Genomic DNA, 72089 nt, shown 5'->3' on the forward strand with positions numbered 1-72089 from the left:
TCCAGTTCTCTGCTGCCAATGACTGGAACGAACTACAAAAATCTCTGAAACTGGAAACACTTATCTCCCTCACTAGCTTTAAGCACCAACTGTCAGAGCAGCTCACATATTACTACACCTGTATATAGCCCACCTATAATTTAGCCCAAACAACTACCTCTTTCCCAACTGTATTTAATTTTAATTATTTATTTATTTAGCTCCTTTGCACCCCATTAATTTTATTTCTACTTTGCACATTCTTCTACCATTCCAGTGTTTTACTTGCTATATTGTATTTACTTTGCCACCATGGCCTTTTTTTGCCTTTACCTCCCTTATCTCACCTCATTTGCTCACATTGTATATAGACTTGTTTATACTGTATTATTGACTGTATGTTTGTTTTTACTCCATGTGTAACTCTGTGTCGTTGTATGTGTCGAACTGCTTTGCTTTATCTTGGCCAGGTCGCAATTGTAAATGAGAACTTGTTCTCATCTTGCCTACCTGGTTAAATAAAGGTGAAATAAAAATAAATAAATAAAAAGGTGTCGGAATGGTCCTTCTGGGACTGGTATATGGCCTATGGGTGTGGTTATCCCTTTTCGTACATATCTCACATTTTGCTAATGCCTCACCCACCATTGCCTGTAGGTATGGTGACCAGTAGCCTTGCTTTGTTTCCACACTGCTCCAAATAAGTGGCATACTCCATGTCCAGAAAAGGCATAGACTCAAGATCTGGTCTTAGTTTGGTAAATGTTAGAGATACTGCTATACAATCATGTGCTGTTCCTTTGAATTCCAGTGGAATTCTTTCAGCTGGAATTACTGTATTACATCGTTTAAAAGAAACATCTGGATAATTTAGTAGGGTCCTGTTTTGTAAAGGTCTTGCATTGGTTAGAACAGGGAAAATGTGTATTATCAACTCTACTGTTTTATGGTGTGAGTGAGGAGTGTTACTGGATATCCCATAGTTATGGTTGATGCTTTATCATACACGTACTGCAATGCTGCCACTCCCTGATAACAAGGAGGATATCCCTGTGCAACATGGTCCAGTTTAGTACTGTAGTAAGCAATGGGTTGCTTCCACCTTCCACTACATGTATTCTGCATAAGTACTGCTGCTGCATAACCATCGCACCTGTTTGCTAAATAAAACATACATGGCTTTGTGTAATCTGGGGCTGGTGCTGGTGCTGGTGCAGGCTGGTGCTGTCTGCATTTCAGAGCATCATTGTTCCAGTCTAGTTTAGCCCTGAGATCAAGTTGTCCTGCTTCTTTCATTATCTCTCATAAAGGGGCTGTTTTAACTACATATTCTTCTATCCAGTCTGAGCTAAATCCAGTCATCCCTAAAAAGGTCATCATCATCATTTGAGCTACTGTTTGTGGCAATGGTGCTTTACTGATTCCTTCCAGCTGTCCTGGTGCTATTGCCTTGGTTCCATGAGCTATGGTTCTTCCTAGGTACTCGACGGCAATACGGCTGGCAGTATTGATGTTTTGTCTTTGAGACATTATGTCCTCCCTCTGGCAATCTCTGCAGCACATTCATGGAGTCTGTGTAACACTGTTCTAGAAAGGGAGAACAGATTATTAAGTCATCCACGTATTGAATCAACGTTGCACCAAATCTTCCAAATGTGCTCTCAGCACTTGATTGAATAAATGAGAAGAGTACTTAAATCCCTGTAGAATCTGTAAATTGTTGTTTTCTGTATGTAAACGCAAACAAATGTCTGCACTCTTCCGCCATGGGCACACAAAAAAAAAAATCCACATCGATCAATCACTGTAAAGTACTTAGCACTGGACTGGGATGCAGAAGTTCCTAACCCTCACACATTGCTGACCAATGTCCCCCCAGATGTCATTAATTGCCCTTAAGTCATGTACCAGTCTCCATTTGTTTACCATCTGCTTTAAGCACCTGTAAGAAAGGTGTATTACAGCTACTTTGTGTCTCTATTAAAACCCCTGCTTTGATTAGTCCCTCAATTGTCATGCTTACGCCTTCCTCAGCTTCAGGCTTCATATAATATTGAGCTTTCTGAGGGGGTTTAGCATCCGGGTTTACTTTGATGCATACAGGATTTGCTGATTTAACCAATCCTACGTCTGTGTCATGTTGCGACCATACCCCTTCAGGTACATTTTTCCCATTTCCCGTCTCTGTTCACTTATTGATTCAATATTATCTCCTAATTGTATTTGTTGATTAGCTGTAACCTCTACTACCATTGGATCCCCATTCATTACTGTTGTGGTCAGTGTTTTGATAAAGGCTTTATCTTTACAGTGGAAAATCAATGGATTGTTTGTTTTATTCCATTTACAATTCTTGGCTTTCTTCACCATGGGTTCCAATACCTTTGAGCCCTTTGTTTACCAACATTATACCATTCCCCTACAATTCCTTTGAGCCCTTTGTTTACCAACATTATACCATTCCCCTACAATTCCTTTGAGCCCTTTGTTTACCAACATTATACCATTCCCCTACAATTCCTTTGAGCCCTTTGTTTACCAACATTATACCATTCCCCTACAATTCCTTTGAGCCCTTTGTTTACCAACATTATACCATTCCCCTACAATTCCTTTGAGCCCTTTGTTTACCAACATTATACCATTCCCATACAATTCCTTTGAGCCCTTTGTTTACCAACATTATACCATTCCCCTACAATTCCTTTGAGCCCTTTGTTTACCAACATTATACCATTCCCCTACAATTCCTTTGAGCCCTTTGTTTACCAACATTATACCATTCCCATACAATTCCTTTGAGCCCTTTGTTTACCAACATTATACCATTCCCCTACAATTCCTTTGAGCCCTTTGTTTACCAACATTATACCATTCCCCTACAATTCCTTCGAGCCCTTTGTTTACCAACATTATACCATTCCCCTACAATTCCTTTGAGCCCTTTGTTTACCAACATTATACCATTCCCCTACAATTCCTTTGAGCCCTTTGTTTACCAACATTATACCATTGCCCTACAATTCCTTTGAGCCCTTTGTTTACCAACATTATACCATTCCCCTACAATTCCTTTGAGCCCTTTGTTTACCAACATTATACCATTCCCATACAATTCCTTTGAGCCCTTTGTTTACCAACATTATACCATTCCCCTACAATTCCTTTGAGCCCTTTGTTTACCAACATTATACCATTCCCATACAATTCCTTTGAGCCCTTTGTTTACCAACATTATACCATTCCCCTACAATTCCTTTGAGCCCTTTGTTTACCAACATTATACCATTGCCCTACAATTCCTTTGAGCCCTTTGTTTACCAACATTATACCATTCCCCTACAATTCCTTTGAGCCCTTTGTTTACCAACATTATACCATTCCCATACAATTCCTTTGAGCCCTTTGTTTACCAACATTATACCATTCCCATACAATTCCTTTGAGCCCTTTGTTTACCAACATTATACCATTCCCCTACAATTCCTTTGAGCCCTTTGTTTACCAACATTATACCATTCCCCTACAATTCCTTTGAGCCCTTTGTTTACCAACATTATACCATTCCCCTACAATTCCTTCGAGCCCTTTGTTTACCAACATTATACCATTCCCCTACAATTCCTTCGAGCCCTTTGTTTACCAACATTATACCATTCCCCTACAAAGCCATTACATCTACTGCTGCTCCCTGTTTCCCTATAATTATGAGACATAATTGATACTGATTTTCCATTTGAGTTCATTATCAAAAGCTGTTCTAATTAATGGTCTTGGAAAGGGATCATACTGCGTTGTGCAGTCATACTCAGAAGTTGCTCTACTATCTTCAGGTATTTGGGCCTGAATAAACCTTCCACATTTCTCTATGGTTTTATTTACCTCTGACTTAATGTCCCTTAACCAATACACATTTGCTGTCTCTCCTGTCGTTACCATTTGTGGATTTACTCCTGTTCTATCAATAATTACCCCTTCAGGTGAGCACTTAATTTGTATTCCCATTTTGCATAGAGCATCCCTACCCAGTAAATTTATGAGAGTTTGTTCTGACACTAGTATAGGGAGTGTTGCTGAGCTACCTTCAGCCGTCAGATGTACAGGAGCTGTTATTGGAATTAGCTGCGTTTGTCCCGAGAATCCTATAGTTTTAGCATATTTGCCAGACATGGGGAGATGAGAGGCATAATTTGGATTTATACATATGTAAGTGGCTCCAGTATCTACCATCATAGGTGTGCCTCTGTTCTCTATTTGAACCTGCAGCATAGGTTCTTGATCAGCTCTCGTGGTTATAATTGGAAACTGACCCTCCCCTGTAGGATTCACTGGGCACCCCTAGTAACTGATTCCATGGATTCACAGGGCCCTGTGGTTGTCTCTGATTATTTTGCCAGCCTCCTTCTTGGTTCCATTTATTTTGATACCCATTTCTTTGTGGTATTTTGGTTCCTGTTTCCTTGTATCTTTCATGAATTTGTAGGGCATTTTATTTTGAAGTGTCCTAGCTGGTAACATCCCCAACAGGTCCCATGTGGCCCCTCTGGCCTGCTAAATCCTTTTCTCTGATTGTTCTGTGGATGTCTATTGTTGCCCATTGTCATTATTAAATTGTTGGGGTTGTTGTGCATACACATTTATTACTGGTGGTGTGGGTTGCACTTGGGCCTGCTGGACGGGAGGCAATTGCGGCCCTCCCGGGGAGACTGCAACTATAGTCCCTACTTCCGGCACAGGTGTTGTCACTGGAGCCTGGATTTTCTTTTTTCCTTTGTAGGTCAATTCTTCCAGCTGAAGGTGAGCTATTTTTCTCTGAATATTTTTTTCTTGTTCTGTGAGTTTCTGTTCATCCTTTCTGTATGTTTCCACTGCATGGATCGCATGGTCACAGAATTGTGTGTGTGGTTTTGAAGTCAATCCCACTACATCCTCCAGCCTGCTTATCACTGGCTGGGGCATGGCTTCTATCACTGAGTTTTGGGAAAAGTTGTCATCACTCTGTATCCTGTTCTGTTTCCTGCCTCCATCGTTTCAGCTGTCCATGTAGATACGCAGCTGGATTCTCTGTCACCCCCAGTAGCTCTCCTTTTAGTGACTTTGTGTCTGTCCGTGCAGGGTACTCATCTCTTAGGGCTCTCCAGACTCCTGGACGGTATGTATCAAAGTCCACTCCATTGGATCCCCTATTGCCGTTCTCAGGCCACTGGCATCCCGTACATCCTCCGCCGCTCCTGCTACTCTCGCCAGCAGTGCCTTCAGATCCCCCACAGCCAGTAGTTTCCCCATGGTTTGCTCTACAAATGTTCTGATCCATTTTCCAGCTCCGTCATGGAGTTCAGGTAGATGGGTAACCAACCCTTCCAGGTCCTGTGATCCCCATGGAACGTGTTGCCCTTGGGTCCCTTTAATCAAAATCGGGTATTGTGTACCACATTTTTCAGGTTCTTCAATCTTCCACTTACTACTTCTCTTCTCTCTTTCATCATCATAGCCCATGTTCCTAAAACTGGCTATATCTTCTTAACTTTACCCCTCTTGTATCCTACATGCCTGTTCTCTCTGTTTCTTTACATTTACTCTCTCCCTCTGTTCACTTAACTTCTTGGATATAGGGGGCGCTATTTTAATTTTTGGATGAAAAACGTTCCCGTTTTAAACAAGATATTTTGTCACGAAAAGATGCTCGACTATGCATATAATTGACAGCTTTGGAAAGAAAACACTGACGTTTCCAAAACTGCAAAGATATTGTCTGTGAGTGCCACAGAACTGATTTTACAGGCGAAACCCAGATAAAAATCCAATCAGGAAGTGCCGCATTTTTTGAAACCGCCTCATGCCAATGACTCCTTATATGGCTGTGAATGGGCCACGAATGAGCTTAGGCTTTCTGTCGCTTCCCCAAGGTGTCGACAGCATTGTGACGTATTTGTAGGCATATCATTGGAAGATTGACCATAAGAGTCTACATTTACCAGGTGGTCGCTTGGTGTCCTCTGTTGCAATTATTGCGTAATCTCCAGCTGCAGTATTTTTCCGTTAGCTTCTGATGAGAAACCAACTGTCACGACTGATATATTATCGAATAGATATGTGAAAAACACCTTGAGGATGGATTTTTATTATTATTATTTTTTTTTTGCCTGTTTCAAATCTTTTTTATTAAACACACACAAGAATGGTGTATAGGTATACAAGACAGGTATACAATTGTTATCTGAACATAAAAGAGCATTCAGGAACAACAAGACCCAGAGTTCTGGGTGCAGAACAAATAATACAAAACACGACATACAAAACAAGGACACATAGAAAGAAAGAACTCTCAACTGCTCGGGTGGCAGGGCCAGCACATGCTGCCCAAAGGTAGATTAAAATATTACAATTGAGAGTGCGTTAATAAGTACAAATTCACAGCGCCGACTCGTCCAAGTAGGAGAGGAAAGGCTGCCAGATTTGATCAAATGTTGATAATTTATTGTTCAGAATATATCTAATTCTTTCTAAGTGTACAGTGTTTGCCAATTCACTGAGCCATAATTTGGTAGAGGGCGCTTCCCTCCTTTTCCAAAACAACAAGATTAGTTTTTTTGCCGAGATGACACCGTACGGGATTAGTTGTTTTTGGGGGTTGGTTAATCCGTTTAGGGACTCAGATACTCCCAGGATTATCAGAAGCGGGTCTGGATCTATTGAAGTCTCCAAAACTTCAGAGAGGATCCCAAACATTCCACACCAATAACCATGCGAGCTAGAGCATAGGGCAAAGGAGTGGATTAGTGTACCCTGCGTAGCCTGACATTTATCACATGTAGGGGATGTGTCAGGAAATATCCTATGCAGTTTAGTTTTGGAATAGTGTAATCTGTGTAATACCTTGAATTGTATGAGACGATGTCTGGAATTAATGGAGCATGTGTGGATATACTCCAAGCTCTCTTCCCAGTCTGGCACCGAGATGTCAGTCCCTAGTTCTTCCTCCCATTTTGCCTTGATGGCATCAGTAGAAGGTGTGCTAACAGATTGAAAAGCATCATATAGACGCGATATCAGTTTATCTGAGGTGGGGCATATTTTTATGCATCCGTGAAACATGGAAGGTTTAGCATTCCCAAATGTTGGGAGGTGTTTTCTAACGTAGTCTCTAATTTGTAGGTATCTGAAAAAATTACTTCTGGGAAGATTATAAGTTTCCCTCAGCAACTCAAAGGAAACAAAGGTCCCTTCTATGTATAAATCTCCTATGGTACTTATCCCCAACTCTCCCCATCGCTCAAAGGTGTTATCAAGGTTAGAAGGGGCAAAGGAGGGATTCCTGGCGACAGGGAGCATGAATGACATTGGTCTAAGCTCAAAGTGGACTTTAATTTGCTTCCAGATTCGGACTGTGCTATGTATAATAGGATTGTTACAATAAAGTGACATCTCCAGATTGACAGGCGACAAAATCACAGCGCCAATAGAGAAGGGGTGACACTCCTCACGCTCCATACTAAGCCAGCTGGATGCCGGAAGTACGTCATCCAACAGAAACGTAACAACGCGGTGGTTAGCGGCCCAGTAATAAAATATAAAATTTGGGAGAGACAATCCTCCTTCCATCTTGGATTTACAGAGGTGTTTTTTTTACCTATCCTGTGTGTTTTATAATCCCAGATGAAAGGATTGATAATTGAGTCCAGTTGTTTATGAAAGGATTTAGGTATGAATACTGGGATGTTCTGATATAGGTAGAGCAGTTGTGGGAGGAAGACCATTTTAATGGCATTAATTCTTCCGAGCAGAGAAATTGGGAGAGTTCTCCAAAATAGTATGTTTGCTTTGAGTTTTTGTATCAGAGAGGGGAAATTCTCTTTAAATAGTAAGGAGTATTGTTTGGTAACTACAATTCCTAGGTAGGTACATTTTTCAGAAGATTTTATTTATTTATTTATTTATTCTGTATCCAAAGAAGGTACCAAACAAATTGAGCACATCAAGAATAGCTGGAATACCAGCCTGGGGTTCTGTTACATAGAGGAGGATGTCATCTGCGTATAGGGAGATCTTATTTAGAGTATCTTTAGTATTATAGACGTGTATTGCTGCATGAGATCTAATCGTCTGAGCGAGCGGTTCGATAATTAGGGCGAAGAGCATAGGCGACAGCGCACAACCCTGCCTTGTCCCCCTGTTGAGGTTAAATCGGGGCGACAATGATTGGTTAGTGAGTATTCTGGCACAGGGGTTCCTATATAAAAGCTGGATCCAATTTATGAACCTATCTCCAATATTACATTTCTGTAGGACCTTGAATAGATAGGGCCACTCAACTTGGTCAAAGGCCTTTTCGGCGTCAAGAGATATGACGGCAAGGTCCACGTTGGGTAACCTCTGAGAATACATAATATTGAAGAGGCGCCTGAGATTGAAGAATGAGTTTCTGTTAGGGATAAAGCCGGTCTGGTCCGAATGGACCAATTTGCAATTAAAGTGCTAAGCCTGTTAGCCAGAGTTTTTGCTAAAATCTTTTGGCCTGTATTAAGGAGAGATATTGGTCTGTATTAAGGAGAGATATTGGTCTGTATTAAGGAGAGATATTGGTCTGTATTAAGGAGAGATATTGGTCTGTATTAAGGAGAGATATTGGTCTGTATTAAGGAGAGATATTGGTCTGTATTAAGGAGAGATATTGGTCTGTATTAAGGAGAGATATTGGTCTGTATTAAGGAGAGATATTGGTCTGTATTAAGGAGAGATATTGGTCTGTATTAAGGAGAGATATTGGTCTGTATTAAGGAGAGATATTGGTCTGTATTAAGGAGAGATATTGGTCTGTATTAAGGAGAGATATTGGTCTGTATTAAGGAGAGATATTGGTTTGTATTAAGGAGAGATATTGGTCTGTATTAAGGAGAGATATTGGTCTGTATTAAGGAGAGATATTGGCCTGTATTAAGGAGAGATATTGGTCTGTATTAAGGAGAGATATTGGTCTGTATTAAGGAGAGATATTGGTCTGTATTAAGGATAGGTATTGGTCTGTATTAAGGAGAGATATTGGTCTGTATTAAGGAGAGATATTGGTCTGTATTAAGGAGAGATATTGGTCTGTATTAAGGAGAGATATTGGTCTGTATTAAGGAGAGATATTGGTCTGTATTAAGGAGAGATATTGGTCTGTATTAAGGAGAGATATTGGTCTGTATTAAGGGGAGATATTGGTCTGTATTAAGGAGAGATATTGGTCTGTATTAAGGAGAGATATTGGTCTGTATTAAGGAGAGATATTGGTCTGTATTAAGGAGAGATATTGGTCTGTATTAAGGAGAGATATTGGTCTGTATTAAGGAGAGATATTGGTCTGTATTAAGGAGAGATATTGGTCTGTATTAAGGAGAGATATTGGTCTGTATTAAGGAGAGATATTGGTCTGTATTAAGGAGAGATATTGGTCTGTATTAAGGAGAGATATTGGTCTGTATTAAGGAGAGATATTGGTCTGTATTAAGGAGAGATATTGGTCTGTATTAAGGAGAGATATTGGTCTGTATGACCCTACCTCTTCTGGATCTTTACCCTTCTTATGTATAACTGTAATGAATGCTTCGTCCAAAGTAGAAGGGAGAGCTCCATCCTCATTGGCCTTATGTATAACTGTAATGAACGCTTCATCCAAAGTAGAAGGGAGAGCTCCATCCTCATTGGCCTTATGTATAACTGTAATGAACGCTTCGTCCAAAGTAGAAGGGAGAGCTCCATCCTCATTGGCCTTATGTATAACTGTAATGAACGCTTCGTCCAAAGTAGAAGGGAGAGCTCCATCCTCATTGGCCTTATGTATAACTGTAATGAACGCTTCGTCCAAAGTAGAAGGGAGAGCTCCATCCTCATTGGCCATATGTATAACTGTAATGAACGCTTCGTCCAAAGTAGAAGGGAGAGCTCCATCCTCATTGGCCTTATGTATAACTGTAATGAATGCTTCGTCCAAAGTAGAAGGGAGAGCTCCATCCTCATTGGCCTGAACCAACATTTTGGTCTTTATTAAGGGGAGATATTGGTCTGTATTAAGGAGAGATATTGGTCTGTATTAAGGAGAGATATTGGTCTGTATTAAGGAGAGATATTGGTCTGTATTAAGGAGAGATATTGGTCTGTATTAAGGAGAGATATTGGTCTGTATTAAGGAGAGATATTGGTCTGTATTAAGGAGAGATATTGGTCTGTATTAAGGAGAGATATTGGTCTGTATTAAGGAGAGATATTGGTCTGTATTAAGGAGAGATATTGGTCTGTATTAAGGAGAGATATTGGTCTGTATTAAGGAGAGATATTGGTCTGTATTAAGGAGAGATATTGGTCTGTATTAAGGAGAGATATTGGTCTGTATTAAGGAGAGATATTGGTCTGTATTAAGGAGAGATATTGGTCTGTATTAAGGAGAGATATTGGTCTGTATTAAGGAGAGATATTGGTCTGTATTAAGGAGAGATATTGGTCTGTATTAAGGAGAGATATTGGTCTGTATGACCCTACCTCTTCTGGATCTTTACCCTTCTTATGTATACTGTAATGAACGCTTCATCCAAAGTAGAAGGGAGAGATCCATCCTCATTGGCCTTATGTATAACTGTAATGAACGCTTCGTCCAAAGTAGAAGGGAGAGCTCCATCCTCATTGGCCTTATGTATAACTGTAATGAACGCTTCGTCCAAAGTAGAAGGGAGAGCTCCATCCTCATTGGCCTTATGTATAACTGTAATGAACGCTTCGTCCAAAGTAGAAGGGAGAGCTCCATCCTCATTGGCCTGAACCAACAGTTTGGTCTGTATTAAGGAGAGATATTGGTCTTCGACTGAAAAATTGGGCGTGCAAAATTATTCAGCCCCCTTAAGTTAATACTTTGCTGCGATTACAGCTGTAAGTCGCTTGGGGTATGTCTCTATCAGTTTTGCACATCGAGAGACTGAAATGTTTTCCCATTCCTCCTTGCAAAACAGCTCGAGCTCAGTGAGGGTGGATGGAGAGCATTTGTGAACAGCAGTTTTCAGTTCTTTCCATTGAGTCTCGATTGGATTCAGGTCTGGACTTTGACTTGGCCATTCTAACACCTGGATATGTTTATTTTTGAACCATTCCACTGTATGTTCATGTATTTATCACATTCACCTCCCCTAGTGCAGGTTGCGTCCGGTGTGCGCTCTGAACGCTCTGAGATCAAAATGTTTTGAATACACGAACGGACAATCTGACAGCACAGTTGAATCACCAACGTTCTAGATAACATGACAGCCTAACCAGCTCTGCTAGGGCGAGTAATATTCAGTGAGCTGTTCTCTCATTTGTGTCTGGAAGTAGCTAGCAATTTAGCTTGGTGCTTGACTTCTGTTAGCACGGAATGCTCGGGTCAAGCCTTGAAGAGATGGATGGGCTTAGGCTTAAGAGGGTGTGAATTATGTTGAATGGGTCTAGACAATGAAGGGTTCTCCAGTAGTAGTACCAAAATATTCAAAGACCATTTTCTCAAAAGTGAGTTTACAAGTTTATCAACTTTCAAAGCTAAATTACTTTCCCAATGTTCCTCAACTGTTGTGTATGATATATACTTTTGTAGCTTTGAGTCTCTGCTTTTATCGAATGTAAAAAACACAATAAGACTGATTTTAAATTAACAGCGGACAATCATTTTTACCTGGTAAAAAACCTCCACATCCTTCTCAGTCTGTGCCTGAAGGTGGTCCTGAAGGTGGTCCTCTATGGCTTTCTGATCTGGTTCGACAACTTCCACCACATCAGGTGGGGTTTCAGTGATCTGAAAGTTACGTAATACAAAAATAGCAATAGACAGACAACACTAAGTCAATCACAAATTTGAAAGAGTACAGTATATGCTATAATTGTATATACAATTGCATTGTTTACCTCCGTCAACAGCTGCGACTACCGTCTGTACTCGGCCTGGATGCTGCTGTTGTGTGCAAAGAGAATTACCTTCAGGTTGTTCTCCCACCCTTCCTGGTACCAATCAAGGGACTTGCCCATGGAAGTCTTGAGGGTCTGGTTGGTCCATACACCAAACCTGGAGGAGGGGGTAGGAAAGCAAAATCTATTAACAATGTAACATATTTAAATATGACTTATGTACCAAGGAAAAACAAAAATTGTGTGAAAAATAATACAACAAACCATTTGTGACAGAATATAATCTATAACCTCACTCAAGATGACACAATTACATTTTATCGATGGCAATTTGAATGCACAGGGATACCGTGATGAGATCCTGAGGCCCATTGTCGTCCCATTCATCCACAGCCATCCCCTCATGTTTCAGCATGATAATGTAACTAGTAGTGTATAGTGTAACTCTGTGTTGTTGTCTGTGTCACACTGCTTTGCTTTATCTTGGCCAGGTCGCAGTTGTAAATGAGAACTTGTTCTCAACTAGCCTACCTGGTTAAATAAAGGTTCTTCCATGGACTGCATACTCACCAGACATGTCACCCATTGAGCATGTTTGGGATGCTCTGAATCGACGTGTATGACAGCGTGTTCCAGTTCTCGCCAATATCCAGCAAACTTCGCACAGACATTAAGAGTGGGACAACCTTCGACAGGCCACAATCAATAGCCTGATCAACTCTATGCGATAGATATGTGTTGCTCTGCATGAAGCAAATAGGGGTCACACCAGATATTGACTGGTTTTGTGATCCACGCCCCTACCTATTTTTAAACTTTATCTCTGACCAACATATGCATATCTGTATTCCCAGTCAGATTAGGGCCTAATTTATTAATTTGAATTCAAATTAATTTAAATTCATTTTACCTAAGGAAATCAGTGAAGTTGTTGTGTTTCTAGATTTTTGTTTAGTATAACTGAGCAGCAGCAGTTTAGTTTATTAGGATCCCCATTAGCTACTCCACATGCAGTAGCTAATCTTCCTGGGGTCCACATGAAATGTACAAATATATTACAAAGTACAGAACAGTGATAGACAAGAACAACAATAAGATATGATATTTAAATAAAACATTTAATGTGTTATATGAAAGACAACGAGACAACAAAATACTATTTCCACACTTAATTTATACATATTCTTATACACAGTTATATTCGATCTTTAGAAAGAGAAGCACTGTGATACAATATGTTTTTTAAAGGTAAACTTGCTTTTTGCCTGAGTAACCTCTGGTGGCAGAGCATTGCAGTATGACATGGCTCTATACATAACTGAGTAACCTCTGGTGGCAGAGCATTGCAGAAAATACTTATTTTTCACCATAATTTGCAAATAAATTCATTAAAATCCTACAATGTGATTTTCTGGATTTTTTCCCCCAACTTTTTGTCTGACATAGTTGAAGTGTACCTATGATGAAAATTACAGGCCTCATCTTTTTAAGTGGGAGAACTTGCACAATTGGTGGCTGACTAAATACTTTTTTGCACACACACACACACACACACACACACACACACACACACACACACACACACACACACACACACACACACACACACACACACACACACACACACACACACACACACACACACACACCACTAAGCAAAGGACGGCACCATGAAGACGAAGGAGCTCTCCAAACAGGTCAGGGACAAAGTTGTGGAGAAGTACAGATCAGGGTTGGGTTATAAAAAATATCAGAAACATTGAACATCCCACAGAGCACCATTAAATCCATTATTTTAAAAATTTAAAGAATACGACACAAACCTGGCAAGAGAGTGCCGCCCACCAAAACCCATGGACCAGGTAAGGACATTAATCAGAGGCAACAAAGAGACCAAAGACAACCCTAAAGGAGCTATAAAACTATTTAAAAAAATTGGAGTATCTGTCCATAGGACCACTTTAAGCCGTACACTCCACAGAGCTGGGCTTTATGGAAGAGTGGCCAGAAAAAAAGCCATTGCTTAAAGAAAAAAAATAAGCAAACACATTTGGTGTTTGCCAAAAGGCATGTGGGAGACTCCCCAAACATATGGAAGACTGTACTCTGGTCAGATGAGACTACAAGGAAAATGCTATGTCTGGTGCAAATTTAACACCTCCCATCACCCCGAGAACACCATCCCCACAGTGAAGCATGGTGGTGGCAGCATGAGGATTTTTCTATCGGCAGAGACTGGGAAACTGGTCAGAATTGAAGGAATGATGGATGGTGCTAAATACAGGGAAATTCTTGAGGGGAAACAGGTTTCAGTCTTCCAGAGATTTGAGATTGGGACGGAGGTTCACCTTCCAGCAGGACAATGACCTTAAGCATACTGCTGCTAAAGCAACACTCTAGTGGTTTTAAGGGGGAACATTTAAATGTCTGGAATAGCCTAGTCAAAGCCCTGACCTCAATCCAATTGAGAATCTGTTGTATGACTAAAGAATGCTCTACACCAGTGTAACCCATCCAACTTGAAGGAGCTAGAGCAGTTTTTCCTTGAAGAATGGGCAAAAATCCCAGTGGCTAGATGTGCCAAGCTTATAGAGACATATCCCAAGAGACTTGCAGCTGTAATTGCTGTAAAAGGTGACTCTACAAAGTATTGACTTTGGGGGGGACAGTTATGCACGCTCAAGTTTTCATTTTTTTGTCTTATTTCTTGTTTGCTTCACAATAAAAAATAGTTTGCATCTTCAAAGTGGTAGGCATGTTGTGTAAATCAAATGATACAAACTCCCCCAAAATATATTTTAATTCCAGGCTGTAAAGCAACAAAATAGGAAAAATGCCAAGGGGCGTGAGTACTTTTGCAAGCCACTGTATGTGTAGAGTGTGCAGTCATTTTTGCTTCTTGTAAGACAAGTGGCAAATCATTTGTAAAAATAGAGAAGAGTAATAGCCCAAGGCAACTGCCCTGAGGGATACTGCACAATACATATCTAATGTTAGAGAAGCTTCCATTTAATAATACTGAGTTTTATTGGATAAGTAACTCTCACCATGTGATGACAGGTATGGTGAGGTCATAATATGGTAAAGCCATAAGTGAGTTTTTTTCCAATAACAAATGATCAAGAACATCAAATGCTGCACTGAAATCTAACAATACAGCTCCAACCTTATTTTCAATTTATATCAGCCAATCATCAGTCATCTGAGTCAGTGCAGTACAATTTGGGTGCCCTTCCCTACATGCATGCTAAAAGTCAGTTGTTCATGTGTTCTTAAAAAAATAGCATTGTATTTGTTCAAACACAATTCTCTCCATCTGTTTTTTAAGAACAGGCAGCAAGCTGATTTGACGGCTGTTAGAGCCAGCAAAGCTTTGCTAGTTTTAGGTAGCGGAATTACTTTAGCTTCCTTCCACGCCTGTGGGGACACACACTCCTTTAGGAGTTTAAATACATCAACTTCAATGAACAATGAAGATTAATTGTTTTTTTTTTGGCCCGCATTGTCATTTATCTTATTTTGGTAAGGTAATTATAATAATATTATTGTTTTGGACATTGTAAATTAGGTTTAGAGTGTTAATTACACTAAATTACACATTTAATAGCTTTATATTTTCATTATAAAAAAGTGCATTATTTAAAAAGTTACATCATTGCTAAAAAAACAACAAAAACATTGGCAACAGTAGCAGGCGCTTGGCCCTTCTTCTAGCCATAAGACTCCTGGACAGCTTCTACCCCCAAGCCATAAAACTCCTGAACAGCTTCTACCCCCAAGCCATAAGTCACCTGAACATCTAATCAAATGGCTACCCAGACTAATTGCTCTGCACCCCCCCCCCCCCCCCCACGCTGCTGCTATTCTCTGTCATTATCTATGCATAGTCACTTTAATAACTCTACCTACATGTACATATTACCTCAATTACCTCGACTAATCGGTGCCGCCGCACATTGACTCTGTACCGGTACCCCCTGTATATAGCCTCCACATTGACTCTGTACCGTAACACCCTGTATATAGCCTCCACATTGACTCTGTACCGTAACACCCTGTATATAGCCTCCACATTGACTCTGTACCGTAATACCCTGTATATAGCCTCCACATTGACTCTGTACCGTAACACCCTGTATATAGCCTCCACATTGACTCTGTACCGTAACACCCTGTATATAGCCTCCACATTGACTCTGTACCGTAATACCCTGTATATAGCCTCCACATTGACTCTGTACCGTAATACCGTGTATATAGCCTCCACATTGACTCTGTACCGTAATACCCTGTATATAGCCTCCACATTGACTCTGTACCGTAATACCCTGTATATAGCCTCCACATTGACTCTGTACCGTAACACCCTGTATATAGCCTCCACATTGACTCTGTACCAGTACCCCCTGTATATAGCCTCCACATTGACTCTGTACCGGTACCCCCTGTATATAGCCTCCACATTGACTCTGTACCGTAACACCCTGTATATAGCCTCCACATTGACTCTGTACCGTAATACCCTGTATATAGCCTCCACATTGACTCTGTACCGTAACACCCTGTATATAGCCTCCACATTGACTCTGTACCGTAACACCCTGTATATAGCCTCCACATTGACTCTGTACCGGTACCCCCTGTATATAGCCTCCACATTGACTCTGTACCGTAATACCCTGTATATAGCCTCCACATTGACTCTGTACCGGTACCCCCTGTATATAGCCTCCACATTGACTCTGTACCGGTACCCCCTGTATATAGCCTCCACATTGACTCTGTACCGGTACCCCCTGTATATAGCCTTGCTATTGTTATTTTACTGCTGTTCTTTAATTTATTGTTACTTTTATCTATTTATATTTTTTGTAGGTATTTTTCTTAACTGCATTGTTGGTTAAGGGCTTATAAGTATTTCACTGTGAGGTGAAATATATTGATTTGGCAGTAGAATGGCCTTATTGAAGAGCTCAGTGACTTTCAACGTGGCACCTTTCCAACAAGTCAGTTCGTCATATTTCTGCCCTGCTTCAACTGCCCCGGTCAGCTGTAAGTGCTGTTATTGTGAAGTGAAAAAGTCTTGGAGCAACAACGGCTCAGCCGCGAAGCGGTAGACCACCAGAAGTCTGTCAAGCAACAAATTAAATGGGGCCAAACATTGTAATTCACACAGGTACTGATGATTTGATGGCAATGCAAGGACATGTAGCTCCTGCAATGGACCAAGTGGCAGTGAAATTTCCTAACACCAAAATCACTATGTCCACCATGTGGCGATGTGCCCTTCCACATTTATTCAGAGCAACAATGCTGAGCTGTCCAGAGGCTGTGCTCTGTTATACAATGTATACCTAGCGAAACACCGTGATGTTCACCCCAGCTGATGTACAACCTAGCATACTTAAACTTAAGCATACTTAAACAAACAGGGTGCCCCCCCCCCACTAAAACCCACGCTAACAGGACAACACCCCAATCAGACAAGACCCACAGTCCAACAAGACAGCTATGCAGAAGTGGCACGAATAATAGAACACCCTGCTGCTGGCGAGCTAAACCAGGTAAGGCATCTGATGAACATGATGTGCTAAAAAATCCAGTAATTCCTTCTTTGTTATTACAATTCAATTCAATTCAATGGGGCTTTATTGGCATGGGAAACATGTGTTAACATTGCCAAAGCAAGTGAGGTTGATAATATACAAAAGTGAAATAAACAATAAAAACAAGAAACAATATTACAACCTATTATCATTATGAGTTATGGGTTAAAGTTAGCTCATATTAATATAGGTAGCCTCAGATACAAAGTTAATGAGATTAGTAATTTGCTAATCTTTGATAATGTTAACATATTCGTCATTTTTGAGACTTGATCAGACAGCACCTTTTGATACAGCAATAAGAATACTAGGAACTAACCTCTATAGAAAAGACAGGAATGTCTACGGGGTTGCTGTACATATTCAGAGCCATATTCCTGTAAAGCTCAGAGAGGATCTCATGAAAAATGAAGTAGAAGTGCTATGGGTGCAGGTTTGTGTCTCATCTGAAGCCTCTTCTTTTAGGGTGCTGCAATAGACCAAGTGCAAACTGTCAGTGTCTGGAGAATGTGTCTGGTGGTCTCTAATGCAAACAGAGAAATGTATTTTCTTGGTGACCTGAACATTGACTGGTTATCATCTATTTGTCCTCTCAAGAGGAAGCTTCTTACCTTGACTAATGCCTGTATTATCACCCAGGTTATCACTCAACCAACTAGAGTGTATACCGGTAGTGTTGGATCTGTGACATCCACTTGTATTGATTATATCTTCAACCAATGCTGCTACAAAGCAATATCAGTTCCCATTGGCTGTAGGGACCATAACATTGTGGCAATAACAAGGAAAGCTGAAGTATCAAAGGCAGGGCCTAAAGTTTTTTATAAGACATCATACAAAATGTTTTCTCGGGACTCATACGTATGAGGAGAATCTAGATGCAGCACTTGGAATATTTGTAAAAATATTATTTCCAGTTGACAAACATGCACCTATTAATAAACTAATTGTGAGAACTGTTAGAGCCCCCGATTCAACGATTAATTGAAAAGTTGCATGGTTCAAAGAATTTATGCAAAAAAGGTGGCAGGCTGCTCAATTGAAAAATGTTGTGACTTTGGAGCATCTTAAAACCTGTTTGGAATAGGGGGCAGCATTTTCACTTTTGGATGAAATGCGTGCCCAGAGTAAACTGCCTCCTACTCTGTCCCAGATGCTAATATATGCATATTATTTGTATTATTGTATAGAAAACGATCTGAAGTTTCTAAAAAAGTTTGAATGATGTCTGTGAGTATAACAGAACTCATATGGCAGGCGAGAACCTGAGAAAAATCCAATCAGGAAGTGGGAAATCTGAGGTTTGTAGTTTTTCAAAGCTTGGGTTACCCGAATACACAGTGTCTATGGGGTCAAGTTGCATTTCCTAAGGCATCCACTAGATGTCAACCATCTTTAGAAACTTGTTTCAGGCTTTTGCTATAAAGGAGGGGGGAATGGGAGCTGAATGAGTCATGGGTCTGGCAGAGTGTCTCAGGCTCGTGACGCGCAGTCCCGATAGAGTTAGCTCTCGTTCCATTGCTTTTCTACAGACTGAGGTTGGAACATTATTGAAGTTTTATGTTAAAAACATCCTAAAGATCGATTCCATACATCGTTTGACATGTTTCTACGACCTGTAACGGAACTTTTCGAGTTTTTGTCTAGACGTAGTGCTCGCGCCTCATGAAGATGGATTACTGGGCTGAACACGCTAACAACAAGTGGCTATTTGGACATACATGATAGACTTTATGGAACAAATCAGTCATTTATTGTCGAACTGGGATTCCTGGGAGTGCATTCTGATGAAGATCATCAAAGGTAAGGGAATATTTATAATGCGATTTCTAACTTCTGTTGACTCCAACATGGCGGATATTTCTTTGGCTGGATTGGGCTCTGAGCGCCCTACTCAGATTATGCTTTTTCCGTAAAGTTTTTTTGAAATCTGACACAGCGGTTGCATTAAGGAGAAGTCTATATTTAATTCTGTGAATAAAACACAATGTTTATTATGAGTATTATGAGTATTTCTGGGATTTGATTTCAAAACATTACTGCACGTAGCGCGCAAATGTAAACTGAGATTTTTGGATATAAATATGCACATTATCGAACAAAACATACATGTAACATGATGTCCTATCATCATCAAAGTTTAGTGATTCATTTTATCTACATTTCTGCTTTTTGTGACTCCTATCTTTGGCTGGAAAAATGGCTGTGTTTTTGTGACTTGGCTCTGACCTAACATAATCATATGTTGTGCTTTTGCTGTAAAGCCTTTTTGAAATTGGACACGATGGGTAGATTAACATGAAGTTTATCTTTCATTTGCTGTATTGGACTTGTTAATGTGTGAAAGTTACATATTTCAAAAATATATATTTGAATTTCGCACGCTGCCTTTTCAGTGGAATGTTGTTGAGGGGTTCCGCTAGCGGAACGCCTGCGCTAGAAAGGTTAAATTATATTATGGGCAGAGTACCTAATTAATCTCCATTCATTGAAGTGTCATTTATAACAAAACCTTTTCTATAGCCAATCACTTTTTAAAATTATTATTTTACCCCCTTTTCCTCCCCAATTTCGTGATATCAAATTGCGATCAAATTATGATCTTGTCTCATCGCTGCAACTCCCCAACAGGCTTGAGAGAGGCGAAGGTCAAGTCATGCTTCCTCCGAAACATGACCTGCCAAACCGCGCTTCTTAACACCCGCTCGCTTAACCCAGAAGCCAGCCGCACCAATGTGTCGGAGGGAATACCGTTCAACTGAGGGCAGAAGTCAGCCTGCAGGTGCCCAGTCCGCCACACGGAGTCGCTGGGTTCAAACCCTAGGCTGTAGTGACACCGCAACACTGCGATGCAGTGCCTTAGACCGCTGTGCCACTCGGGAGACCTATAGCCAATCATTTCAATTACATTTTTATCGGTAAAGTGATCAAACTGAGAAGTGAAATGACAACATTGAACAGTGAACCATCATATGTGTTTTGAAGATCTAATAATGAAAGAGAAGATTTGACATTTTGAATTTGGTCAAGTTTGTGTGGAAGAGGTGGACAAACAGTATTTATCAATAATGACAAGCCACCCGGCATAGACAACCTAAATGGGAAACTATTGAGAATGGTAGCAGACTGTATTGCCACCCCTATTTGAAATGTCTTTAACCAAAGCCTAAAGGAATGTGTGTGTCCACAGGCATGGAAGGAAGCTAAAGAAATTCTACTACCTAAAAATTGTAAAGGTTTGAATAAATACAATGCTATTTTTCTGAGAAATACTTAACTACTGGCTTTCAGCATACATACAGGGAACTGCATTCAACAATAAACTGGTCTGAAATACATCTAAAAAGCATAGTATTTGGTTCAAAGCATTCTCTTAGACCTAAACCTCATCTGGAGTTGTGCATAAAGGGTGTGACCCCTGAACAAGTTGAAAAAGCTGAACTCCTAGGAGTAACATCATGGTCAAGTCATATTGAAAAAGTTGTTGTGAAGATGGGGAGGGGCATGTCTGATTTATAAAAAGATGTTCTGTGTTATTTACACATCAACTGTACTAATTGTTCAAGCTCTGATCTTGTCCCATCTTGATTAATGTCAGGCAATATGGTCAGATGCAGCAAAGATGGACCTAGCAAAGTTTCAGCTGGCTTGAAGCAGAACGCCTTGCCCTTAACTGCACACACAGAACTAACAACAACATGCGTGATATTCTTTCATGGTTGAGGAGAAATTGACTACTTCTCTTCTAGTCTTTTTAAGAAACAAACAGACCTACATACCCCACCAGACACGCCACTATGGGTTTCTACACGTTACCCAAACCAAAAACATGTGTTGCTCAGTTATGTATAGAGCCATGTCATCCTGGAATGCTCTGCCGCCAGAGGTTACCCAGGCAAAAAGCAAGTTTAGCCTTAAAAAACATATTGTATCACAGCGCCTCTCTGCTTTCTAAAAATCTAATTGAACAGTACTATATATAATATGTATATATGAATAGTGTGTAAATAGTATTTTTGTTGTGTCTTGGTCCCTTCCTATACAGTATATATCTTATAGTCTTATGAAATATCTTATGTAATTTTCTATTACCAGTTCTGTACTTTCATGTATTTGTATGTTTTATGTGGACCTCAGGAAGAGTAGCTGATGTATCTGCGGTAGCTAATGGGGATCCTAATAAACTAAACTAAACATTTGGCAGCAATTACAGCCCAGAGTCTTTCTGGGTAAGTCTCTAAAAGCTTTTCACACCTGGATTGTCCAATATTAGCATTTTTAATTTTTATTCTTCAAGCTCTGTGAAGTTGGTTGTTGTTGTCGTTGCTAAACATAGATTTTCAAGCCGATTTAAGTCAAAACGGTAACTAGGCCGCTCAGGAACATTCACTGTCATCTTGGTAAGCAACTCCATTTGGCCTTGTGTTTTAGGTTATTGCAAGATTAGTCATTTATATGCAACTTTATATGTATTGTGGAGCAACTACAATGTTGTTGATCCATCGTCAGTTTTCTCCTATCAAAGCCATTAAACTCTGTAACTGTTTTAAAGTCACCATTGGCCTCATGGTTGTAACACAACATGCACTGTACATGAAAGACATATTGTTGAATTTAGGTTTGTATTGTGGAGCAACTACAATGTTGTTGATCCATCGTCAGTTTTCTCCTATCAAAGCCATTAAACTCTGTAACTGTTTTAAAGTCGCCGTTGGCCTCATGGTTGTAACACAACATGCACTGTACATGAAAGACATATTGTTGTCGTTTTAATACTCTAGTGTAATTCTACACATATTTCCATATCTTGTGTGCTTGTGATACGAGAGGTCGAAGCCTGACAGTTCCAAAAAATATCTTCAGTGAATCCAAAAAATTTGTTTTCTCTCCTTCTAAAATTTTTTAAATAACAAAATTTCTTTGTTTACAAATTAGTAAGAATGTCTCACCCCATGTTCAAGAATGGCATTTTTCCTTTTTCAGATTGCAATCGCTCACTTTCGATTATCTCCAAAATCTTGTTATTTTTTTAAACAAGCCATAGAAAGTTGGTTGCAATTTCTGTTTAATTCACCAGAAAAGACAGAACAAATAATAAAGTGGTTAAACTCAAATATACTAATGGATTAAAACAAACTGGAACCTTTTCAACAAGTGGAAGGGGGAAAAGTATTATTATTAACCAGGCGCATTATAATGACAAAAGCCCTTAGATATTCTGTGTTTTATTTACAGTAGTGATGGACAGCTGGAGGCATTTTGTTTTTCAAAAGCATAGCAGGATGTGAATTCTGCAAACAACATTTCTAGGATGGGCTATTAGCAGGAAAATATATATTGGTCATGGCTCCCGTGTGGCGCAGTGGTCTAAGGCACTGCATTTCAGTGCAAGGCCTAGACCTAAATAAAATAACTTAACTGGCTGAGGTAGGCTATGAGGCTTAACAGCCTAATAGAAGTAGGACTGTTTTTATTAGCCTGCTTACAATTGCAACTGGTAAGAAATGTAGCATCCTACACTGTAAAAATTTGCCTGTAAATTTACAGCATTATACTGGCACCACAGTTGCCAATTTAACACTGTAATTTTTCTTCACAGCAGTGATGCTGTAATATGTTTTACAGTAAGGAAAATCACACTGTAAACTAAACTGCTGTAAAGCAAAATTACAGTATTAAACTGGCAACTGGTGCCAGTATAATGCTGTAAATTTACAGGGAAATACATTGGGCAAAAAAGTATTTAGTCAGCCACCAATTGTGCAAGTTCTCCCTCTTAAAAAGATGAGAGGCCTGTAATTTTCATCATAGGTACACTTCAACTATGACAGAGAAAATGACCCCAAAAAATCCAGCAAATCACATTGTAGGATTTTTCATGAATTTATTTGCAAATTATGGTGGAAAATAAGTATTTGGTCAATAACAAAGTTTATCTCAATACTTTGTTATATACCCTTTGTTGCCAATGACAGAGGTCAAATGTTTTCTGTAAGTCTTCACAAGGTTTTCACACACTGTTGCTGGTATTTTGGCCCATTCCTCCATGCAAATCTCCTCTAGAGCAGTGATGTTTTGGGGCTGTTGCTGAGCAACACGGACTTTCAACTCCTTCCAAAGATTTTCTATGGGGTGGAGATCTGGAGACAGGCTAGGCCACTCCAGGACCTGGAAATGCTTCTTACGAAGCCACTCCTTCTTTGCCGGTGCATTGTGTTTGGGATCATTGTCATGCTGAAAGACCCAGCCACGTTTCATCTTCAATGCCCTTGCAGATGGAAGGAGGTTTTCACTAAAAATCTCACGATACATGCAGAAAACAAGCCCCAAAGCATGATGTTTCCAACCCCATGCTTCACAGTAGGTATGGTGCTCTTTGGATGCAACTCAGCATTCTTTGTCCTCCAAACACGACGAGTTGAGTTTTTACCAAAAAATTATATTTTGGTTTCATCTGACCATATGACATTCTCCCAATCTTCTTCTGGATCATTCAAATGCTCTCTAGCAAACTTCAGACGGGCCTGGACATGTACTGGCTTAAGCAGGGGGACACGTCTGGCACTGCAGGATTTGAGTCCCTGGCGGTGTAGTGTGTTACTGATGGTAGGCTTTGTTACTTTGGTCCCAGCTCTCTGCAGGTCATTCACTAGGTCCCCCCGTGTGGTTCTGGGATTTTTGCTCACCATTCTTGTGATAATTTTGACCCCACAGGGTGAGATCTTGCATGGAGCCCCAGATTGAGGGAGATTATCAGTGGTCTTGTATGTCTTCCATTTCCTAATAATTGCTCCCACAGTTGATTTCTTCAAACCAAGTTGCTTACCTATTGCAGATTCAGTCTTCCCAGCCTGGTGCAGGTCTACAATTTTGTTTCTGGTGTCCTTTGACAGCTCTTTGGTCTTGGCCATAGTGGAGTTTGGAGTGTGACTGTTTGAGTTTGTGGACAGGTGTCTTTTATACTGATAACAAGTTTAAACAGGTGCCATTAATACAGGTAACGAGTGGAGGACAGAGGAGCCTCTTAAAGAAGAAGTTACAGGTCTGTGAGAGCCAGAAATCTTTCTTGTTTGTAGGTGACCAAATACTTCTTTTCCACCATAATTTGCAAATAAATTCATAAAAAATCCTACAATGTGATTTTCAGGATTTTTTTTCTCATTTTGTCTGTCATAGTTGAAGTGTACCTATGATGAAAATTACAGGCCTCTCATCTTTTTAAGTGGGTGAACTTGCACAATTGGTGGCTGACTAAATACTTTTTTGCCCCACTGTACCTACAGTAATTATTTTACAGTACTAAGTCTTTATAAGACAGCTCCCTGAAATGTAATATTGTAAGAAAAACAATACATATATATTAAAATTCACAACATAAACTTGACATGAATTGCACTTTAACCACAAAGAACAACATTACAACTTCAGATAGTAGGGAAGAGACATAGACAGATAAGAACATTGACAAATACAGGCCGATAATGTACTTCACCATACACAAACCAAGACATCAGAGAATAGGTCATTCTTGAAAATACAGGATTATATAACAAAAAAAAACTAATCTAACAGATCAATGAAAAATAGGAAAACAACAGTTGAACAGGAAGAAATGTTTACATTTAACAAGAACTGCTTTCCTGCCTGTCTTTGAGAGAGAACTGAGAGAGATGGAGCGAGAAAGAGGCTGTGAGAGAAGGATGGATAGAGAGGAGCAAGCAGGGCTAGAGCCAGAGCCAACACAGGCCGCAAGCCAACACAGGCTACTACTATTACTATCACTACTACTACTATTACTCGCTGGATAAAAGGCAGATGGCCAATGACAAATGAAGTTTGTGTTCATCAGGTGTTTGTGTACTTACAGGTTGGAGTTTTCCCACTCAAACTCCTTCAGTTCTGCGTGAAAGTGTGTAACGCGGGTTAATTGGCAATCAATTCATCTGAGAAACCTTTCCGGTCTTGCGGCTTACTCGTGCTTTCGCTGTGCATTTGGTTCCTTCATGGTTTATTCAAAGCAGGAACCTGCACAACCCAACAGACTATATTAAATCAGTTGAGTCAATGAAAAGATAACAATAAGAAATATCATTGCAATGTAACAAACAAATGCTAAATGTAAGTGTTGGATCAATGAATGTTCAATGCTTACATCTGTATCAGCTCCAAGGTTGCAGAGGTCGACTCCTGGTATGCTATGTTAAAACACAGAAAGTGCTGAAGAGCACAGAGAGGGCAGCAGCAATGTTGGACTGTCCAAAACACAGACCACTCTCCCCTCGATCGACACCATCCATTAAGAAGAACCCGATAGAGTATTTCCTGAAATACACAAAAGTAAGGCTGTTAGTGTATACTTACTAGATATCTTTAGATAGGTACCACAATACTTCATATTTCTGTTCCACCTTAAATCAAATAAATGTATTACCAAGCATGATCAGCCTGGGTGTGTCTGGCAAAGGAGTTTGAGCCTCGACATCAACCTGAATTGCAGTGACCTATAATCACAAAACATGCATATTAAAAATATTCAAATATGTGTAATAGTATAAACACCATTAATCATATAAAATGTACAAGTATAAAAGCACTATTCCTTACATCTGCCAAGAGGAACAGAGATTCGTTCTTCTCTTTGCAGTGGGTCATCAACAAAAGAATGGTAGCAGTGGCTGTTAGATCATCATTGCTTCTACCGTAACCGTCGATTTAATTCAGCCGGATCTCTTTCCTCAACTTGGTCTTTTGGCTTTTATAAAAGTTGACAATTCTCTTACCCTTGTTCAGGAGAGCTTGAGTAAGGCGACTGTCAATCACGATGCCAGTGAGGGTATTGTAGTGGTCGCAGAGCCATAACTTGATGAAAAGGAAAGGCCACTGTTCCTGGAGGTCACTGATGCTTTATTTTTCTTTAAGAAAATACAAAGGGAAAAAAAACTGTTAGGCTATGCGCTGCACTCCATACAAGAGGACAAACAAATAATTTATAGAAACATTTGTATATTTATGTACTCATCTATTTTTGTTATTTCTGTCCCTTTTATTGCATATGCCTCGCTCCCTCAGAGCATAAAGGGTTTATTTTGAGGGCAAACAAATGTTTTAAAAAAGGGTTCTGAAAGGGTTCTTTGGCTGTGCCCATAGGAGAACATAAATATTCCCTTACCTTTGATGATCTACATCAGAAAGCACTCCAGGAATCCCAGGTCCACAATAAATGTTTGTTTTGTTCGAAAATGTCTGTTATTTATGTCCAAATACCTTCTTTTGTTAGCACGTTTGGTATACATATCCAAACGCTAATTCTGTTCAGCGTTTTTTTTTTTTTACCTTTATTTAACCAGGCAAGTCAGTTAAGAACACATTCTTATTTTCAATGACGGCCTGGGAACAATGGGTTAACTGCCTGTTCAGGGGCAGAACGACAGATTTGTACCTTGTCAGCTCGGGGGTTTGAACTCGCAACCTTCCGGTTACTAGTCCAACGCTCTAACCACTAGGCTACGCTGCCGCCCCATTAGGATGTTTTTAACATATAGCTTCAATAAAGTCCCAACCAGAGTACTCATTGTCTTCATGATTAATGGAATGCAAGTGACTACCATGAGGAATAAGCATGATCAGAAAATGGCTGACTGCCAGACACCTGACTGATTCTGCTATCATTCACTCCCACAACATCATAGAAGTCTCATTATAATTTCTATTGATGGTTGACATCTAATGGAACCCCTAGGCAGTGCAACATCATTCATATCTCAAGGGGATTTCATTGGGGACTCTGGTGGGACTCTGAGCTCAGATTTCTGACTTCCTGTTTCGATTTCAACTCAGGATTTTGCCTGCCAGCATGAGTTCTGTTATACTCACATACATCATTCAAACAGTTTTAGAAACTTTAGAGTGTTCGCTATCCAATACTAATAATACAATGCATATATTAGAAACTGAGACTGAGGAGCAGGCCGTTTACTTTAGGCACCTTATTCATCCAAGCTACTCAATACTGCCCCCAGCCATAAAAAGTTAATACTAAAATGATTTGCTCTATAGCTACAATATCACTGATAATAGCTTGAGTAGAACAGAAAGCTTATTTTCTCTTGAGTCTTCCCTCAAAGACCGTTTGGCGCAGAGCATCACATTATTGGAAATCAAGTCTGTTCTCAGGGCAGGCCTGGATGTAGATAGGTTTGAGGCGCGTCAGGGACATTGTTAGCATTTTAGCTTTCCCTAACCTTTACCTAATTATCCTAATCTGCTGCGTTAATTCTTGTAACCTGCTACGAAAAGTAACTTATGCTAGTCAAACCAGCATACCTGCCCTGAGAACAGTCTTCAATCAAATTTATTCATAAAGCCCTTTGTTTAACATCAGTTGATGTCAAAATACTGTACAGGAACCCAGCCTAAAACCCCAGAAGCATGGTGGCTAGGAAAAGCTCCCTTGAAAGGCCAGAACCTAGGAAGAAACCTAGAGGAACCAGGCTCTGAGGGGTGGCCGGTCCTCTTCTGGCTGTGCCGGGTGGAGATTATAACAGAACATGTCCAAGATGTTCAAACATTCATAGATGACCAGCAGGGTCAGATAATAATAATCACAGTGGTTGTAGAGGGTGCAACAGGTCAGCACCTCAGTAAATGTCAGTTGGCTTTTCATAGCCGGTCATTCAGAGTTAGAGAGAGCAGGTGCGGTAGAGAGAGAGTCCAAAACAGCAGGTCCTGGACAAGGTAGCACGTCCAGTGAATAAGGGTTCCATAGCCTCAGGCAGAACAGTTGAAACTGGAGCAGCAGCATGCCCAGGTGGACTGGGGAGAGTGAGTCATCAGGCGAGGTAGGCCTGAGGCATGGTCCTAGGGCTCCTGTCCTCCGAGTGAGGGAGAGGGAAAAGGAGAGAGGGACAAAAAGAGAGTGAATTAGAGGGAGCATACTTAAATTTACACAGGATGAGCCAGGAGAAATACTCCAGATATAACATACTGACGCTAGCCCCCCGACACATAAACTACTGCAGCATAAATACTGGAGGCTGAGACAGGAGGGGTCGGGAGACACTGTGGCCCTGTCCGACTATCCCCCCTAGACAGGGCCAAAGAGGCAGGATATAACCACACCCACTTTGCTAAAGCACAGCCCCCACACCACTAGAGGGATATCTTCAATCACCAACCTACTACCCTGAGACAAGTCTGAGTATAGCCCACGAAGATCTCCCCCAAGGCACAAACCCGGGGGCGCCAACCCGGGCAGGAAGATCACGTCAGTGACTCAACCCACTCAAGGATGTGGTGATCGATGGTATCAAAAGCAGCACTAAGGTCTAGGAGCACGAGAACAGATGTAGAGCCTTGGTCTGACGCCATTAAAGGTAATTTACCACCTTCACGAGTGCAGTCTCAGTGCTATGATTGGGTCTAAAACCAGACTGAAGCGTTTCGTATACATTGTTTGTCTTCAGGAAGTTGAGTTGAGTTGCTGCGCAACAGCCTTTTTTTGAGAGGAATGGGAGATTCGATATAGGCCAATTTTATGCTTTTTAGTTAGCTTTGCAACAGTATCAAAAATACATTTGGGATTGTTCTTATTATCCTCAATTAAGTTGGAAAAGTAGGATGATCGAGCAGCAGTGAGGGCTCTTCGATACTGCATGGTATTGTCTTTCCAAGTTAATCGGAAGACTTCCAGTTTGGTGTAGCGCCATTTCCGTTCCAATTTTCTGGAAGCTTGCTTCAGGGCTCGGGTATTTTATATGTATACCAGGGAGCTAGTTTCTTATGACAAATGTTTTTTAGTTTTTAGAGGTGCGACTGCATCTAGAGTATTACGCAAGGTTAAACTTAGTTAGGTTAGGTGGTTAACCGATTCTTGTACTCTGACGTCCTTGGGTAGGTGGAGGGAGTCTGGAAGAGCATCTAGGAATCTTTGGGTGGTCCGAGAATTTATAGCACGGCTTTTGATGATCCTTGGTTGGTGTCTGAGCAGATTATTTGTTGCGATTGCAAACGTAATAATATGGTGGTCCGATAGTCCAGGATCATGAGAAAAAACATTAAGATCCACAATATTCATTCCACGGGACAATACTAGGTCCAGAGTATGACTGTGGCAGTGAGTAGGTACGGAGACATGTTGGACAAATCCCACTAACTCGATGATTGCTCCGAAAGCCTTTTGGGGTGGGTCTGTGGACTTTTCCATGTCCACTGACCCACCAAAAATGTGAATATTATCTTCCATGACTACAAGGTCCGATAGGAATTCTGGGAACTCAGTGAGGAACGCTGTCTATGGCCCAGGAGGCCTGTAAACAGTAGCTAAAAAAAGTGATTGAGTAGGCTGCATAGATTTCATGACTAGAAGATCAAAAGATGAAAACGCAGCCATTTCTTTTGTAAATTGAAATTTGCTGTCGTAAATGTCAGTAATATCGCCACCTTTGCGGGATGCGGGAGGGCCATGGTCACTAGTATAACCAGGAGGAGAGGCCTCATTTAACACAGTAAATTCATCAGGCTTAAGCCATGTTTCAGTCAGGCCAATCACATCAAGATTATGATCAGTTCATTGACTATAACTGCCTTGGAAGTGAGGGATCTAACATTAAGCAGCCCTATTTTGATGTGAGATATCACAATCTCTTTCAATAATGACAGGAATGGAGGAGGTCTTTATTCCAGTGAGATTGCGAAGGCGTCCACCGCCATGTTTAGTTTTGCCCAGCCTAGATCGAGGCACAGACACGGTCTTAATGGGGATAGGTGAAATGACTACACTGACTATGCTAGTGGCGGACTCCACTAAGCTGGCAGGTTGGCTAACAGCCTGCTGCCTGGCCTGCACCCTATTTCATTGTGGAGCTAGAGGAGTTAGAGCCCTGTCTATGTTCCCTCCAGCTAGGATGGAGTCTGTCACTCCTCAGCAGGCCAGGCTTGGTCCTGTTTGTGCGTGAGTCTCAGAAAGAGGGCTAATTATCTACAAATTCTATCTTTTGGGAGGGGCAGAAAACAGTTTTCAATCAGCGATTGAGTTGTGAGACTGCTGTAGAGGGTGCCAGAGACAATTACTAGACACAACTTTCTAGCTGATTTACACACTGAAGCTATGTTGCGCTTGGTGACTTCTGACTGTTTCATCCGTAACTTCGTTGGATAACAATATCCCTATACCCTCTACACTCGCCAGTTTTAGCTTTAGCCAGCACCATCTTCAGATTAGCCTTAACGTCGGTAGCCCTGCCCCCTGGTAAACAGTGTATGATCGCTGGATGATTAGCAGTCTAATACTGCGTGTAATGGAGTCACCAACTACTAGGGTTTTCAATTTGTCAGAGCTAATGGTGGGAAGCTTCGGCATCTCAGACCCGGTAACGGGAGGAGTAGAGACCAGAGAAGGCTCCACCTCTGACTCTGACTCGCTGCTTAATGGGGAGAACCATTAAAACCCTTGAACGTTTCTGTCGGCTGAATGAGCGACACCGGTTGAGCATTCCTACAGCATTTCCCTCCAGAAGCCACGAGAAAGTTGTCCAGCTGTGGGGACCGTGCGAGGGGATTTATACTACTATCTGTACTTACTGGTGGCACAGATGCTGTTTCATCCTTTCCTACACTTAAATTACCCTTGCCTAACGATTGCGTCTGAAGCTGGGCTTGCAGCAAGGCTTTCCTCACCGTAAGGCGATCGTTCTCCTGTATATTATGAGTTCTGCGACTGCAATTAGAAGGGATAATGTTAATGTTACTAACGTTTACTTACCTTCGGCTGGTAGAGGTCCGGGGTGAAAGCGTCCGGGGTGAAAAAGTTGATTGAAAAAAGTCGAGCAAGGGGAAAAATTAAAAATATAAAACGGTAAATAAAAAGTAAAATCCGGAAAGTGGGCAGGTAACAAAGAAACGCTAGCAACAAACCGCACAGCAGCATGTAAACAAGTCTACAAGTTGTGACTGGAAATGTGAGATACAGCTCTCTTTCTCTCTCTCACACACCACAGACCGTTTGGCGCCACCAACTACAGCAGTGTTCGGGTACTACTGTAAAGAAATACAGTAAGTTAGAGTAATTTTTACAGGAGGCTTACAATTACAGTTAATCACAGTATTTTTCAGCATTTGACCCATAATGCAGTGCAATCTGCAGCATTAATGCTGTAAAACACCTTTTAATGTGTTTTACTGTTGAAATTACAGAATTGTCTTAAAGTGTACATTAAACAATAATTTTAAGTAAAAAAAGTCTGTCTGTGTCGGGATAGCCTGCTCATGTAACGACAGAACAAACAGAACATACTGTCAGCTTGAGACCTAAATATCCCTGGATAACACAATAATATTACTATTTACTAAATACAGTCATATAGGCCACTAAGTTACTTATTCACTGATGAAAAGTTGCAATTCCCCCTTGGACACAATCTTGTGGATGTCGGGTTTGATGGATGGATGTGATTTTGATGTGCAGGCAGTCCTCGATTGACTTATGTGAAAGCCGGTTCCTGTTGTGAGTCATCATTGCGTTCACAGAGGAGGACTTGCAGGTGTAAGTCGATCCAAACATTGTTTGCACATAAAAGGCAAGTGTATTTATTGTGCTGAATTCCTCTGAGCATGACACCCACAACACACACAAGGACTCAGCACTCCTGAGCGCATTCCTGATTTCGCTCTGGAATTCATTCAGCTCAGTATGTATTGCGATCTCATCCAGCGAGGGTATAGTTTTCTTAGCAAGGGATGAGACTTCTCCACCTGGGCGGACTGTAAGAGGATCACGTACAAACTCATTGATATCCTTGGGCTGTAGTCTTCTAATCTGGTGGAGAAGTTGTGCCTCAGCTGCTTGATGAAATCTTCCATCACCTCGGGGACAATGCTGCGGCCTGGTCCCTCTGCCTGTCATTTCTTCAGTGTGCTGAAGTGCAGTAGCCTTCCAGATGACAAGTCCAAATCGAACAACTCAAGTTTCCTAGTAAAGGTCTCAAATTTCTCCACCATGTCCGCGACTTTGTCCCTCTTCCTTGTAACTGCAGATTTAACCCTTTTAAGTTACAGAATCTGTCCGCAAAAAAAGCTGTGTGTGCAGCTTGCATTTAACGATGCAATGTTTCTGCATCGGGCCTCTATATGCGGCCACTGAAAGTTCTATGCTTAGATTCATAATTACGCCTGAGATTGAATTTTTTGCAAACTGCGATATTTTCATTGCAAATAAGACACATTGGTTTGACATTGGGAAAAGATGGAGAGATTAATGGATATCGCTCTATACATTCTTCCCTGATTTTCATTATCCACCTTTCTTCTTGACACTTTTTCAGAGCGACATTTTATCTTGCTATCAAGCAAATTGTTCTGAACAAATGTAGACGTAAACAAAGTAGTGTAGCCTACAGTAGGCTACGTAGACCTGTTTTTCCCAACCAATCAATGCACAGAGAAATAGAGAAAATAATAATTGAATAGAGACAGGGATTTTATGAGCGTAATCAGATCAAGATGATCTTATTGTCACTGAATTTATTATGTAAACATGTTACATTTGTAGTGTAGGCCAATTAATTGTGCTAATATTATATACTTATTATGTTCTGGCCTACAGTCATCCAATTGTTATAATAGGATTTTGTGCCGCTCTGAGACAAGCGTTGGGACTGGTCTTGATAAATAAAAAATAAAAATCTCTGTTTGGGTATCGGTTAGCCTACAATTATTGTGTGGAAACAGTCACGTTGTACAGCGCTATGTTTCCTAACGGAAACCCTGAGGGTTTCGTTAGAATTTTTTCTTGGAATATAAACACCATCGTATTAATCAAACTAATTAAGCTAAATTTAAAATCAATCCCATATACTATGTTCTTACAAAAAAACTTTCAACTGGTTCTCCCCAATAAACAACGAGTTGGAGTCAGAGTCCGAGTCTTCTCTGGCCTCTCCTCCACGCGTTACGGGGTCTGACCACGCTTTCCACCTGGCTACCCCTACCCCAAAGACGCCGAAGCCTCCTACCATATTAGACTTAAAACAAATCATCCAGCAATCATACACAGTTTACCAAGGGGCAGGGCTACCAAAGTAAAGGCTAATCTGAAGATGGTGCTGGCTAAGGCTAAAACTGGCGGGTGTAGAGAGTATAGAGATATTGTTATCCACGTCGGCACCAACGATGTTAGGATGAAAAAGTCAGAGTTCACCGAGCACAACATAGCTTCGGCGTGTAAATCAGCTAGAAAGATGTGTCGGCATCGAGTAATTGTCTCTGGCCCCCTCCCAGGTAGGGGGAGTGATGAGCTCTACAGCAGAGTCTCACAACTCAATCACTGGTTGAAAACTGTTTTCTGCCTCTCCCAAAAGATACAATTTGTAGATAATTGGCCCTCGTTCTGAGACTCACTCACAAACAGGACCAAACCTGACCTGCTGAGGAGTGACGGACTCCATCCTAGCTGAAGGTGTGCTCTCATCTTATCTATGAACATAGACAGGGCTCTAACTCCTCTAGCGCCACGAGGAAATGGCTGTTAGCCAACCTGCCAGCTTAGTGGAGTCTACCACTAGCATAGTCTGTGCAGTCAGCTCAGCTATCCCCGTTAAGACTGTGTCTGTGCCTCAATCTAGGCTGGGCAAAACGTAACATGGCGGTGTTTGCCTTCGCAATCTCACTGGAATAAAGACCTCCTCCATTCCTGTCATTATTGAAAGAGATTGTGATATCTTACATGTCAAAATAGGGCTCCTTATTGTTAGATCCCTCACTTCCAAGGCAGTTATAGTCAATTAACTGTTCATAATTTCTTTCTAAAATTATCTGCCGCAATTTCTGCAACCCCAATTACTAGCCTGTTCAACCTCTCTTTCTTATCGTTTGAGATCCCCAAAGTTTGGAAAGCTGCCCAGTCATCCGCCTCTTCAAAGGGGGAGACACTCTAGACCCAAACTGTTACAGACCTATATCTATCCTACCCTGCCTTGCGAAGGTCTTCGAAAGCCAAGTTAACAAACAGATCACCAACCATTTCGAATCCCACCGTACCTTCTCCACTATACAATCTGGTTTCCGAGCTGGTCATGGGTGCACCTCAGCCACGCTCAAGGTCCTAAACGATGTCATAATCGCTATCAACAAAAGACAATACTGTGCAGCCGTCTTCATCGACCTGGCCAAGGCTCACCACATTCTTATCGGCAAACTCAACAGCCTTGGTTTATCAAATGACTGCCTCGCAGTCTCTATGGGGGTTCAATTCTCGGCCCGACTCTTTTCTCTGTAAACATCAATGATGTCGCTCTTGCGGCTGATGATTCTCTGATCCAACTCTACGCAGATGACACCATTCTATATACCTCTGGCCCTTCTTTGGACACTGTCTTAACTAACCTCCAGATGAGCTTCAATGCCATTCAACTCTCCTTTAGAGAGTTCAATGCCATTCAACTCTCCTTTAGAGAGTTCAATGCCATTCAACTCTAATTTATCGCAGTTGGCCTCCAACTGCTCTAAAATGCAAGTAAAACTAAATACATGCTCTTCAACCGATCGCTGCCCTCACCTGCCCGGCCTCCTTGCATCACTACTCTGGACAGTTGTGACTTAGAATATGTAGACAACCTCAAATACCTAGGTATCTGGTTAGACTGTAAACTCTCCTTCCAGACTCATATTAAGCATCTCCAATACAAAATTAAATCTAGGATCTGCTTCACTCATGCTGCCAAACATACCCTTGTAAAACTGACTATCCTACCAATCCTTGACTTTGGCGATGTCATTTACAAAATAGCTTCCAACACTCAAATTGGATGCAGTCTATCACAGTGCCATGCGTTTCATCACCAAAGCCCCATATACTACCCACCACTGCGACCTGTATGCTCTTGTTGGCCAATGCGACCTGTATGCTCTCGTTGGCCATATTCGTCGCCAAACCCACTGGCTCCAGGTCATCTATAAATCCTTGCTAGGTAAAGCCTGCCTTATCTCAGCTCACTGGTCACCATAGCAGCACCCACCCGTAGCATGCGCTCCAGCAGGTATGTTTCACTGGTCACCCCCAAAGCCTATTCCTCCTTCGGCCGCCTTTCCTTCCAGTTCTCTGCTGCCAATGACTGGAACGAATTGCAAAAATCACTGAAGCTGGAGACTCATATCTCCCTCAATAACTTTAAGCACCGCTGTCAGAGCAGCTTACAGATCATTGCACCTGTACATAACCCATCCAAATACCTCATCCCCATATTGTTATTTACATATATATTTTTCTTCTCCTTTGCACCCCAGCATCTCTACTTGCATCTCTACTTCATCTTCTGCACATCTATCACTCCAGTGTTTATTTGCGAAATTGTAAATATTTCGCCACTATGGCCTATTTATTGCCTTTACCTCCCTAATCTTACTTCATTTGCACACACTGTATATAGACTTTTCTATTGTGTTATTGACTGTACGTTTGTTTATTCCATGTTTAACTCTGTGTTGTTGTTTGTGTCAAACTGCTTTGCTTTATCTTGGCCAGGTCACAGTTGTAAATGAGAACTTGTTCTGATCTGGCTTACCTGGTTAAATAAAGGTGAAATAAAAAAAATAAAAAAATGCTTAGTAGGACAGAAATGCTCCAATTCACACTTATCAAAAGAACATCCCTGGTCATCTCTACTGCCTCTGATCTGGCAACTCACTAAACACAAATGTTTTGTTTCTGAATGATGTCGGAGTGTTGGAGTGTGCCTCCGTAAATTAAATAAAACACGAACAATTATGACAACTGGTTTGCTTAATATAAGGAATTTGAAATTATTCATACTTTTACTTTTGATACTTAAGTACATTTTTGAAATTACATTTATTTTTCAAACCAAATACTTTTAGGCTTTTACTCAAGTAGTATTTTACTGGGTGACTTTCACTTTTACTTGAGTAATTTCCTATTAAGGTACCGTTACTTTTACTCAAGTATGACATTGGGTACTTTTTCCACCAGTGCCTTGCATGCAGCTTTGCAGGCAGCGCCTTATAGGCTGATGCATATCTGATCCTGTGGGTGAGCTCCATTCCTGGCAGGCTGATTGTGATGAAATTGTAACAAATGTTGAAATCATGTTTAGATGTGTACAAAACTGTCATCAAGGTGTACAAAACTGTCACCAAGGCAAAGGGTGGCTACTTTGAAGAATCTATATATAAAATGTATTACACTTTTTCTGTTACTATATGAGTCTGTCTATATGTGTTTTTTTGGGGGGGGCGTCCCGAGTGGCGCAGTGGTCTAGCTGTGCCAGTAGAGATCATGGTTCGAGTCCAGGCTCTGTCGCAGCCGGCTGTGACCGGGAGACCCATGTGGGCGGCGCACAATTGGCCCTGGGTTAGGGGAAGGTTTGGCCGGCAGGGATGTTCTTGTCCCATCGCACACCAGCGACAATGCACACTGACACGGTCGCCATGTGTACAGTGTTTCCTCTGACACATTGATGCGGCTGGCTTCCGGGTTAAGCGGACATTGTGTCAAGAAGCAGTCTGGCTTGGTTGGGTTGTGTTTCGGAGGATTCACTGCTCTCAACCTTCTCCTCTCCCGAGTCCGTACAGGAGTTGCAGCGATGGGACAAGACTGTAACTACCAATTGGATACCATGAAATTGGGGAGAAAAAGGGAGAAAAAATATACTTTTGGGGTTTGCACAACCGAAGAAGTCCTACACAAACTGTCAGAAACCATTTCAGGGAAACTCATCTGTGTGCTGGTCATCCTCACCAGGGTCTTGATCTGACTGCTATTTGGCGTTGTTACCGATTTCAGTGGGCAAATGCTCACCTTCAGTGGCCACTGGCATGCTGGAGAATTGTGCTCTTCAGGGATGAATGCCGGTTTCAACTGTTCCGGGCAAATGGCAGACAGCGTGTGTGTATCGCGTTGTGTGGGCGAGCGGTTTGCTGATGTCAACATTGTGAACAGAGTACCCCATGGTGGTGTTTCCTTATATTCCTTGACTGATTTCCTTTTATGAACTGTGACTCAGTCAAATCTTTGAAATTGTTGCATTTTGCATTTATACGTTGAAATACAAAAACACAGTCATGGGAAGCACAAATAAAACATCACAAATCACCCAGAAATCACTCCAACAAATAAGTCCCAATCAATACTTTAAATTGCCCGAACGACACCACAACATCAAGATGAAATGTATTTTAATTTACACCCTTTTAAATGGGTTTGGAATCTTGGGTGTCTTCAACAGCAAAGTTAGATAAAATTGAAGTTTATGAAGTAGACTTAAAGGGAGTAATTTAGAGATCTACGGGTCTTTAACGAAGTCCAGCCACCGGATTCAGTATTTAGTATCAAAATCGTCACCTGTAACAAAATGAAGGGCACTATGCTAGATGGCATCCAAAGGTTTAAGAGTAGTAGCAGCTGCACTTTGATAAATTATATCTCCATAATCAGGAACAGATAAAAAGGTTGACTGAATAATCTGCTTCCTACTGCTCAGAGATGAATCTGTTTCTGTAGAAAAAGACAACTTTAAATCTTAGCTTCTTAACCAGCTCAGCTATATGTTTTTAAATGTCGAATCCATATCAATCTAAATGCCTATGTATTTTTTAACGGGAACACGTTTGATCAGAGAACCATCTAATGATTGAACATGTAGTTCATCTGAAATATTCTAACGAGAGTTTGAAAACAACATGCATTTCTGTCACTCCCTCATCTGTTACACCTGTCCTTGTGCTTGTCTCCACCCCCCTACAGGTGTCGCCCATCTTACCCATTATCCCCTGGGTACTTATACCTGTGTTCTCCGTTTGTCTGTTGCCATTTCGTCTTGTTTGTCAAGTCAAGCTCCTGCCCCCCAGCCTCTTTTTTTCTCGACCTCCTGATTTTGACCCTTGCCTGTCCTGACTCTGAACCCTGACTCTTTTGCCAGCCCCTGTTGCCGTAATAAACATTGTTACTTCAACAGTCTGCATTTGAGTCTTACCTGAAACCTGATACATTTCGTTTTGCTCATATTAAGCACAGGTTTTAAATCAGCAAGGGATTCCTGTATTGCTATAAAATCTGACTGTGGTTTTAACACAGCCAGATAAAAAGTCATGGAAATAGCATACATAATAGTATAATTTGCATATAGATAAACATTTTTTTTTAAATTTACTGATGGTGTTTATATAAATAGTGAACAGGTCACAAAATCAACCCGTGGTAGAACATTATATACTTCAAGAAATTCAGACTTAACCCCATCAATCACGGTGGCCTTCTGTTACTAAGAAAATCATGAAACCAATAACAGGCGTCAGCGCTCAGGCCTACCGAGAACAACTTATTCAGTAAAATAGCATGATCAACAGCAATGTTCCCTCTAATTGTTTTGGGCGCTGAGCAATTTCAGCTCAGCTGAGCACCAAATTGAACGTTGTGAAAAGTTTGTTTTAACTGTGGTCAAGTAGGCTTCTGTGGCTATTTCATCATAATGTAGGCCTACCAGAGTGGCATACCATCAAAAACAATAGAGACAATGCATCCCATAACATTTTAACATGGAAATAGCTGTTCTCTCACAGCAGCCAATGTGTGGTGTTCAATGTAGGCCGTTACATGAGACTTGAAAAAAAACATGCAGGGCTTGACATGAACCTTTTTATCCACTTGTCCTTCAGACAAGGAGGTGACTGAAAATGTAGTGTTTGATGCAAGAAACCACTTGACCAAATAAAATGTATTATTCCCATACCATTATTACAGAGATTCAGACTAATTATGCTAAACTCCGCCTATTGGCTGGACCAAAACGAAGTTCTTTACCTGATTTGCTTTTCAAAGATGTCTAGACATGTACACGTTTTGGGCTCTTGTTGGAAGCAATCACTCCTCTATTACTAACTACAAATGATCTATAACTGGGATAATAACTCACTAACTAGCAAAGGATATGAACAAATGATCTATAACTGGGATAATAACTCACTAACTAGCAAAGGATATGAACAAAATGTGCACACATGGCTACATGCAAAAAATGTGGGTAATTGAGCCAACAATGATGGGCGCTGCACACTTAAGCAGACCGGGATCCAATTGGTTGGCCTCTGTGGTTTTCTTGTTGTCTATTGCTAACAAAGCATCCAGGACTTCTTTCTCTGTAAATAGCCTAAATGAAAAGCTTTGACTATCGTTTCTCTGATCATTCAGCAAGTTCCCCCTATCAGTATCCAGCCCAAAATCATTATGAATAGAAGCGGAGATATCCCGCTGAAATGATTAAATGCATCAATGATGGACTTTTTCCCCGTAATGAGGCCAGTGTCTGAATTAATTTGTTGTGACAGAGAGGAGGAAGTAGAACTCTTCAGGGATTTCAGTTTTCCAGAATTTGGCCGGGTTCCCAATACAATCTGAAAGAACGGTTACATAATAATCAGATTTAGCCTTTCTGATTTGTCCAAGTTTGCAAGTCCAGGATTAAGTGTAACGGTTTTCCTCCTTTTCTTAGGAGGAGTAGGAAGGATCGGACCAATATGCAGCGTGGTAAGTGTTCGTCATTTTATTGAACTGAACACTACAATAAAAAGTCTACAAAAAGAACAACCGAAACAGTTCCGTCTGGTAACTAATACAAAGACAGAAAACAACAACCCACAAATCATAGTGGGAAAACAGGTTGCCTAAGTATGTTTCTCAATCAGAGACAACGATAAACAGCTGCCTCTGATTGGGAACCATACCAGGCCAAACACAGAAATACAAAAACATAGAACAACATATAGAATGCCACCCCAACTCACGCCCTGACCAAACTAAAATAGAGACATAAAAAAGGAACTAAGGTCAGGATGTGACATTAAGGCTGTATTCCAGGCCTTGACCCAAGCATAATCTCTTATTGAAAGACTTCTGATAATTCCGGAGTGTACCAGGCATTCGATTATATTTGTGATCATTGTTGACTGGTCCCTGTAGCGTACCATCACAAATATGTGATTGGAACATTAGAAAGAGAACGTATGATGCAAAAAAGCATCTAAACAGCATTGTTGTCTGAAAACCATCTAAACAATATTTTGTAATGCTGGGAAATAAAAAGGTCTTCACAACTTTATTCCTCCATTTTTTTATTGTAAAAGATAAATGCAAACTTCATCATCCAAACATCACACAGAACACATCCACAGTCAAACTCATTCCGTAAACCAGTCTAAATAACATGTTGCACTGACAAAAAAACAAACATAAGTTAGCGACCTAACAGCTAGACTTGTTTACAATGTACCACATCTCTTCTGAGCACAAGAGAGAAATGTAATATTGTTTAGAAAAGAGATGCTAAGCTAGCTAAGCTAACAGCAGCTAAATTCTTCACGATGGTAGCCTTGTTTGTTTCTGTTTGACAAGCGAAAACTCCCTAATCCCAAAACGCCATTCACTATAAGATGCAAATAAACAAAGTCGAAGTCAAAGATGGCTTCACCTATTGCCTGAAAAATATTAACTTAGTTTGACCACTTTTCAACATATTACAAATAGTTGATGTACTTGTTACAGTGTGTACAAGAACCGGAGCACATGACTTAATAAGTCATTTAACGTTTTTGACAAATCACAAAGCAAATCAAATGTTATCATCTCACAGATCCTCACCCCATATACAAGTCTACTGCCTAGCCTAACCATAGCGTAAGAGCTAAACAGGGATGAAACCATTTTAGCCGGATTTGCGCGGGGGTGTTAAGTCCATGGGGTATAGAAATGGGGGAAGGTATCGTGTCTATATGATTAAGGAAATATTACTATGATGGGGGATTTATCAATAAATGGGGTGCAAACACAGGAGAAGTTTATGAGCTACATAAAAATAAAACCCCTGGAAGGGGGGGGGGGGTCTAAGCTGGCAACCCATAGTTACAATCCGGTGCCGCGTTCAAAACAACTGACTTCCACTTCAGTGCTCAAAACAACTGTGAACTCTGAAAAAACTTTGCTCCAACCGGGGAAAATTGCTTTGAACGGTCACCCAACTCGGGAACTCGGGTCTCTATCTAGATCTCTGACCTCTCAACCTGAAGATCACTGACGTTATGATTTGTCCTCGTATTTTTGAGAGTTTCCAGTTGTCTTGATAGCACCGTAAGTCAGTCGAGTGAACTATCCCAGGAAACGGAGGGCCGAGCACACCACCATCCACATCGATGGGGCTGTAGTGGAGCGGGTCGGCTGGTTCCCGTTCCTCAGCTGGCTCTACAGGTTCCCGTGCCTCAGCTGGCTCTACAGGTTCCCGTGCCTCAGCTGGCACTACATGTTCCTTTGCCTCAGCAGAAGCGACCGCCGCTCCTGGTCATCGGGACCGTCCGTCTGGTCGGTGTCCTGCGGCTGGAGCCACGCGTCACGTCTACTCCCACTCCTCTTCTCTGGCGCTTGTAGTAGCCAGTTTACTGCCACCATCGTTACGCATACATGCGCCTCATGAGACTCACCTGGACTCCATCACCTTCCTAATTATCTCCCCTATATCTGCCACTCCCTTTGGTTCTTTCTCCAGGCTTTTTTGACTATTTTTCTGTGATTCATGTCTGTACACTATTCATGTTTCTATTATCTGTTTATTTATTAAATTCACTCCCTGTACTTGCTTCCCGATTCTTAGCATACACGTTACACCCACAAACTGCTAGTGTCTACATAAAGCTGTCCCGACAACATCATGGAGTGAATCCTTACCACTGCTACCGCTGGCTATTGTCTGGCAGCGAAACAGTTTACTCAGCCTCATTTACTGACTTTTAAAAAACATAGCTGATATGGCTGGCTTGCTTAAACGAATGTGGTTTCTACTGACAATTCAGATGTACAAACTATGGCATAAGGGAACGATGAGCGGATAAGAGGCAATCCATACTTTTGATTAAGACATTGAGCGAGCTAAGACCAACGTAGTCAATGTAACTATTTGTTCAGCACTTTTGAAATATACAGAGTGTATATTTGCGTAATTGGCGGCAGAGACGTCAGGCGCAGGAGAGCAGAACTGGGTAATAACTGCAGATTTATTAAGCATAACCAACAGCATCCAGAGCAACAAGATAAATGGGCACAAAAATAACCCGTCGTGCGCTCCAGGGAACGTGCACAAGCACTACAATAAACAATCCTACACAAAGACATAGGGGGAACAGAGGGTTAAATACACAACAAGTAAATGAGGGAATTGAAACCAGGTGTGTTGAAGAACAAGACAAAACAAATGAAAAATGAATCGACGATGGCTAGAAGACCGGCGACGCCGAGCGTAACAAGGAGAGGACCCGAATTCGGCGGGAGTCATGACACAGAGACAGAATTCAGAACATGGGACATTCTTACAACATTCTACCTGTACACCAAGTCAGAACCACAGGATATATAAAAGGGTCATATAAGCAGACAATGAAAGCTCTTACAACATTCAATGATTACACTTCTCTAAAACAGGCTATAGGCTACATGTGCACCACTAAGTCAGAACAGTAGGCTAAGTTATGAGGGGGAAAGATACCAAATTAATAGGTTGAGGCACATGGGCTACTAACATCTTACTACACAACATACACTAAGTATTACTTTCTTAACTACAGTATACATATCTCCCTGGCATATTACATCATTTATGGAGCAGCATACATTTTTGGATTCATCTTATGCTGTGCTCACTTGAAAAGGAAGGGAGAGTGGTGGTCCTTCTTGTAGGCAAACTTTGTCATCAAAGTCTGTCATTCTTTGGATTTATGGTGTTTTCATGACATCTGGGAACTCGTAAAACAACAAGTTTGAATCATTATGTCAGTGATCTTCATGTTGGAGCTCTTGAAAGAGGCCCAAGTTCTCAACTTGTAATTCCAAGTTGGATGACCCTTCAAAATGTATTTTCCCAGTTGGAGCTTGTTTCTTTCAGAGTTCCCAGGTGTCTTGAACTCACTGAAGTCTGAAATTTCACAGTTCTCAGTTTCCAGTTGTTTTGAACACTGCAAAAGTCATGCTGGATTGACAGCATGGCCAATGTATTCAACCTTTTCTGGCCCATGGCATGTGAATGTTTATCCTTTTAAGCTTGGAAAAGAGACCCTTAAACCCAGACTTGGACCACACACCCAGAGGCTAGTGATTGCTTTGCAATGCTTGCAGTTAGCCACTGATTCCTTCCAAACCACCCATTGTTGAATTTGCGATTTCCAACTTTTGTGTAATGTTTATGTCCAATGGTCGATGAGCATGATACGTCTTATCAATAATTGCTCTTTATATGACATGAATTGGAAAGGATTTCCCAATAGATTGTCTATGTGACTAATTTTGATGACTGCTTATCTAACTTACTAGCTAAGATTTTGAATGTGTGATGTTGACATCAGTCCAATCAAAGTTACGATAGATATAATGTGATTTTAAGTAATTTTATCTGTGGCCAAGGACCTTGAGCCTTCTTGGATTGGTACTTCTACTGTAACTCTATGGTAGCACCCAAGGGGCTTGAATTTTCAAGCTCTCCATGTAGACTTTGAGGTAACATGGTGTCCCCATGAGTTACAGGACACTGAGATAATCATGGCGCAACTAGAGAACATTACCAACCTCAACACTACAAATTAACTAAATGAAAAGCTGAAATGTTTTGCGTCAAGTATTCAACCCCTTTGTTATGGCTCTGGGTGCAACAATAGTGTTTAACATGATTTTTGAATGACTACCTCATCTCTGTACCCACCACATAAAATGATCTCTAAGGTCCCTCAGTCAGGCACTGAATTTCAAACTCAGATTCAACCACGAAGACCAGGGAGGTTTTCCAATGCCTCGCAAAGGGCACCTATTGGTATATGGGTAAAAAATGGGTAATATGGGTAAAAAAAAGCTGACATTGAATATCCCTTTGAGCATGGTGAAGTTATGGATTCTTTGGATTCTGTATCAATACACACAGTCACTACAAAGATACACACGTCCTTCCTAACTCAGCTGCTGGAGATGAAAGAAACAGCTCAGGGATTTCACCATGAGGCCAATGGTAACTTTAAAACAGTTACAAAGTTGAATCCAACTGAGGATGGATCAACATTGTAGTTACTCCACAATACTAACCTAAATGACAAAGTGAAAAGAAGGAAGTCTGTACAGAATCAAAAATATTCCAAAACATTCATCTTGTTTGCACTAAGGCACTATAGTAAAACTGCAGAAAATGTGGTAAAGAAATTAACTTTATGCCCTGAATACCAAGAGTTATGTTTAGGGAAAACACATCACTCTTCATTTTTTAAACAAGGTGGTGGCTGCATCAAGTTATGGGTATGCTTGTCATCGGCAAGGACTAGGGAGTTTTTTAAGGGGATAAAAATAAATGGAATAGAGCTAAGCAGAGGTACAATTCTTGAAGGAAACCTGGTCCAGTCTGCTTTACAAGCACTGGGAGACAAATTCACCTTTCTGCAGGATATTAAACTAAAACACAAGGCCAAATATACACTGGAGTTGCTTACCAAGACGATATTGAATGTTCCTGAGTGGCCTAGTTACAGTTTTGACTTAAATCGGCTTGAAAATCTATGGCAATACTGAAATGTCTATCTAGCAATGATCAACAACAAACTAGACAATGTTTGAAGAATTTAAAAAGGAATGTGATAATGTCCTCGAAGCCAGTGTTTGGAGGATATATTGGCATGAAGTCGAGCCAAACAACGCCTTCGAGGGCATTATCACTTTATACAACGAGTTACCAACATATTCAAATAATGATTGACGTTAAACGTTTTGATTTAATTTATTCATACTATTTCATCCTTCAAGATATAGTCTTGACACAAATCTAGGGTTGCTGCACAATTCGGCTGGTTGTTCGTTTGATCGGTTCGGTTGCTTGAGACAACCCAGTCGTTCAGTCTTTTTGTTCTGTATCTATGGACACGACCCAGTCGTTAATTTTTTATGTTCCATTGCCATTCTGGCTGGTAATGTTCTTATCTCTTGCTTGCTAGCTAGCCAACTATGGCCAACTTAGTCACATCAAAAAGTGCATCCAGAATAACAGCAAAGTAGCCACATTTGTTTAAGCTGTTTTTTAGTGACTTTTGGATACATCCATAACAATGAGCTAATGAAGGGTGGTTTTGCCTGTCATAGAAAATGTTCAGGACACTGTTATTCAGAGGAGCTAGCTAAAAACACAGCTAACACAATCACTTTTAACTGAAGCTGGAAAGACTGCAAACTAGCTGCACTTCGTGTTTTTATTTGTTTATTTTTTTAACCTATTTTCAATTTAAATTTCTTTGTATATATCCATAAAATTGATGACAGCAGATTAGGATTTAGACTGGCTGGGAAACGCTGTCTGTCTCATCCCGACACGCTCATTACTATGGAACAGCTGGAGATTGAATTTGAATATTGAAACACTGTTGCAAATGTCGGAGAGAAAGACAGCAAGGTTTATACAAATCTCCGCTGTTAAACTAATTGTTAGTCTAAAATAAATAATGTGAAATAATGCCTAGATGCTTTTTATAGTGGAGATCAAGCTTATAAATTGCCTGGCTGGGCTGATGAGACAGTGAATTGTGCAGTCAGATGGAACAGAGTGGACACCGGCTAGAATGCGGTTTTAAAACAATCAGCATTCAGGATTAGACTCACACGTATAATATTGTACGATCCCGGTGTGGAAAGCTTACATAAATAGTCTATGGAAAAGGGAGTCTCTCACAAACACTATGGTGTTCTCTGTCTTTCTCTATGACCCCCACAAGTGTCATGGGACTTATAAATGAATGGATGTATAGAGGTAGTTTTGTGCAAAAAAAATAAGGGGCTAATACAGTGCCTTCGGAAACTATTCAGACCCCTTGACTTTTTCAACATTTTGTTACGTTACAGCCTCCTAAAATTGATACAATTGTTTTTTTCATCAATCTATAAACAATACCCCATAATAACAAAACAAAAACGGGTTAAGAAGTTTTGCTAATTTCTAAATGATTAAAAAGCTGAAATATCACATTTACTTACATAAATATTCAGACCCTTTACTCAGTACTTTGTTGAAGCAACAGTGGCAGCGATTACAGCATTGAGTCTTCTTGGCTCATGCTACAAGCTTGCACACATGTATTTGGGGACTTTCTCACATTCTTCTCTGCAGATCCTCTAAAGCTGTGTCAAGTTGGATGGGGAGCGTTGCTGCACAGCTATCTTCAGAGATGTTTGATCAGATTCAAGTCGGGGCTCTGGCTGGGCCACTCAAGAACATTCAGAGACTTGTCCTGATGCCACTCCTGCATTGTCTTGGCTGTGTGTTTAGGGTCGTTGTCCTATTGGAAGATGAACCTTCACCCCAGTCTGGGGTCCTGAGCATTTTGGAGCAGGTTTTCATCAAGGATCTCTGTACATTGCACCATTCATCTTTGCCTCGATCCTGACTAGTCTCCCTGTCCCTGCCACTGAAAAACATCCCCACAGCATGATGCTGCCACCCATGCTTCACCGTAGGGATGGTGCCAGGTTTCCTCCTGATGCGACGCTTGGCATTCAGGCCAAAGAGTTCAGTCTTGGTTTCATCAGACTGGAGAATCTTGTTTCTCTTGGTTTGAGAGTCGTTTAGGTGTCTTTTGGCAAACTCCAAGCAGGCTGTCATGTGTCTTCACTGAGGAGTGGCTTCCATCTGGCCAATCTACCATAAAGGTCTGATTGGTGGAATTCTGCAGAGATTGTTGTCCTTCTGAAGGTTTTCCCATCTCCAGAGAGGAACTCTTTAGACTCTGTCAGAGTGACCACCAGGTTCTTGGTCACCTCCCTTACCAAGGCCATTCTCCACTGATTGCTCAGTTTGGCCAGGCAGACAGCTCTAGGAAGAGTCTTGGTGGTTCCAAACGTATTCCATTTAAGAATGATGGAGGCCACTGTGTTCTTGGGAACCTTCAATGCTGCAGAAATGTTTTTGTACCTTTCCCCAGATCTGTGCCTCGACACAATCCTGTCTTGGAGCTCAACAGACTATTCCTTCAACCTCATGGCTTAGTTTTTGCTCTTACATGCACTGTCAACTGTGAGACCTATTACAGGCAGTTGTGTGCCTTTACAAATCAATTTAATTCACCACAGGTGGACTCCAATCAAGTTGTAGAAACATCTCAAGAATGAACCATGGAAACAGGATGCACCTGAGCTCAATTTCGAGTTTTATAGCAAAGGGTCTGAATAGTTAAATAAATAAGCTATTTATGTTTTTTATTTTGAAAACTTTCCTAAAAACTTGTTTTCGCTTTGTCATTATGGGGTATTGTGTGTAGATTGCTGAGAATTTGCTTTTATTTAATCCATTTCAGGATAATGCCGAACGTAAACAAAATTTGGAAAACGTCAAGGGGTCAAGGGGAAGTCAAGGGGAATACTTTCCAAAGACACTGTATGTGTGTATATAATGTGTGTATATTACACAATATTTTATCAAATGATTTTTACATGTTTTGGTACCTAAAGGAGTCCTATATTTCCAAATCAAATAGCTAAATGATCCATGCTATGACCATCTTAAAACAATTCCATATGTATGCTTAGTAGAACCCCCAACACAAGCCTATCACCCCCTACATACACAAGTCTATAGGTGATAGGCGTGTGTACTGCATATAGGCTTACAATACATAAGCATTATGGTAATAGCATTATGGTAATAGTTTATCTTGCCTTATGATTGGCTGGGTTGAGATGTCACCATATTGCTTCCACGTGCCCAATCATCTTAGATCTACAGGATTGGCTAAGGAATAGTGACTAGGGGTCCAATGGAATCATGGAATCTTTTTTGTGTGGCATAAACAAACATTTGCAGCCAACACAAACAACCCCAAAAACAGTTTACAAAACCAGTTTAAATGTGGGGAAGAAATAATATTATTTTGTTGACCATTGAAATATGCCTTGTTGACACATTTTACTGTAATGTTTCCTATATCCTAAAGAGTAAACAACCATTTCCATCAATACATCCTCTTCTCTCTTAACCTATGCTGTCATATAATTGCTTCTATGGGACCAATGTTGTTGGGTGTTTGGGTATCGTGGGTCCCAAATGGCACCCTATTCCCTATATAGACCACTGCTTTTGACTAGAACCCTTTAGGCCATAGTCAAAATAATACACTCTATAAGGAATAGGGTGCCATTTCAGACGCAACCTATGTGTGTGTCTACCCTGTGCAGTGCCCCTCACTCACGCTCTGCCTGTACCATAGGGAAGGGAGGGAATGTGTGACAACTTTGAAGGTGATATGTAACTGAATTACCACATTTCCTGACAGGATACTCACTCTTGTACTCAGTGGGCAGAGGAAGCTGAATGTCGGGCTCATGCAGGCTGGCGACCTGCAGGACTAAAACAACAGGATGCATAAGGGATAGGGAGTAAGGTAGAAGACCCTTGGCAAAGTGTGAGGGGACTGTAAAAACAATACAATGCAATACATCTTTATTGTCCATTGAAATGGAAATGTCTTAATTTGCTAGTCATATACCATGGCGTTGTTGAATACACGATTTGGATTGGCCTTGGTAAAGTACTATAGCCCTTACTACACATACATGTGTATGTCCTCTGCTGGTAAGAAGCATTGATGTAAGACTAAACCACTTCTAGTTTAGTTTAAACATAGGAACCCAGAACCAGGGTTAGGGTCAATTCAGACAATTCAGGAAGAAAACAGAAATTACAATTAGACTACTTCCTGAATTGACTGAATACGCTTGGAAAGTAGAGTAACCAAAAAGTAACCATTACTGAAAACACCTTGTAGATTTGGAGACAATTGTTTACATTTAACCATTGTGATGCTTATCCATGCAAATCCACTTTCTATGTCTATTGAAATGGTATTGACCCCAACCTTGTCCAGAACCAAATCTCATATGCTGACAAGCTACTCGATTTATGTTAACAGTCTGTCACAAAATACTAAACATTGTGTAAGAAACATTGCCTTTACATCTATTGGAGGCTATTAGTCAAATTGTCTGGGACTAATGTAATTACTACAAGTACACTGTACACTCATCCAAATGATTCCCAGTCTACTTTACTAGAAACAGAAATATTATATTCTCCCTGGAGCTGAGAATATAATGAATCACAAAATGTCCAAAAGGTTTCAATGATCTTGGACCATCTAAGTGAATGAAGCCATACGAGGACATTGCTGACAAACAAATTGTTGTAGTGAAGGTTAGAATTAGGCTGCGTATGCTTGGGGTATTACTGAGATATTCATTTTCAGAGCTGTCTGTTTTAAAGAGGCTACAGAACTTTTAACTTTGAGGGTTCATTCGTGTCAAAATGGCTCCCCTAGATGGACAGAAATGTTATAGAAATGGGCACACATCTGCATGCCCACAAGCAAAAGCATTTTGTTAGCCTAAAACATTAATTAGGCAATAATACCTTAGAGGCCATGTGTTTAGACATTTGTATCATGGCTGTGATGTGGTCATAGCTACGAGGCGAAGCTATCACCTAAGGCCTAAATGGGAGGGTTCCACTGAGTTTACATAGGGAATTGTTTTAAGATGGTCATACCATGGATCATTTAGCTATTTGATATGGAATTTTAGGACCCCTTTAGGTATCAAAACAAAATATTAAACAATTGTTTTATTACATATCGAGCTTGGCCTTTACTATTATTATAGCCCATAGGAAGGCATGCAATTACATTCATAAATGGCAAAAAAACAGACATTCAAAAATAAATCATAAGGAAGAAGATTTTGCAGTGTCTGTCCTATATCTAAGAGATATAAGCTCAGGAAATATTTTTGTTTTTTTGGACACATATTTAAACCCTTATTTTTGTTGGCACAAAACTACCTCCATACAAACGCCATAGTGTTCATGAGCATCTACCCTTTCCATAGAGTAGTTATGTAGACCAAACCGCTCGGACACTACAGACATTTTTGTGAGATCGATTTTCGGGATGTCTCATGATCTGACAAACCGCTGTTGCTCGGCCACCTTCCATCGCAGATGCAGAAGGCCACCTTCCATCGCAGATGCAGAAGGCAGACCTAGGCAGATGTGGTGGATTGAGACGCAGCCCACGGAGGGGAAAAAAAACACGGATCTCTCTAAACTGACAGAGTTTGATGGAATTTATTTATGTTACTTAGATTGACACATGGGTGCATCAATAGACTCTTAATTAAGAGATTTGTTTTGAAAATGAAATACAGAAATATCTCATTTACAGAAGTATTCACACCACTGAGTAAATTTGTTTTGAAAATGAAATACAGAAATATCATGTTAGAATCACCTTTGGCAGTGATTACAGCTGTGAGTCTTTCTGGGGAAGCTTCCAACACCTGGGTTGTACAATATCATACAACGGGTCTAATCCTCAATGCTGATTGGTTAAAACTGCATTCCAGCCGGTGTCCATTCCACAAGTGACCACTGGCTAAATCTATGATGTTAAATGCCTATTTACTTTGTTCCATCTGACTGCACAATTCACTGTCTCATCAGCCCAGCCAGGCAATTTATAAGCTTGATCTCCACTATAAAAAGCATCTAGGCATTATTTCACATTATTTATTTTGGACTAACATTTAGTTTAACAGCGGAGATTTGTATAAACCTTGCTGTCTTTCTCTCCGACATTTGCAACAGTGTTTCAATATTCAAATTCGATCTCCAGCTGTCCCATAGTAATGAACGTGTCGGGAGTCAGGATGAGACAGACAGCGTTTCCCAGCCAGTCGAAATCTTCAATCAGCTGGCACCATTTGTATGGATATACAAAGAAATGTAAATTGAAAAAAGTTTGCAGTCTTTCCAGCTTCGGTTTGAAATGACTGTGTTAGCTGTGAGCACATTTTCTATGTCAGGTGAAATCGTGCCTCATTAGCCTATTGTTATGGATGTATCCAAATACATGTCATTCCTCAATTGTCCAGTTTCGGTGATCACGTGCCTGCTGGAGCCGCATCTTGTTTTTAGCTGATAGGAGTGCAACGCCGGTTGTCTGCTGCAATAGCCCATCCGGATAGACAACTTGTCCGACCCTGTACTAGATGGTAGATGGTGTATCTAATAAACTGTCCAGTGGGTGAATTATATTGGTATTCAGGTTACAGGACTTTGATATTTAATCTGTTTGTTTGTCTGGGCTAGCTATCTAGCTGGGTGGCTAATGTTTGCATTAGCAGCAGCTACGGCTTTTTTGAATCGCCGGTCGGTTGGAAGGTGGAGACTGCGGTGTCTGGAGATGTCAGAGAAGCTCAGGGACTATTCTGGACCACTGCTGATGTGTAGGCCTAGAATAGTTGATTTTATGGCGCTTCACTGCAGCCGAAGCATCACCCTAGTGGGCGCTACACTGTCGGCAATGTAGGATAAGTTATCTAAGGAGGAGTGGGTGCTGTGTAGGAACTGGGAACGTCGGAGAAAGCGAGTGGCCCTGACGAAGAGCTGCCCTGTCTTAACGACTGACTTTCTCCCTGGCTGTACTGTACCATCGGTGTGCCTTCCGGTCAAGCCAGACTGACTTTCTCCCTGGCTGTACTGTACCATCGGTGTGCCTTCCGGTCAAGCCAGACTGACTTTCTCCCTGGCTCTACTGTACCATCGGTGCGCCTTCTGGTCAAGCCAGACTGACTTTCTCCCTGGCTGTACTGTACCATCGGTGTGCCTTCCGGTCAAGCCAGACTGACTTTCTCCCTGGCTGTACTGTACCATCGGTGTGCCTTCCGGTCAATCCAGAATGACTTTCTCCCTGGCTGTACTGTACCATCGGTGTGCCTTCCGGTCAAGCCAGACTGACTTTCTCCATGGCTGTACTGTACCATCGGTGTGCCTTCCGGTCAAGCCAGACTGACTTTCTCCCTGGCTGTACTGTACCGTCGGTGTGCCTTCCGGTCAAGCCAGACTGACTTTCTCCCTGGCTGTACTGTACCATCGGTGTGCCTTCCGGTCAAGCCAGACTGACTTTCTCCCTGGCTGTACTGTACCATCGGCGTGCCTTCCGGTCAAGCCAGACTGACTTTCTCCCTGGCTGTACTGTCCCATCGGTGTGCCTTCCGGTCAATCCAGAATGACTTTCTCCCTGGCTGTACTGTACCATCGGTGTGCCTTCCGGTCAAGCCAGACTGACTTTCTCCCTGGCTCTACTGTACCATCGGTGCGCCTTCCGGTCAAGCCAGACTGACTTTCTCCCTGGCTGTACTGTACCGTCGGTGTGCCTTCCGGTCAAGCCAGACTGACTTTCTTCCTGGCTGTGCTGTACCATCGGTGTGCCTTCCGGTCAAGCCAGACTGACTTTCTCCCTGGCTGTACTGTACCGTCGGTGTGCCTTCCGGTCAAGCCAGACTGACTTTCTCCCTGGCTGTACTGTACCGTCGGTGTGCCTTCCAGTCAAGCCAGACTGACTTTCTCCCTGGCTGTACTGTACCGTCGGTGTGCCTTGCAGTCAAGCCAGACTGACTTTCTCCCTGGCTGTACTGTACCGTCGGTGTGCCTTCCGGTCAAGCCAGAATGACTTTCTCCCTGGCTGTACTGTACCGTCGGTGTGCCTTCCGGTCAAGCCAGACTGACTTTCTCCCTGGATGTACTGTACCATCGGTGTGCCTTCCGGTCAAGCCAGACTGACTTTCTCCCTGGCTGTACTGTACCGTCAGTGTGCCTTCCGGTCAAGCCAGACTGACTTTCTCCCTGGCTGTACTGTACCGTCGGTGTGCCTTCCGGTCAAGCCAGACTGACTTTCTCCCTGGCTGTACTGTACCGTCGGTGTGCCTTCCGGTCAAGCCAGAATGACTTTCTCCCTGGCTGTACTGTACCGTCGGTGTGCCTTCCGGTCAAGCCAGACTGACTTTCTCCCTGGCTGTACTGTACCGTCAGCGTGCCTTCCGGTCAAGCCAGACTGACTTTCTCCCTGGCTGTACTGTACCATCGGTGTGCCTTCCGGTCAAGCCAGAATGACTTTCTCCCTGGCTGTACTGTACCATCGGTGTGCCTTCCGGTCAAGCCAGACTGACTTTCTCCCTGGCTCTACTGTACCATCGGTGCGCCTTCTGGTCAAGCCAGACTGACTTTCTCCCTGGCTGTACTGTACCATCGGTGTGCCTTCCGGTCAAGCCAGACTGACTTTCTCCCTGGCTGTACTGTACCGTCGGTGTGCCTTCCGGTCAAGCCAGACTGACTTTCTTCCTGGCTGTGCTGTACCATCGGTGTGCCTTCCGGTCAAGCCAGACTGACTTTCTCCCTGGCTGTACTGTACCGTCGGTGTGCCTTCCGGTCAAGCCAGACTGACTTTCTCCCTGGCTGTACTGTACCGTCGGTGTGCCTTCCAGTCAAGCCAGACTGACTTTCTCCCTGGCTGTACTGTACCGTCGGTGTGCCTTCCGGTCAAGCCAGACTGACTTTCTCCCTGGCTGTACTGTACCATCGGTGTGCCTTCCGGTCAAGCCAGAATGACTTTCTCCCTGGCTGTACTGTACCATCGGTGTGCCTTCCGGTCAAGCCAGAATGACTTTCTCCCTGGCTGTACTGTACCATCGGTGTGCCTTCCGGTCAAGCCAGACTGACTTTCTCCCTGGCTGTACTGTACCATCGGTGTGCCTTCCGGTCAAGCCAGACTGACTTTCTCCCTGGCTGTACTGTACCATCGGTGTGCCTTCCGGTCAAGCCAGACTGACTTTCTCCCTGGCTGTACTGTACCGTCGGCGTGCCTTCCGGTCAAGCCAGACTGACTTTCTCCCTGGCTGTACTGTACCATCGGCGTGCCTTCCGGTCAAGCCAGACTGACTTTCTCCCTGGCTGTACTGTACCATCGGCGTGCCTTCCGGTCAAGCCAGACTGACTTTCTCCCTGGCTGTACTGTACCATCGGTGTGCCTTCCGGTCAATCCAGAATGACTTTCTTCCTGGCTGTACTGTACCATCGGTGTGCCTTCCGGTCAAGCCAGACTGACTTTCTCCCTGGCTGTACTGTACCATCGGTGTGCCTTCCGGTCAAGCCAGACTGACTTTCTCCCTGGCTGTACTGTACCGTCGGTGTGCCTTCCGGTCAAGCCAGACTGACTTTCTCCCTGGCTGTACTGTACCATCGGTGTGCCTTCCGGTCAAGCCAGACTGACTTTCTCCCTGGCTGTACTGTACCATCGGCGTGCCTTCCGGTCAAGCCAGACTGACTTTCTCCCTGGCTGTACTGTACCATCGGTGTGCCTTCCGGTCAATCCAGAATGACTTTCTCCCTGGCTGTACTGTACCGTCGGTGTGCCTTCCGGTCAAGCCAGACTGACTTTCTTCCTGGCTGTGCTGTACCATCGGTGTGCCTTCCGGTCAAGCCAGACTGACTTTCTCCCTGGCTGTACTGTACCGTCGGTGTGCCTTCCGGTCAAGCCAGACTGACTTTCTCCCTGGCTGTACTGTACCGTCGGTGTGCCTTCCAGTCAAGCCAGACTGACTTTCTCCCTGGCTGTACTGTACCGTCGGTGTGCCTTCCAGTCAAGCCAGACTGACTTTCTCCCTGGCTGTACTGTACCGTCGGTGTGCCTTCCGGTCAAGCCAGAATGACTTTCTCCCTGGCTGTACTGTACCGTCGGTGTGCCTTCCAGTCAAGCCAGACTGACTTTCTCCCTGGCTGTACTGTACCGTCGGTGTGCCTTCCGGTCAAGCCAGACTGACTTTCTCCCTGGATGTACTGTACCGTCGGTGTGCCTTCCGGTCAAGCCAGACTGACTTTCTCCCTGGCTGTACTGTACCGTCGGTGTGCCTTCCGGTCAAGCCAGACTGACTTTCTCCCTGGCTGTACTGTACCATCGGCGTGCCTTCCGGTCAAGCCAGACTGACTTTCTCCCTGGCTGTACTGTACCATCGGTGTGCCTTCCGGTCAAGCCAGAATGACTTTCTCCCTGGCTGTACTGTACCATCGGTGTGCCTTCCGGTCAAGCCAGAATGACTTTCTCCCTGGCTGTACTGTACCATCGGTGTGCCTTCCGGTCAAGCCAGACTGACTTTCTCCCTGGCTGTACTGTACCATCGGTGTGCCTTCCGGTCAAGCCAGACTGACTTTCTCCCTGGCTGTACTGTACCATCGGTGTGCCTTCCGGTCAAGCCAGACTGACTTTCTCCCTGGCTGTACTGTACCGTCGGCGTGCCTTCCGGTCAAGCCAGACTGACTTTCTCCCTGGCTGTACTGTACCATCGGCGTGCCTTCCGGTCAATCCAGAATGACTTTCTCCCTGGCTGTACTGTACCATCGGTGTGCCTTCCGGTCAAGCCAGACTGACTTTCTCCCTGGCTGTACTGTACCATCGGTGTGCCTTCCGGTCAAGCCAGACTGACTTTCTCCCTGGCTGTACTGTACCGTCGGTGTGCCTTCCGGTCAAGCCAGACTGACTTTCTCCCTGGCTGTACTGTACCATCGGTGTGCCTTCCGGTCAAGCCAGACTGACTTTCTCCCTGGCTGTACTGTACCATCGGCGTGCCTTCCGGTCAAGCCAGACTGACTTTCTCCCTGGCTGTACTGTACCATCGGTGTGCCTTCCGGTCAATCCAGAATGACTTTCTCCCTGGCTGTACTGTACCATCGGTGTGCCTTCCGGTCAAGCCAGACTGACTTTCTCCCTGGCTGTACTGTACCATCGGTGTGCCTTCCGGTCAAGCCAGACTGACTTTCTCCCTGGCTGTACTGTACCGTCGGTGTGCCTTCCGGTCAAGCCAGACTGACTTTCTCCCTGGCTGTACTGTACCGTCGGTGTGCCTTCCGGTCAAGCCAGACTGACTTTCTCCCTGGCTGTACTGTACCGTCGGTGTGCCTTCCGGTCAAGCCAGACTGACTTTCTCCCTGGCTGTACTGTACCGTCGGTGTGCCTTCCGGTCAAGCCAGAATGACTTTCTCCCTGGCTGTACTGTACCGTCTGTGTGCCTTCCGGTCAAGCCAGACTGACTTTCTCCCTGGATGTACTGTACCATCGGTGTGCCTTCCGGTCAAGCCAGACTGACTTTCTCCCTGGCTGTACTGTACCGTCGGTGTGCCTTCCGGTCAAGCCAGACTGACTTTCTCCCTGGCTGTACCGTACCGTCGGTGTGCCTTCCGGTCAAGCCAGACTGACTTTCTCCCTGGCTGTACCGTACCGTCGGTGTGCCTTCCGGTCAAGCCAGACTGACTTTCTCCCTGGCTGTACCGTACCGTCGGTGTGCCTTCCGGTCAAGCCAGACTGACTTTCTCCCTGGCTGTACTGTACCGTCGGTGTGCCTTCCGGTCAAGCCAGACTGACTTTCTCCCTGGCTGTACCGTACCATCGGTGTGCCTTCCGGTCAAGCCAGACTGACTTTCTCCCTGGCTGTACTGTACCATCGGTGTGCCTTCCGGTCAAGCCAGACTGACTTTCTCCCTGGCTGTACTGTACCATCGGCGTGCCTTCCGGTCAAGCCAGACTTACTTTCTCCCTGGCTGTACTGTACCATCGGTGTGCCTTCCGGTCAATCCAGAATGACTTTCTCCCTGGCTGTACTGTACCATCGGTGTGCCTTCCGGTCAAGCCAGACTGACTTTCTCCCTTGCTCTACTGTACCATCGGTGTGCCTTCTGGTCAAGCCAGACTGACTTTCTCCCTGGCTGTACTGTACCATCGGTGTGCCTTCCGGTCAAGCCAGACTGACTTTCTCCCTGGCTGTACTGTACCGTCGGTGTGCCTTCCGGTTAAGCCAGACTGACTTTCTTCCTGGCTGTACTGTACCATCGGTGTGCCTTCCGGCCAAGCCAGACTGACTTTCTTCCTGGCTGTACTGTACCATCGGTGTGCCTTCCGGTCAAGCCAGACTGACTTTCTCCCTGGCTGTACTGTACCGTCAGTGTGCCTTCCGGTCAAGCCAGACTGACTTTCTCCCTGGCTGTACTGTACCGTCGGTGTGCCTTCCAGTCAAGCCAGACGGACTTTCCCCCTGGCTGTACTGTACCGTCGGTGTGCCTTCCGGTCAAGCCAGAATGACTTTCTCCCTGGCTGTACTGTACCGTCGGTGTGCCTTCCGGTCAAGCCAGACTGACTTTCTCCCTGGCTGTACTGTACCATCGGCGTGCCTTCCGGTCAAGCCAGACTGTCTTTCTCCCTGGCTGTACTGTACCATCTGTGTGCCTTCCGGTCAAGCCAGACTGACTTTCTCCCTGGCTGTACTGTACCGTCGGTGTGCCTTCCGGTCAAGCCAGACTGACTTTCTCCCTGGCTGTACTGTACCGTCGGTGTGCCTTCCGGTCAAGCCAGACTGACTTTCTCCCTGGCTGTACTGTACCGTCGGTGTGCCTTCCGGTCAAGCCAGACTGACTTTCTCCCTGGCTGTACTGTACCGTCGGTGTGCCTTCCGGTCAAGCCAGAATGACTTTCTCCCTGGCTGTACTGTACCGTCGGTGTGCCTTCCGGTCAAGCCAGACTGACTTTCTCCCTGGATGTACTGTACCATCGGTGTGCCTTCCGGTCAAGCCAGACTGACTTTCTCCCTGGCTGTACTGTACCGTCGGTGTGCCTTCCGGTCAAGCCAGACTGACTTTCTCCCTGGCTGTACCGTACCGTCGGTGTGCCTTCCGGTCAAGCCAGACTGACTTTCTCCCTGGCTGTACCGTACCGTCGGTGTGCCTTCCGGTCAAGCCAGACTGACTTTCTCCCTGGCTGTACCGTACCGTCGGTGTGCCTTCCGGTCAAGCCAGACTGACTTTCTCCCTGGCTGTACTGTACCGTCGGTGTGCCTTCCGGTCAAGCCAGACTGACTTTCTCCCTGGCTGTACCGTACCATCGGTGTGCCTTCCGGTCAAGCCAGACTGACTTTCTCCCTGGCTGTACTGTACCATCGGTGTGCCTTCCGGTCAAGCCAGACTGACTTTCTCCCTGGCTGTACTGTACCATCGGCGTGCCTTCCGGTCAAGCCAGACTTACTTTCTCCCTGGCTGTACTGTACCATCGGTGTGCCTTCCGGTCAATCCAGAATGACTTTCTCCCTGGCTGTACTGTACCATCGGTGTGCCTTCCGGTCAAGCCAGACTGACTTTCTCCCTTGCTCTACTGTACCATCGGTGTGCCTTCTGGTCAAGCCAGACTGACTTTCTCCCTGGCTGTACTGTACCATCGGTGTGCCTTCCGGTCAAGCCAGACTGACTTTCTCCCTGGCTGTACTGTACCGTCGGTGTGCCTTCCGGTTAAGCCAGACTGACTTTCTTCCTGGCTGTACTGTACCATCGGTGTGCCTTCCGGCCAAGCCAGACTGACTTTCTTCCTGGCTGTACTGTACCATCGGTGTGCCTTCCGGTCAAGCCAGACTGACTTTCTCCCTGGCTGTACTGTACCGTCAGTGTGCCTTCCGGTCAAGCCAGACTGACTTTCTCCCTGGCTGTACTGTACCGTCGGTGTGCCTTCCAGTCAAGCCAGACGGACTTTCCCCCTGGCTGTACTGTACCGTCGGTGTGCCTTCCGGTCAAGCCAGAATGACTTTCTCCCTGGCTGTACTGTACCATCGGTGTGCCTTCCGGTCAAGCCAGACTGACTTTCTCCCTGGCTGTACTGTACCGTCGGTGTGCCTTCCGGTCAAGCCAGACTGACTTTCTCCCTGGCTGTACTGTACCATCGGTGTGCCTTCCGGTCAAGCCAGACTGACTTTCTCCCTGGCTCTACTGTACCATCGGTGTGCCTTCCGGTCAAGCCAGACTGACTTTCTCCCTGGCTGTACTGTACCGTCGGTGTGCCTTCCGGTCAAGCCAGACTGACTTTCTCCCTGGCTGTACTGTACCGTCGGTGTGCCTTCCGGTCAAGCCAGACTGACTTTCTCCCTGGCTGTACTGTACCGTCGGTGTGCCTTCCGGTCAAGCCAGACTGACTTTCTCCCTGGCTGGACCGTACCATCGGCGTGCCTTCCGGTCAAGCCAGACTGACTTTCTCCCTGGCTGTACCGTACCATCGGTGTGCCTTCCGGTCAAGCCAGAATGACTTTCTCCCTGGCTGTACCGTACCATCGGTGTGCCTTCCGGTCAAGCCAGACTGACTTTCTCCCTGGCTGTACCGTACCATCGGTGTGCCTTCCGGTCAAGCCAGACTGACTTTCTCCCTGGCTGTACTGTACCATCGGTGTGCCTTCCGGTCAAGCCAGACTGACTTTCTCCCTGGCTGTACTGTACCGTCGGTGTGCCTTCCGGTCAAGCCAGACTGACTTTCTCCCTGGCTGTACTGTACCGTCGGTGTGCCTTCCGGTCAAGCCAGACTGACTTTCTCCCTGGCTCTACTGTACCATCGGTGTGCCTTCTGGTCAAGCCAGACTGACTTTCTTCCTGGCTGTACTGTACCGTCGGTGTGCCTTCCGGTCAAGCCAGACTGACTTTCTCCCTGGCTGTACTGTACCGTCGGTGTGCCTTCCGGTCAAGCCAGACTGACTTTCTTCCTGGCTGTACTGTACCGTCGGTGTGCCTTCCGGTCAAGCCAGACTGACTTTCTCCCTGGCTGTACTGTACCGTCGGTGTGCCTTCCGGTCAAGCCAGACTGACTTTCTCCCTGGATGTACTGTACCATCGGTGTGCCTTCCGGTCAAGCCAGACTGACTTTCTCCCTGGCTGTACTGTACCGTCGGTGTGCCTTCCGGTCAAGCCAGACTGACTTTCTCCCTGGCTGTACTGTACCGTCGGTGTGCCTTCCGGTCAAGCCAGACTGACTTTCTCCCTGGCTGTACTGTACCGTCGGTGTGCCTTCCGGTCAAGCCAGACTGACTTTCTCCCTGGCTGTACTGTACCATCGGCGTGCCTTCCGGTCAAGCCAGACTGACTTTCTCCCTGGCTGTACTGTACCATCGGTGTGCCTTCCGGTCAATCCAGAATGACTTTTTCCCTGGCTGTACTGTACCATCGGTGTGCCTTCCGCTCAAGCCAGACTGACTTTCTCCCTGGCTCTACTGTACCATCGGTGTGCCTTCTGGTCAAGCCAGACTGACTTTCTCCCTGGCTGTACTGTACCATCGGTGTGCCTTCCGGTCAAGCCAGACTGACTTTCTCCCTGGCTGTACTGTACCATCGGTGTGCCTTCCGGTCAAGCCAGACTGACTTTCTCCCTGGCTGTACTTTACCGTCGGTGTGCCTTCCGGTCAAGCCAGACTGACTTTCTCCCTGGCTGTACTGTACCGTCGGTGTGCCTTCCGGTCAAGCCAGACTGACTTTCTCCCTGGCTGTACTGTACCATCGGTGTGCCTTCCGGTCAAGCCAGAATGACTTTCTCCCTGGCTGTACTGTACCATCGGTGTGCCTTCCGGTCAAGCCAGACTGACTTTCTCCCTGGCTGTACTGTACCATCGGTGTGCCTTCCGGTCAAGCCAGACTGACTTTCCCCCTGGCTGTACTGTACCATCGGTGTGCCTTCCGGTCAAGCCAGACTGACTTTCTCCCTGGCTGTACTGTACCATCGGTGTGCCTTCAGGTCAAGCCTGACTGACTTTTCCAAACTACCTCAACTCCTTTTCCAGGCAAATATCCAAAGAGGGCTTGAGACACCGTTAGGTGTCCATCTTTAACTAGTTGTTCGTTGATTAATTATGTATTTTGTAGGTAAGAGGATCACAATGGATCACAACTTTTGTCTGTCATCTATTTTTTTAAATGCATTCTATCCACATTTGTGGTTGTATGGTTTTTTATTATTGTCAAATAAAGCATATCATAGATAGGCTACCGCATCATCGAGAACCAGCGTTCCCTAGAGGTATGGCTAACGTTATGCAAGACTAGCGAACCCCTGATTTGCTTCACTTCCACCGGGTAAGGGAGGTAGTCTTTTGTAAAAATAAAAAAAATGTAAAGGCTGTGGAAAGAAAATTGATATCATTGCTGTGCCAGACCTAACGTATGGTTATTGGTGAATGACCAAATAAAATAATGATACAAACCTGGTGTACTTGTAAGCTCCCCTACCACATAAATACATGGTATGTACAGTTGAAGTTGGAAGTTTACATACACCTTAGCCAAATACATTTAAACTCAGTTTTTCACAATTCCTGACATTTAATCCTAGTAAAAATTCCCAGTCTTAGGTCAGTTAGGATCAACACTTTATTTAAAATGTGAAATGTCAGAATAATAGTAGAGAGAGTGATTTATTTCAGCTTTTATTTCTTTCATCACATTCCCAGTGGGTCAGAACTTTACATACACTCAATTAGTATTTGGTAGCATTGCCTTTTAATTATTTACCTTGACTCAAACGTTACTGGTAGCCTTCCACAAGCTTCCCACAATAAGTTGTGTGAATTTTGGCCCATTCCTCCTGACAGAGCTGGAGTAACTGAGTCAGGTTTCTAGGCCTCCGTGCTCACGCACGCTTTATCAGTTCTGCCCACACATTTTCTATGGGATTGAGGTCAGGGTTTTGTGATGGCCACTCCAATACCTTTACTTTGTTGTCCTTTTTTTTTACCCCCTTTTTCTCCCCAATTTCGTGTTTTCCAATTAGTAGTAGTTACTGTCTTGTCTCATCGCTGCACCTCCCGTACGGACTCGAAAGAGACGAAGGTCGAGAGCCATGCGTCCTCCGAAACACAACCCAAACCAAGCTGCACTGCTTCTTGACACAACGCACATTGAACCCGGAAGCCAGCCGCACCAATGTTTTGGAGGAAACACCGTACACCTAACGACCTGGTCAACGTGCACTGCGCCCGGCCCGCCACAGGAGTCGCTAGTGCTCGATGAGACAAGGATATCCATGCCGGCCAAACCATCCCTAACCCGGACGACGCTGGGCCAATTGTGCGTTGCCCCATGAACTTCCCGGGCGTGGCCGGCTACGGCAGAGCCTGGGCTCAAACCCAGAATCTCTGGTGGCACAGCTAGCACTGCGATGCAGTGCCTTAGACCACTGCGCCATCCGGGAGGTGTCCTTAAGCCATTTTGACACAATTTTGGAAGAATGCTTGGGGTCATTGTCCATTTGTGACTAAGCTTTAACTTCCTGACTGATGTCTTGAGATGTTGCGTCAATATATCCACATAATTTCCCTTCCTCATGATGCCATCCCTCCTACAGCAAAGCACCCACACAACATGATGCTGCCACCCCCATGCTTCATGATTGGGATGGTGTTCTTCGGCTTGCAAGCCTCCCCCTTTTTCCTCCAAACATAACAATGGTCATTATGGCCAAACAGTTCTATTTTTCTTTCATCAGACCAGAGGACATTTCTCCAAAAAGTACAATCTTTGTCCCCATGTGCATTTGCAAACCGTAGTCTGGCTTTTTTTATGGTGGTTTTGGAGCAGTGGCTTCTTTCTAGCTGAGCAGCCTATCAGGTAATGTCGATATAGGATTCGTTTTACTGTGGATATACAAAGTTTTGTACCTGTTTCCTCCAGCTTCTTCACAAGGTTTTTGCACCAAAGTATGTTCATCTCTAGGAGACAGAAGGTGTCTCCTTCCTGAGCGGTATGACGGCTGTGTGGTCTCATGGTGTTTATACTTGCATACTATTGTTTGTACAGAGGAACGTGGTACCTTCAGGCATTTGGAAATGGCTCCCAAGGATGAAGCTTAAGGAGGTCTACAATTTTTTTCGGAGGTTTTGGCTGATTTCTTTAGATTTTTCCATAATGGCAAGCAAACTGAGTTTGAAGGTAGGCCTTGAAATACATACACAGGTACACATCCAATTGACTCAAATTATGTCAAATAGCCTATCAGAAGCTTCTAAAGCCTTGACATAATTTTCAGGAATTTTCCAAGCTGTTTAAAGGCACAGTCAACTTAGTGTATGTAAACTTCTGACCCACTGGACTTGTGATACAGTGATTTATAAGTTAAATAATCTGTCTGTAAACAATTGTTGGAAAAATGACTTGTGTCAGGCACAAAGTAGATGTCCTAACCAACTTGCCAAAAATATAGTTTGTAAACAAGAAATTTGTGGAGTGGTTGAAAAACTAGTTTAAATTACTCCAACCTAAGTGTATGTAACCTTCCGACTTCATCTGTGTGTACACATGCGATTGTGTGCAAAACAATGACTCAATGTGTTTTTTTGACTGTAAAATAACTCCAGATGTTTTTCTCAGGAACAATATACAATAGACTTGAGGGAAGTAGTGGGAGAGAGAGAAGTGAGGAGGAGGGGGGTATTGTGAGAAACAAAATGACAATATTTCCTCACTGTGGAGATTAAATGATAACCCATAATAGTATTGTTTTCCTTGAAGACTGAGTTATACTATGACATGACAATAATTCAGAAATTCATGTGATTATAATTATTATAACTGAACTGGTCATGAGGGAGTTTTTTTTGGGTGGGGGGGGTGAAGGACATTTCAGAAATAAACATGGTGACGGCAAACGTGACTCAAGGGAAATTATGGCAGGAAGATTCAGACGATAAAGAACGAGAGAAGAGATGGAGTTATTTTGGGCCGTTGGGTTTCCTGCAGGTGATGGAAATGAAATAGTATTTTAACAAAACAATCGCTCCACAGATTGCGAGCGAGGTGGGGACAGGAGGAGGAGGGACGTGTGCAAGAAGAAGAGTGATTATAGCACATAAACAAAATTATAATTAATATAAACATTCGATATGGAGCCATATGATTTTAACTTACATGTGACGTTGACTTGGATACTATATAAGAAGTGTTTATATTTAAAGTTTAGCTATTAGTAAATTTACAATAACACTGTCAAAACTATTGATTGATTATTGGAGGAGGAGTTGGCTTATTGTGAGTATAGTAACTTTTGGACACACCTCCCCTCATCCCATTTCTCCAGTTTATAAAAGGAGAGAGCAGGAGAAAATATGCTAAAGTTTGAGAACTAGAATCCAGGGACCAATACAATACAAAAATAATTTCAGGATTAATGGTTTTCCTAAAAAGGCATAACACTGTTTTCAATTGTCTTAGTGGTGAGTTTTCTTTAATTTCTATACTTGTATTCATTCATTCAAAGTCTTTTACATTTGTATATGAATTATGAAAGTCTATCAGTACTTTAAAAGTCTATCAGTACTTCTGTACATATATCACCTTGCATGAGAATTGATAAATGTATGAAAATATTGAAACGTATTCCAGTGACAGCATGGATAATCATATCGTTATAGGTGCAATATATTCCTATGCTATGTAGTGTAATGTTATATAATACAATTTTATTGTGATTTCTATGTAATAATGATTTGATCTTCCTTACAGGCCACCACAGTATGGAGATGGCTGTACTGCTGCTTCTGACTGTTCCAGTGACAGTAGCCTCACCCCTCAGATCAACATATTGGTGATTTATAGACAGCTTCTATTACCACAACCCTCAGACTTAGCACAGGCAGAGCTATGGATCACATACCACCAGGCCTGGGTCAAATACATATGTAAAGTACTTTAAAATACTGCTTGGAAGTATTTTAGGTGCGGTTGATTTAGCTTGTAGTTTGCACTTTTGGGACTATTCAATTGGTTCCATTGTAGGCCTACTGGGCAAACTAAATCAAATGCAGGTCAAGCATTTGACCTAGGACTGACAACCACACCACTCAGAGATCCAGATAGTTTCTGTGGAAGTAACTACACAACAAATACAAATGACCTTTCTCATCCTCAATACACCAGCCTCCACTGAACAATGGGAGAGTAATTGAGGAGATCTGTAATCCAAAATCACTGATTTCACAGAAGAGCATCTACATTCTCCCAGACAACACTGAGGCAAATAAGATACACACCCAGACACATGTTATATTCCTCAGAATATGACATCAAGCAGTAGTCAAATAATGACTATAGTATGAACTTGAAGATTGCAGCTTTTATGGTCATGATCTGTTAGCAATAATCTACTTTTGGCCCCACAGGACGCAGCCTGATACCTACCAATCAGGGGGGCACCTACAGACGTTAGAGGTAAACAGGAGGTTAGAGGTCATGTCAGAAGTCATGCAAGATCTACACCTACCAGAACTTAAGGTCATTCCACTTGTTCAAATGCAAGACATGGACATTTTTCCATATAGGTAAGCAGCCTACTAGTGTTGCATTGTAGTCTCTGAACGTGGCATTGTGAGAGGGGTTTAGGGCTACTTTTTTACACAATTAAAAATGTATTTAAAATGTTCAATTGGCATACTTAGGCACTCTTAATATGCTACACTTTCTGTTTTCATGGTTCGAATTTGTTTTATATAATACTCTCTTTCTCCCTTTCCTTCTCTCAGAGTCAGGTTGAAACTCCGTTCGAAGCGAGCTCCTCAGCGTGGGTGTCAACTCGGCACGTGTCAACTTCACAACCTGGCCAACACATTGTACCAGATGGGCAAGACCAATGGAAAAGATGAGTCTAAAAAAGCCCACGACGCCCATGGTTATGGGAGATAGTGCCTAGAGAGAAAGGAAACGATTATGGACTATTAATGGTAAAGAGTTTGGAGCATATTCAACGTTATTATTACATTATAACAAAGTTATTATCTCACCAATTGACTGTGCTTACCCGATGGAGCTGGTACTCATATGTCCGTTAAAGTGATGCTTCGTTTAAAAATCTAAGTTTGTCAGTCCAATGTCAAGAAGAGTCCATGTTCAGCTATTTGCCTCAATCCAAAATGAATGGGAGTCAAAAGGGCTATCTTTCTCATTGATTTGTGATTGAGGCATAGCTGGATTTACAAGACCGATGGCGTAGGGAATAGACTCATCTCAACAAGACAAATTTTGAGGTTTGAAAATATCTGACAAACTTTCACTTTTTTGGTGAACTATCCATTTAACAGTGCTCTGCACCCAGGAGGTGAATGAGATTATTGTGAAAGAATGACAAATATAATACAATGTTTTGTACAAAGGGAGATGCTTCTATAGGCTATTTAAATGTATTGTAAAATAAGAAATTATTTTGGTTGTGGTTTGACTTTCCCTTATTACAGTAAATGTTATAATATATCTGCTGAATATACCGTTTGTCCTGCACATTGTCTGTCTACAGTCTGAACTTGTTATTCATAGGCTGCATTGCTCTTCCGCATTTTCCTCTGTCATTGGTCACGCTCCACTGCTTAGACGTTGCCAGATCGTACAAAGCCTGGACACGTTTGGTCCTCTGATAAACCTTAAAGCATCTACCATAGTCCAAAACGTGTACCCACAGCATTTTTATAGAATATTGGACCGTTGGCTTTCATACTTTTCAAATTCTCAGCGCAGCACAAAGCAAATTCTCCAAATGTCAACACATTCAAATGAATATGATGCGTTGGATGGGAATTGTGGGGATGTGAGTGTTCGGGCTGTGCGTCTCCCGCAGCTGGTGGTCGTAGAAGCTCTTTGCTATGTCATAATGGGACGCCGGATTTTCGCATCTCACCGTCTGTGGACAGTGATTTAGGCCTTATTAAGCAGTGGAACGAGACCATTCTTTTGCAAGGTGTCAGGCTACTTGTAGTACTTCTAGTAAGTTGAGCTCAAAGTCAATGAAAAGTAATTATTACATAAAGTGTTTGTGGTACTGACTCAAAACTAAATGAGAGGTCACATCAACTCTATTTTTTAAAGTTATGATAAGTCAACTTTTTTCCACCGATGCTCTGCTGCAGGTAGATCTACTGGAATAGTTTTTATATCTGTGATGTTGTATTTATGTTGAGTGAGTAATTGATTGTTATACTACACAAAGATAAATAACATACATTTTTATAATCCAATCATTTAGTTAGATTTTTTGCACCCCTTACTGAAATGTGACCGACCACCTGGATTCTATGTAACAAAATTTTTTATTTTTTTATTTTTTACATTGGATAAAACGAGAGGCTCGGAGCTATAAAAGGATACATCATACACTACAGTTGAGGAACAATGGGAAAGTAATTCTGCATTTTAAGTTAATAAACTTGTAACCCCACTTTTGAGAAAATGTCCCTTGAATGTTTTGCTACACCTACTGGAGATCTCTTCTTTGTCTACACCCATTCAGCATCATTCACACACTCTTAAGCCTTAGCCCCACCCATCTATTTAAGGATTCACATGTGAGAACATGTGCTAAACAACCAAATATTTTAAGACTAAAGGCTGGTTTATACTGCGTCTATCGATATGTCTGTATACACTGTCGCAGTGACCTCATGAACATTCTATTGTCGTCCGACATCAAACTTGTCATTGTCGTTATGAAAAAGTAAACACAAAAACAACAGGCTACATGACAACCGCAGCCTAGTGGTCCAAAATAGCATAAATAGTGTATTTAAACACCAACAAACCCATCCGTTTAAAAATGAATTTAGAATATGTCAATCTAGAAAACCAGGCAACTAAAAGCAACTTTCTAAACAATGTTTTGGTTAGTTTCTGAATTGTTAGCTAGCTAACTAACATTAAGTTAGCTGGCTAGCCAGTTGAAATAATGACATAACATCTTAACTTTAGTACATTTTTATTCATTATTACAGGAAAATAAACTCACAACAAGATCAATATTTACAAGTTAATGGCGAGCAAATTACAGAAAATAGCTTGCGGTTGTGAGTGTGACGTTGACCTAAAGTTATTCCTAATTACTGTCTCCGGTAAACAAACACTATATCAAATAAAATCAACGTTTATTTGTCACATGTACAGGATGCAGAAGGTGTAAATGGTACAGTGAAATGGTTGCTTGCACAGTGGAGTCTTGTTTAGACATGTAACTAGTTATCTAAACAATGAACCATAATCCCTACTCATAATGTTGCAACCATGCATTAATCTGCAGGTAAGTAAATGTCACTAACTAGGTTCAATGTTAGCTAGCTAGTTAGCATTAGGCTATAACTAACAATGAGTATCACTTTGTGAGATACAAACAATATTACTACACAGATCGTAGATCGCCAGCCAGTGCACTTTAACTTGCAAGGAAAATGACTTTCTGACTAAATTAGAAACACACACTACCATTCAAAAGTTGGGGTCACTTAGAAATGTCCTTGCTTCTTTAAGAAAAGCACATTTTTTGTCCATTAAAATAACATCAAATTGATCAGAAGCACAGTGTAGACATTGTTAATGTTGTAAATGACTATTGTAGCTGGAAACAACTGATTTTTAAAGAAAGGCAGCTATTCTCTTTTTGAGTCCCGACGCATAATATTTGCAATCAAACACCAGAATTTTCTCCGTTCAGTAGCTATCATATTCTGCTTCCACCGGGAGTTCCGTTGATTTAGAAACTCTGTCAAAGTCTTTGTTGCAGTTCTTCGTGATATCTTTCAAAAAAGCAGTGTCAGAAAGGATTACCTACACATACTGAGCAGCTCATGTTATCAACAGAAGCGTGCCACATGGCAGACCAATCTGAAATCTTCTCTCGGCATTCCCAGCCCATCCATTATCTCAGCCAATCATGACTAGCAGGAAGATTCCTGACTTTTTCCATGGCGAAACCAACTAACAATGTATTCGTATTTACCACTGACATTCAAGGTATTTATTAAGGCACATGAAAGTTAAAATGTTCTAGAAGGCATTTCTGCACAATGATAAATACATGTTTACTTTCAAACACCTTTCCTGTGAAGTAGTGATGTGCAACATATGCCTAGTTTCCTGAAACGAGTCACAAATGGTTGTTTTAGTTTGAATGGATTAGGTAAGTCCCGTCACACTCTTCCTAACCCTGGCAGTCATTATGAATGCAGGTTGCGGGTGAATAACATGTTTAGTTGTTGGATAGCCTAACTCTAGTGGGATTCCAATATGAATAACACATCACTTTGCAAGCCAGCATAATGTCCCTTGCAGGTAGGTTTGCCAAATTCTTAAAAAATATATTTAAAACTAGGATTTAAAATGTATATATATATACATTTAAAATGTATATATAAAATACCCTACTTGCAGGCCTAATGTGGCCTGCAAACCATGAGTTTCAGGCCACTGTATTAGGGTAAAGCTAGGCCCCCCAAAAAGGCCTTATGATACAGTATATGAAATGTATTGTCAAAGAGTTATAATTATGATAACATTCGCATAGGATGAAAAGACCAACACAGGAGATGAGAAGCAGGTACAGGAAGTGAAGGATTAATAACTGACGGATATGAAACAGAACAGGAACAGTGTCTGGACGGGAACACATAACAATTAATGCGGAGGGAACACCACCGAGGAACACCACCGAGGAACACCACCGAGGAACAGACAGGGGCAATCAACCACGTGAAGGAGTCCAATGAGAGCTACTGCGCGTAATGATGACAGGACTAAATGATGAAAACGCTGCTGGCAGCAGAATCCAATACAGCAGGGAGTTCCTACTACAGTGCAACCCAAACACAAACGCCATGGATATCCCAATGGACCATCTAATCCCTGATTGTCTGTGAGGGGATTACAAACCCAAACACAAACGCCATGGATATCCCAATGGACCATCTAATCCCTTATTGTCTGTGAGGGGATTACAAACACAAACACAAACGCCATGGATATCCCAATGGACCATCTAATCCCTGATTGTCTGTGAGGGGATTACAAACTCCAACACAAACGCCATGGATATCCCAATGGACCATCTAATCCCTGATTGTCTGTGAGGGGATTACAAACTCAAACACAAATGCCATGGATATCCCAATGGACCATCTAATCCCTGATTGTCTGTGAGGGGATTACAAACTCAAACACAAATGCCATGGATATCCCAATGGACCATCTAATCCCTGATTGTCTGTGAGGGGTTTACAAACTCAAACACAAACGCCATGGATATCCCAATGGACCATCTAATCCCTGATTGTCTGTGAGGGGATTACAAACTCAAACACAAATGCCATGGATATCCCAATGGACCATCTAATCCCTGATTGTCTGTGAGGGGATTACAAACTCAAACACAAACGCCATGGATATCCCAATGGACCATCTAATCCCTGATTGTCTGTGAGGGGATTACAAACTCAAACACAAACGCCATGGATATCCCAATGGACCATCTAATCCCTGATTGTCTGTGAGGGGATTACAAACTCAATCACAAATGCCATGGATATCCCAATGGACCATCTAATCCCTGATTGTCTGTGAGGGGATTACAAACTCAAACACAAATGCCATGGATATCCCAATGGACCATCTAATCCCTGATTGTCTGTGAAGGGATTACAAACTCAAACACAAACGCCATGGATATCCCAATGGACCATCTAATCCCTGATTGTCTGTGAGGGGATTACAAACTCAAACACAAACGCCATGGATATCCCAATGGACCATCTAATCCCTGATTGTCTGTGAGGGGATTACAAACTCAAACACAAACGCCATGGATATCCCAATGGACCATCTAATCCCTGATTGTCTGTGAGGGGATTACAAACTCAAACACAAATGCCATGGATATCCCAATGGACCATCTAATCCCTGATTGTCTGTGAGGGGATTACAAACCCAAACACAAACGCCATGGATATCCCAATGGACCATCTAATCCCTGATTGTCTGTGAGGGGATTACAAACACAAACACAAACGCCATGGATATCCCAATGGACAATCTAATCCCTGATTGTCTGTGAGGGGATTACAAACTCAAACACAAACGCCATGGATATCCCAATGGACCATCTAATCCCTGATTGTCTGGATCATCTAATCCCTGATTGTCTGTGAGGGGATTACAAACCCAAATGCAAACGTGGAAAACATGAGGGAATCAGATAAAGACTTAAAAAATTTAAGAACAAACTTCCCTTACCCAACACCTTGCTGAGTAATGCCAGGTCACTGAGGGGGGAAAGTGGATGAGCTGTCAGCGAATCTGCGCTTCCTACACGAGTATCAGGAGGCCTGTTTGCTGGCATTTACTGAGACTTGGCTGGATGACAGAGTCCCGGACAGAGAAGTAGAGCCGGCTGGCTTCAGTCTTCACTCACAATCCAGCCCTACATTCTGGCACAGAGACTAATTCGGGAATTCTCCTTAGATGGGGGACTGGTTTTGTGGCTGTTGGACTTCCTGAGCCATCGCTCACAGCGAGTCAAAATAGGTCCCCACGTGTCGGACATACGCGATACCAACACAGGCTCCCCTCAGGGATCTGTTTTGTCCCCACTCCAGTACATCTTGTACAGTAATAGTTGTACTAGTTCCCATCCTGACAGACACCTCGTTAAGTTCGCTGATGACACTGCCTTGACTTCAGGAAGTGTACAACACCTACCTCTGCAACATCTATCAGAGGTCAGAATATAGAGATTGTAGAGGAATACAAATACCTGGGTGTCCTCTTGGACAATAAGCTGGGATCTTTTAATGTAGACTGTACTATACTGACTCTGTTTTACAAATATTTCATTGAGAGTATTTTAACTTTTTGTATTGTTTGTTGGTTTGGCAATGCCACTGTCAGCCAGAGAAACATGCTGAGAAGGATTATTACCACAGCAAGCAAGGTACTTGGAGTCAAACAGACAGGCCTGGATGAGATCTTTAAGGTCAGGGCCCTCCGTAAGGCTCACAAAATCATTTAAGACCCAAGCCACCCCCTGTACCTGGACTTTGAATTACTCCCCTCTGGGCACAGGTATAGGGCACCCCTCAGC

Source organism: Oncorhynchus kisutch, linkage group LG25 (genome assembly GCF_002021735.2).
Source record: "Oncorhynchus kisutch isolate 150728-3 linkage group LG25, Okis_V2, whole genome shotgun sequence".
In the NCBI taxonomy this organism is placed as follows: domain Eukaryota; kingdom Metazoa; phylum Chordata; class Actinopteri; order Salmoniformes; family Salmonidae; genus Oncorhynchus; species Oncorhynchus kisutch.